This window comes from Lampetra fluviatilis, chromosome 5 (assembly GCF_964198595.1).
Source record: "Lampetra fluviatilis chromosome 5, kcLamFluv1.1, whole genome shotgun sequence".
Lineage (NCBI taxonomy): Eukaryota > Metazoa > Chordata > Hyperoartia > Petromyzontiformes > Petromyzontidae > Lampetra > Lampetra fluviatilis.
This window is the reverse complement of record NC_136279.1, coordinates 13,315,004-13,385,911: the sequence shown is the minus strand read 5'-3', so window position 1 is coordinate 13,385,911 and position 70,908 is coordinate 13,315,004. Positions and strand designations below refer to the sequence as shown.

The 70,908-nt window shown below is 44.1% G+C and overlaps 2 protein-coding genes across 3 annotated transcripts; one reads left to right on the top strand and one right to left on the bottom strand.

The window, feature by feature from the left end:
- The first annotated feature begins 27,136 nt into the window (after positions 1 to 27,136).
- LOC144932242 (uncharacterized) lies at positions 27,137 to 41,034 on the top strand. Its single transcript, XM_078856186.1, has 13 exons — positions 27,137 to 27,217; positions 27,603 to 27,721; positions 30,105 to 30,173; positions 31,072 to 31,137; positions 31,531 to 31,608; positions 31,754 to 31,831; positions 33,869 to 33,946; positions 34,398 to 34,442; positions 35,966 to 36,043; positions 36,516 to 36,575; positions 37,153 to 37,224; positions 38,146 to 38,238; positions 38,898 to 41,034. The coding sequence occupies exons 2-13, from the start codon at positions 27,610 to 27,612 to the stop codon at positions 38,921 to 38,923; spliced, it is 855 nt and encodes a 284-aa protein (XP_078712312.1). The 5' UTR covers positions 27,137 to 27,217; positions 27,603 to 27,609; the 3' UTR covers positions 38,924 to 41,034.
- A 3,494-nt stretch (positions 41,035 to 44,528) lies between these two features.
- Positions 44,529 to 52,614, bottom strand: ZC4H2 (zinc finger C4H2-type containing). 2 transcript variants are annotated; one of them, XM_078856799.1, is made up of 6 exons: positions 52,556 to 52,614; positions 51,932 to 51,991; positions 50,795 to 50,966; positions 48,588 to 48,760; positions 47,696 to 47,858; positions 44,529 to 47,045 (listed from the first exon to the last, which is right to left on the bottom strand). In XM_078856799.1, exons 2-6 carry the CDS (start codon positions 51,982 to 51,984, stop codon positions 46,932 to 46,934), a joined length of 675 nt encoding a protein of 224 aa, XP_078712925.1. In that variant the 5' UTR covers positions 51,985 to 51,991; positions 52,556 to 52,614; the 3' UTR covers positions 44,529 to 46,931. The 2 variants fall into 2 exon arrangements, with proteins under 2 accessions (XP_078712925.1, XP_078712924.1); XM_078856798.1 differs by having other exon boundaries at positions 52,452 to 52,601.
- Positions 52,615 to 70,908: the final 18,294 nt, after the last annotated feature.

Sequence of the window (70,908 nt, the reverse complement as noted above, 5' to 3'; positions counted from 1 at the left end):
CCTCATTCTATTGCGGAAATTTTGTAAAGAAATAAAAAAGTAATGCACATTGCATGAATAAGGTTTTCTATACAACAGACATTTTGTCAAGTCTGTAATCAACGTTATCGTTGTCCTAAAACATTGCGTTTATCACCGATGAATGCAATTAATAGAGCCAGACTATGGCATTTTTGAGATTTTTGGCATTATTTTGCAGTGCTTGATGTTCAGACGGCAAGACTGCAACAATGTGAAGCCAAATTCATTCACATCGGAGCTCAGGTTTTGATGAACGACTTTCAAATATAGAGCTCGAGATAAATTGCATGTCCCTTGGATCTAAAAACTCGAATTCCCGATATCATGAGATCTCAGAAGCCAAACAGGGTCAAGCCTGGATCATGCTTTGGGTGGTGACCAACGTGCAAAATAGATTGTTATAGGCGAGGTCCTTATCCACCAGTTGATTGAAGAAGTTATAACTCGTCATCTGGTGCTTCCCCGAGTTTCTGGTGTGCATGTGCCTTGTGATTATCTTTCATGCTACGTATCAGGGGCAGTTTCTTCATTAGGGCGATTGGGCGACGCACCACCAATGTGTGAAAGGGACTTTTTCAATAACATTAACAATCTCATTCAACCACAGAGCTATGCTAGCCGTTACTGTGCCTCTGGATATAGTCCAATCAGCGTCATGTCACGTTCTGTGGAGTACCGCCTCTTTTTGGGCGATTTCACTCTGGCTGAGAATCGCCCAGAGTGTTCCCATAGACTTACATTCAAAGATGTTTTTTTTCTAACGGCAGGCGCTGCAATGCATTCTCTATGGCTTCCGGGAGGGCTCGCACTAACGTGCTTACGTCATCATACGTCAGCACGTTTCAGTCAACAATATTATATGTCGCCACCTAGTGGAATTTCGATTTAAAGCTTTCGTGACTGCAGGGATTCATCATCTTGGTTCTTTCGGTAAAGTCACGTAGAAGGGAAGTAATAAAATAATACAAATAAAACATAATAAAATAATTCTCACGACGTTTCGGCCACAACGCAAATAGCCGTCATCAGGTGAAAACCAGGTCTGTCGAGGCGACAGCGTCTGAATGAAACAGCACACGTGCTTGGAGCATGTATAGAAGCTGGGTTGGAAGGGGGGAAGAAAGGGGGAGCCTTAACAAAAGAATATGAAATATCAAGAAGAATTGAGCATATTTATGGGAAATGCAGGTATGTGACTAGTACTGCATATGCCCGTGCATTATGCAGGATTAGCAGCATCAAAAGGAGGGGATATGGGAAATGCAGGTATGTGATATGGGAAATGCAGGTATGTGAATAGTACTATTTATGCCCGTGTATTATGCAGGATTAGCAGCATCAAAGGGAGGGGATAATGGTAGCATTAATGAAGGGAAGGAGTGTTAATAGTATGTAGCTGCAGTAACTAAAACCACCACGTAAACAACTAAAGTATAAACTACATATTATCATCAGTATACAAAATATACTCTACAATACGCTGAGTTACTAACAGTAAGTAATACATTCCAATTCTACGTCGTAAAAAATATATATAATATGCTTGCATCTAAACTTTATTCTCTTACATCACACGAGTCTACACCCTACTATATACTGCCATAGACAAACCCAACATTAAATTATATACTGTATTGCACACCAAAGAAAGGTTCTCCTTTACCGACCACCTTGTAAGTGCCACGCTGCTACAAGGAGAGATGTTTCAATAGCATGGCCATACATTCCCTGTTGAGGCTCTGAACATCACTGTCAGGGCATACCCTATGTTAAATAAGACGAAGCTGAAGACTGAACTGTCTGTCATTTATGAGAGTCCAGAATTTAAGGGCTGCTGTGGTGCACTAGCGCTGTACCAGGTTTTGCTGAAGTACAACCTCCAGGATACTTTTTCAGAGACTGTTGCTCTGTTGAACATCCTCATAACCACTCCCATGACAACTGCTGAAGCTGAGAGGTGTTTCTCAACCTTAAAGAGAATCAAGACATTCCTGAGAAATGTAATGGGACAGGAACGTCTGAATGCAATGGCTATGCTTTCCATGGAGAGGGAACTAGTCAGGAACATGCCTGCTTTCAATGAGAGAGTAATTGATCACTTTGCTACTTTGAAAGAGAGAAGAGCAAAATTTCAGTATAAGTAAGCAGTGTATTAAGCGAGTAATGTGATGTAAGTAGTGTAATAATAGTGAGTATAGAAACAAACAAGGAGATGTATTGTAAGAGTCACTTTATTTTTCATTAATATTAAAGTAGTGAAGTTGCCTTTGCATGCTTAAGCTGTTAATTTATCCATTGCATGGGTGGACCTTATCCTTATCAATCATCCAAACATTTGCCCCCCCTGAGAGATTTTGCAGAGGATGTTCCGGACATCCTCTCACACAAATGCCACACAGCCACGGGTGAAGGGGCAGGGATTACGGGAGCACTGCCGTGCACAACATGCAATTTGATTATTGAGTGGAGGACACTGATCGGATTGGTGCGAGAAGGATTAACAAAGGGTGGGAAACCAGAGAAGGAGATTGGCGGAAAAGGGGGGAGACGGGTTGTTAAAGGGAAAGGAGTTGGAGGATACGGGGTTGGTTATTGATGACCAGTGGAAGTGCGGTGTGAGTTTGCCTTGCAAATAAAGATCCTTCTTAACCAGCTCAAGTCTCTTCTTCACTAGCAACAAGATGAAGAGAGAGGAAATAAAAAATAAAACATTTCGACAAATGTGATAGGTAAGAATGTGGAGTGGCAGGGACTGGTCATGTTTATTGATCCGTTGACAAAAAGTAGACGTGATCTTAATTTTAGAACTTTCGTGACTGCAGGAATTATTATTTGGTTCTTTCGGTTAAGTCACGTCTAAAGATAAAATAATAAATTAAATTAAATAATAATAATTTTAATTTAATTTATTATTTTATCTTTAGACGTGACTTAACCGAAAGAACCAAATAATAAGTAGACGTGATGTTGTACCAGAGACACTGCACAAACGTGTGTTGTATCATGGACACAACCATAGTTAGGCATATTCTTTGGGTCTTTCGGTAAAGTCACGTAGATAGAAAGAATAAAAATAAAATAATAAAAATAAAGTGAATAAAAAATTATAAAATATCACGACGTTTCTCCTCGAATGGAACATTCTACAAACAAGTTGAAGGTACCCCAATGGGCTCTCCCTTATCTCCTGTTGTAGCCAATGTTTTAATGGAAAATTTTGAGACAGATGCCATCCAGGCATCCACTCTACGTCCGTCCGTGTGGAAGAGGTACGGAGATGACTCGTTCGTCATCTGGTCACATGGCCTACCAGCTCTGAACCAATTCCTCAACCACATCAATTCCATACACTCAACCATCAAATTCACCATGGAGGTGTAAAAGGATGGCAAGCTACCATTCTTGGATGTTTTAATCAAAAAGAGACCAGATGGCTCAATGGGGCACTGTCTACAGGAAAGCCACCCATACTGAGGACTACCTAAAACCTGACTCCCACCACCATCCAGCCCAGGAGAATTCGCCCATCAAAACTCTACACCATAGAGCTCGATGTATTTCTGACCATCACCACCTAGCCAGTGAACTGGAACATGTACACCAAGCCCTCAAGATGAATGGATATTCAGACTACACAATCTGTAAAGCTATCACCCCAACCGCTGGGAAAGAACCATCTGAGGACCCAATCAAAACCATCACCTTGCCATACATAGCAGAGGTCACCAAAAAGATTTCCCAAATCATGAGCAAAAACACAAGATCCAGGATCGATTAAACACAGTACGTAAAATTCGTGATCTGATCCCATCTATGAAGGATGTGATCCCTGACATGTAATACCCCGGCGTCTACAAACTAAGCTATGTCTGCGGCAGTTATTACATTGGGGAAACTAAGCGACATGTCTCGGACCATGTTCGTGAACATTAGGCAGATCTGAAACACGGTAGGACCAATACCTCACCCGTGACTGATCATTGTTTTAATGCGGTGGGTTCACACGAAATAGATTTGTCCAAGATGAAGGTACTCTGCAAACCTACTGGCTATCAACAAAGATTTGTTCATGAAGCCATCCAGATATATAGACATAGACACAATTTCAACCGAGAAAAGATGGGTACAAACTGAGCAATCATTGGAAGGACGTTATTAACCAGTTTAAATCATAACTGGCTGTGATGTTTCCATCCTACCTTCCGATGTTAGCAGTTATTTTCGACTCTCTGATTTTACATGAATAGGTTCACACTAACACAGCCGCCGTTGCTCATGTCCTCGAGGTGGCGGCGGCTCTGCGATCTTGCATTGACATGCTAATCTCTCACAATACAATGGCCACCTCTGTGCCCTCGTCGTGGAGGTAGCTCTCCGATCTTACATTTACATGCAACTTTTTCACTTTAACATCACTAGCCCCGCCCACTTCGTTTTTGACCCTTGGGCTACACCCATTTCAAACCTTTTAAACAGCCTGCCTCGGCAGCTTTACCCCTCTTTTTTCCTTTTTCTCCTGATGACGATTGCTTGTGTTGCGATCGAAACGTCGTGATTTTTTTTCACTTTCTTTTCATTTTTATTTGTATTATTTTATTGTTATAATTTTTTTAATCTACGTGACTTTACTGAAAGACCCAAATAAAATGAATTCCTGCAGTCACGAAAGCTTAAAGTCACGATTAATATTAATGCAGTGCATCAGGGCGTTATATATGCTCACTTAAATAGATATTCCAGGTATGCGGAAAAATGTAGAACAATGGGCAGCACTGTATACAACATGTACATAAACAAAACAACGTCCAGAACCCAGACAGGTTCCGTTGAAATTAATTCAGTATCAAGAGTAAATGAAGTAGTCACAATGGACATATTGGGACCCTTACTTAAAACAAAGAACAGAAATCAATATTTACTAGTCGTTTTAATAGCATATCCTACAAGGTGGCCAGTAACTAGGGCCCAAATGAGCATGAGCCCTCACAGGGTCATGCTGCTGGCCGGTACCATTGTAGATGCATTATATCATAGATAAGGGCGCCCCTAGAACAGCTGCTAAGTGACCAAACAGATGGTATGGTTGAGAGACTTCGTTGGACAATGTTATCTCATGTGGTGAATCATAAATATAATGACTCGGTTGAACATATTGCCCCGGTGCTGTTTGCTTATAGAACAGTTTCACATATGGCCAATACAATTTAAAAGTGGGAGATCAAGCCTAGTTGCAGTACCTAGAATTTAAATGGCAGCAATGCGAGACCGTGGAAGGGACCGGTAAACATAAAATTATTACCCTCTGAGCCAACGGCTGAAATCAAATGGAAATGTACATGTCAGACTGTCCATATTTAGAACGTGTAATGAATGAGAAATATTTGCTGGATTAAATTTCAAAGCCATTAAATCGTGAATTAAATTCGGTAGTGATCCCCGGACTGTCACATGGAATTAGAAATGTAAAAATAGAGAAACCAAAAAAACAAGCCTTGACTCCACTTACGGCGTGGGGGGGGGTTAACACAATCGACGTACTATAAAGACTTTATGAATCAAAGTCATTCAAGAAGCGAAAGAGTGGTCGTGTCGTTGGGTTGGGGGGGGGATTTGGGGGGTGGGTTAGGTTGAGGCCTGTCCTTTATCCATGTGTGCGTGCATAAAGCGTGTCTACGTGTGTATCTAAGGATGTAAATGTTTGTATAAGGTCTTTGTTAACAGCACTTTCTCCCATTAGTATGCCAAGTGTACACGGATGAGCATTGTCTTTGTGTGTTAACTTAAATGCTCGCGTTTTCCCAAGATTATGTCGCCTCCTCAGTTTTGTTGTAATTTCCCAATTCTAACCTGCTTTCTCTTTCATTTTCATTTCCTCACCCAGTTCAGAAAAAAATCAAGCAGAGGAAACAAAACATTAACTGGACCAAAACAGGAAGGGAAACAAACTCCACAGAGAACTTACCGGCAACCATTGTCCGAAAGGGACTTTCAAAACTTAGTCAATCACAAATGGAGGCCAGATATAAACTCTAAATAATGCCTAATAAGAGCAATTTATTATTAAGAATTTGAAAAAACTCATCCATAATGCAGGGTTTTTTTGGGTTAGAGCGCGTAAATATATAAATGTGTCGTTAAACAAGCCACCACTCGACACAGCCAATTAGTCAGGTTTGTCACATAAACAGAAGGTGCCAATTCATGACTAGTACAGCACACCGGTGTGTGGGTGAGAAAAGCGACAACATTTATAATCTGAGTACGACGTTTCGCCAGTAATTACAACTAGCTTCATCAGGCGACAGTCAGATTTGTGGAAAAATCAACATGGAAGATGTTGAAACAAAAGTAATAGCTTCAAGCACACCAGGGGCGGTTTCTTCATTAGGGCGATTGGGCGACGCACCACCAATGTCATTCAACCACAGAGTCACGCTAGCCGTCACTGTCAGGAGGCGCCACTGAAGCACACTAAACCCTCTGCTTGGTGTTGATATGTCAACGACACAACGGTGGTTTGGCCACACGGCAAAGATACACTTAACGAATTTTTAAATCATCTCAACTCGCAAAACCTGTCTATCCAGTTCGGCATGGAAGTGGAAGCTGACAGAACTTTCCCATTTCTGGATATTCTGCTCGGGCACAGTCGAAATTGTAAAATAACACAGTGTTTACCGAAATAAAACGCACACTGACGCCAATCTGAATGCAGAGTCACACCATTACCCCGCACAGAAATCCTCTCTCATCAATACACTCATACATCGGGCTAAGAAAATGTCAGATGGTAATAGACTGAAAATTGAAATGAAGTATGTTAAAGAAGCACTGCTATTGAATGGTTATAATGATGCGCAAATCAACAGGGCACGAAACCAAATCAAATAACACGAGCCTTGAAACTGATCAAGTAATTAAAACTATTAAAATACCGTACATTGTGGTAGTAATTGATACACTAGCCAAATGTTTGGATAAACAAGACATCCGAGTCAGATTTGGCACGGTACATAAAATACAGAAATTAATATCTGGTACAAAATATGTATTACCGAAGCAATCAACAGAAAGTGTGTACCGGATTAATTGCACTTGTGGCAAATTATATATTGGGAAAATAGGACGAATGATCAGCACGAGACTAAAAGAACACCAAATAAATATTAAATACTCCCAAATACAACTGTCGGCAGTTGCAGAACATGTGTGCCAACAAGGACACTCAATTGATTTTGATAATGTTGAAGTTCTGTGCAAAACTAGCTACTATTGGTCAAGACTAATTAGAGAATCTATTGAAATTGAGAATTTTTTTTTACCGTTCGGATAGTTACAGACTTAGTGCAGCTTGGAAGCGAATCATCAAATAATACATTGTTTAAATGCATGCCTATACAGGTCACCATACTTCAATGGGGATTACCGTTGAACAGACAATAACAGTTACATTATTAGACCTCCTTTGCCAGTACCAAAATATAATAATAGGGTTTTCCTGTTTTTTTCTGGCAATTAAACTGAAACCTTTTTACAAGGATTCATGTCTGCATTAACCACAATACTTGTAGTCAAAATTCAAACAAAAACACACTGATAATATATGAGTCTCGTCTCGATTGGTCTCGATTGGTGCAAGACTAGAGGACGCCAAAAGGCGCTAGACCAGAGGACGCCTTTTGGCAATCGAGACGAGGCTCAAAAGAAAGCCGTCTCTGGTGTGGACCAATCAGTTTCAAGGACAATGCATATATTATCAGTGTGTTTTTTGTTTGCATTTTGGCTACAAGTATTGTGGTTAATGCAGACATGGATCCTTGTAAAAAGGTCTAAGTTTTATTGCCAGAAAAAAGGGTAAAAACCCTATTATTATTAGACAATAACAGGTACTGTACTGATATTTTAGTACACATGTAGTGGTGATATTTTAGTACACATGTAGTGGTGATACGCGCTGGGGGTATACGTCGTGTGCCAGCGCGTATGTACGTGTGTGTGTGTGGTGACGCGCGCTGACGGGGAGGAGCAGGCGTCAGCGCGCGGGTGGGGGTAGTGCTGCTGATTGGCTGTGTGCCGGTGACGCGCTGAGAGGGAGTGATCGGGTGGCAGCGCGGTGTGATTGGTCGAGGAGTGGAAACACGCGCTGGGCGGAAACGGATCGTAGAGATAGCGCGTGGTGATTGGGTAACTGAGGAGCGGTGCCGACGTTGAGGTCCGCATCCGCTCCGTCTCCCGGGAGGAAGGGCTAGCAACACGGGCATTGGGGGGGTGCTATCCCAAGTCGTCGGGGGTGTCGAAAGAGTTGTCGCCTACGGTAGTAGGGTGTTGTCTCCGGTGGAGCAGCGCTACTGCGTCACCCGTCGCGAGCTGCTTGCCATTGTCTTTTATGTGCAACAGTTCAGACCATATCTCTATGGTCGTCACTTTACGGTCCGAACGGACCACGCGGCGCTACAGTATTCATTGAGGGTCGCCCAACCCTCGGGCCAGTTGTCGCGGTGGTTGGAAGTCCTCCAGGACTATCAGTTTACGACTACGTACCGTAAGGGGTTGCGACACACAAATGCCGATTGCCTGTCGCGGTTGTTGCCTTGTAATGAATGCGCGTGTTTGTCGGGATCGGCGCGCTGTAAACCGACGCTTGCGGGGGAGATGAGGGCACTGGCTGCGACAGCGGGCGCACCGATCGTGGATGATTCCACTGCCTCTCAGGGTCGGGACTCGCTGCTCTCGTTGTCGCTCAGCGAATGGGGCCGTCTCCAGATGGCGGACAGCTCGCTGCTAGCATTGCGCCGCAAGGTGGGGGGTCCCGAGGGGGACCAGGAGCGCACCGGCTCCTATGTACTTAAGCAGGGCATGTTATTAAGATGGGACAGTTTGTCCCGGCGGAACGCACTCGTGGTGCCTTCCGCTGTAAGGGGGAGGGTTGTTTTGGCGGCCCACGAACGCCTCTTGCATTTGGGAGTTAACAAGACGCTTGCCCTGCTTCAGCGTGACTATTACTGGCCGGGAATGGGAAGTGATGTGGTAAATATTCTGAAGGGTTGCGTTGAGTGCGCCAGACGTAAACCACCGCCCGTGGCAGCTAATCCACCGCTGCAATCTATTCAGGTCTCGCGCACTAACGAGCTCGTTGCACTCGATATTTTGGGGCCCTTTCCAGTCACGCCGAGAGGGAATAAATACTTGTTAGTGGGGGTCGAATACTTTACCCGATGGCCTATGGCGTGGCCTCTCGCTAACCAGTCGGCAGCGGCTGTGACGGACGCCTTCGTCCAAGGCTATGTCCTGGACAAGGGGGCTCCCGAACGCCTGCTCACCGACCAAGGTAAAAAAATTTCTAGTAAATTGTTGCAAGAGGTGTGCGATCTGTTGGGTACCAAGAAGGTGCGTACCTCCCCGTACCACCCGCAGACAGACGGGATGGTGGAGAGACTTCATAAACTTTGACTTCCATGCTGTGCCAGCAGGTGTGTGAGGCACATGTAGATTGGGACCTGCAGGTCTCGGGGGTCCTTGCCGCGTATAGAATGGCCCCCCATGCAGCTACGGGGTTTTCCCCATTCTATTTGATGTACGGTCGGGAAGCTGAACCGCCAATGGAAACGCAACTTGGCCTGTCCGCTCCACGAAATAATTCTAAATTGGCAGAACATATTAAGTTTAATATTCACAAGCTGACAGAGGTGAGGGAGGCCGCACGGCTTAATTCGCGGGCTCGCCAAATTGCTAATGAACGGTTGCGGGCACGGAAGGTGTCCATGCACGAATGGAAACCAGGTGACAGGGCCTGGCTGCATTGCCCTCAGGCACCCTTGGCTACGTCGCCTAAATTGTTGAGACCGTGGAGGGGACCCGTGGAGGTCGTGCGCGTTGCACGGCCCCAGTGCGTTCAGATAAAGTGGGGAAAGCGCCGTTGGTACGTTCACCCCTCCCGACTGAAACCGTTCTCGCCTCCATATGGCCTCCCCTTGTGTCGTGAGGGCCGAGCGTGTGACGTGACCGGCGACCCACAGGGGGAAATGTCTCTGCCTGATCCACACGTATTTTCGCCTGATCCGCTCCCAGGTGTCTCGGAACTGACAGCTGCCGACCACCGGCGGCCGGATCTCCGCGGCGGGGCCGGCCCTTTCAGGCCCGTTCCGCGCCGTCTGGAGCAGCCGGAACCGCCGGACGGTCGTCAGTGTCCCGCCCCATACGACGGACCAGCCAGACGGACTCGCGCCAGGTCGCGCTACTTTGCGTGACCCGCCTCGTGAGGAGTCGGGGCAGTTGGAGCGCCTCGTCACTGCGTGTAGTCGCAGGGACGCTGGGCGCGTTCGTTTTCTGGAATTCGCTTGTATTGTGTTGTTGTTGACTTTTCTTGTGTTCGTTGTCAATTTGTACATAGTTCTTGTTGTTGTTGTTGTTGTTATGTTACGGGGCACACTGGGGGGTTACGGGGTTTTTTTTGTTGTTGTTTTGGTTGTCGTCTTATCGTTGCGGTTGGTTGTTGTTAGCAGCCGGGCCGGCTGCGAGCTATGTGGGAGGGGGTGATGTAGTGGTGATACGCGCTGGGGGTATACGTCGTGTGCCAGCGCGTATGTACGTGTGTGTGTGTGGTGACGCGCGCTGACGGGGAGGAGCAGGCGTCAGCGCGCGGGTGGGGGTAGTGCTGCTGATTGGCTGTGTGCCGGTGACGCGCTGAGAGGGAGTGATCGGGTGGCAGCGCGGTGTGATTGGTCGAGGAGTGGAAACACGCGCTGGGCGGAAACGGATTGTAGAGATAGCGCGTGGTGATTGGGTAACTGAGGAGCGGTGCCGACGTGGAGGTCCGCATCCGCTCCGTCTCCCGGGAGGAAGGGATATATAAGGTGATGCACAGAGGAGTAGGGGGGAGAAGTGGAACCATCTAGGAATGAAGACGAAGGTGCAGAGATAGAGCCCGGAGAGGAGAGTAATGGAGAGTAATGGAGAGTAATGTACAAGGTGTAGCCAGAGAGAGAGGAAGGTCTACACGAGCCGAGTAATGTACAGTGTCCCCGGGAACCATTGTCCTGGTTATTGAAGCCGTGGCGAGTGAGTTGGCTGCGCCAGAGACGGTGTAACCGGGAGCAGCTACTCCGCACCTGCAGCCTGAAGACGGCTGGCAGATGGTGTCAGTGCAGCTGGGACCTGTTGTGGGCGGTTGTGCAGTTGGTGACGCTCGTGACAGAGACTTCGATAGCCGGTCGCGCTGCACTGACATCGCCGGGAAGGAGCGACGTTCTGGCAGGAACGTCCGCAAGCATGACGGCCGCCATTACACGTAGCGGGGAGGACGCGCAGCCGGAGGCCGCCATTACGGGTGCCACGGGGGAGGCGCGGACGGAGTCTGCCATTTTATGAAACAAGCGTGACACGCAAGACGCGGCGCTCGCCGCTAGAAAAGAGAAAAGAGGAACCAATCATGCTCGCAGATTACCTCAGGTTAAAGAGTTCGTCGTGGCAGGAGGCGATTGGAGTGCCTTCACTTGGCGATTTGAAGCGGCTTTCCGATCAGTACATTGGACAGAAGATGAGGCGCTGATTGCTCTGCCGACCGTTTTGCACGACGACGTTCTTGCTGTTTTCAGGGCTATTCCCGCTGCTAAGAAGGCTCCACTTCAAGGTGCTTATCCTGAGATAGCGGACGTGTACGAGCCGCCTTCCGACATGTGCAGGAAGTTTATTCAGTGTAGGCGAGGGGAGGCTGAGACGCCTCTCACCTACCGCAGTGCGCAATTGGCGTTGGCCGGAGCAGCTTACCCCGGGGTGGATCCGAAAGCCCTTGACTCGCTCGTCATGGAAAGAATGTTGGGACTGGCACGAGAGATGGGAATTGTCTTACCTGTGTGTGAAGAAGACGAACAGACGTCCCGATGGGCTGCCAGGTGTCTTCAGGCCCACAAGAACTTGCATCGATGGGCTCAAATGGCGACGTGGACAGGGGACCCCAGCCGAGATGGGGAGCCGAAGGGGTGGTCACCACGGAACGTCGTGCAGGCGGCTGAGGATGCGACTTCGGAGGAGGATATTGCTGCTCCGCTCCCGGTGTGGAGTCAGAAGAGGGGATGCCATGCAGCATCAAAGGAGCTGGAGACTGCATGAGCAAGAAGATTGGACGCTGCAGAGTCCCTCGCTTACCTGCTTTCGGGGCACTTTGCGCAAGGATGTCAGAACAATCCTTGGACTGCGACCACGACTCCGGTTGCACACAGCTCCACCGATGGCTACATCTCAACCCCAAAAGGCGAGTCGAGACACATCAGACACCCAGTCCATATTGCAATCTCAGACATCTAAGTGTTCCAGGGTCATCTCCACCCAGCATGACATTGACACCGGGCAGCGGAATTTTGTGACGTATGGGTGGCCTAGTTCGGGGACGCAGTGGAGGAAATTGGCGCATTGAGTGATCGAGGCAGCTGCGGGTTCCTCAGCGGTATCTGGCTCTATTCAGGGAATTGAGGTTCTTGTCTTGGTAGACACGGGAGCCTCGTCCACCATTATTTCCTATATCATTTTTCAATTGTCGTCGATGTCTGAATGAAGAATGCGACCTGTTGTAAATGCTTGTGTCGTGGCGAACGGTGGGAGCATGGGTATCATTGGGCAAGTGGAGGCCCGCATAGAAATTGTCGAAGTTGCTGTGGTCAGGCCTGAGTTAATCTAGAGGACGCTGGCAGTGCCCTGCCTTTTGGGTACTGATTTTCTAAAAATGCCTGTTAAGATCCTGGTTGATCAGGGTTGGCATCTCCGCATATGAGTACGGCAGCGTGTGTCATGGTCCAAGCCCTTGCTAGGGACTCGGTGGAGATTCCACCGGGCTCGCAGATGCTTGTACCGTTACGCTATCGCAAGCGGTTGGGAAAGGTTGATCCGAAGTCGGGCGTTCTTCTGACTCCGTCTAATACGACGACCCATGGATTGGCACTAGTAGGCGCAAAGATGGTCCTACGCCTCGACAAGAACCGTTCTTACAGGTGCGGGAAAGGTTTCAGTCCAGGCAGGTACAGTGTTGGCTCACGCGACGACCGCATTTTGTGAGAATAATGCGGATGCAATCGGTGGTGTGGTTGGTGCAGTGGAACAGACTGGATTTGTGGATGGGATGTGAGCAGAAGTGCTATGTCAGGAGAATTCGGAGTTTTCTTCAGTGCAGCGAGGGGAATTGCGATCGCTGTTGTGTGAATTCTCTGACGTATTTAGCAAAAGTGAATTAGATATTGGCCGTACATCCTTATTGCAACATCGTATCGACACGGGGGAAGCCGGCCCGATTCGTCAAAACTTGTATGAATTGAGTCCACTAGAAAAGGAACATGTGCTACAGGCGGTCGACGAGATGTTGGCCGCCGATATTATTTCTCCATCTACCAGCCCTATGGGAGCGCCCGTCATGCTTGTTAAGAAAAAGGACGGAAGTCTTAGGTTTTGCGTTTACTTCCGTAAGTAGAATAGGGTTTCCGTAGCCGATGCATACCCACTCCCACGCATGGACGACTCTCTGGATGCTTTGTTCGGTGCACGTTTTTTTTCTACGCTCGACTTGTCATTGGGGTTTTGGCAGCTTTCCCTTGAGTCGTCGAAGCCTAAAACCACGTTCAGCTGCACTTTTGACGAACATCTCCAGCGGCTGCAATCTGTTTTTGTTCTAATGCGATCAGCCAATTTGAAACTGAAACCAGTGAAAAGTCATTTGCTGCAGAATTATATGTGCTATTTGGGTCAAATTGTTAACGCAAATGGCATAGCCACGGATCTCGAGAAAACGGCTTGTGTGCGTGATTGGCCGACCCCCAAGTCCGTGGGAGATGTGCGCAGCTTCGTCGGGTTTGCGTCATACTACCGCAGGTTTGTGCTGCAAATTGCCACAGTTGTTAAGCCCTTGCACGCCTTGACGGCTAAAAAGCAGAGATTCCAGTGGGGAGTGGAAGAAGAGGCTGCATTTTTAGCTCTCCATGAGCGGTTGTCCGATGCACCCACACTCGAGTACCCTGATTTCTCCCTGCCATTTATTCTTGACACAGACGCTAGCGATACGGTCATAGGCGCCGTCCTGTCCCAAATTAAGAACAGGGTGGAAAAAGTAGTCGCGTATCGTATCCGCATCCTGTCCCCCGCAGAACGGCGTTATTGTGTTACTCGCAGAGAGCTGTTGGCCATGGTTTATTGCGTTCAACAGTACGGATAACGCGGCCCTTCAGTACTCCTCGAAGGTTGATCAACCTTCTGGTCAACTTTCGCGTGTGATATATCGAAAAGGGGCTTGGCATTGCAACGCTGACGTGTTGTCCCTGTTGCCTGAATCGTTAGTTGTGCATGTTCGTCTGGTGCGGGCCATTGTAAACCTCCGACGGCGAGTTCAGCTACTGTCATGGCGGCGTTCGAGGACGCTGAGCCCGCCAAGGTGTTTGCACCTGCGGATAGCGTTTTGCTCCTTCCGCACTCTGAATGTGTTCAAGAGCAATTGGATGAATTCGCGTTTAACGGGAGTAATTTTCCCAAAAGGAATTATGGTAAAGGTGGGGGTGCCGTTTGAGCCTGTCATTTTATTATAATTTTATTTGAAAGTACACTTTTATATGTTTCTTTTAAAATTCAGTATTTAAATATAAAGTACGTGAGAAATATGGCGAGAAAAAAAGATATGCACGCAAATATGCTAGAACAAATATTTAGGAAGAGGAAGGTACGCCGTATATCATAGCACACGTGCAGTACAGTAAACGCTCTCTATTCACAAGGGTTACGTTCTTAAAACGCTCGCGAAAGCAAAATTGACGAATGCAGAAACAGTTTAACACGTAGGCTTTTGTGACCAATATCATCCATAATAGATCGTGTAAAATTCTCGCCATATTTCCCCGTAAATTTATGAGATCTAACCCAAAATATTGATCATATATCGCGTAAATGTACGCGATCTAACCCAAAAACCTCTACTATGAATGCAGAAACCTTGTTCCAATGAGAAAAATGGGGTTACGTTCCTGGTACAAGTGAACATAGGGGAGAAAAGCAAATGTTAACCAACATTGACTACAATAAATACATTATAAAGAACAATGTGTTTTTTTAAATTACTTTTGATGGTGATTTGGCGATAATGTAGCTGATGGTGATGGTAAGGAATCCAAGAGGTTGACTCGATAAATGCTGGTGTTTGATAACATCGCAAAGTCGTTATCATATTTGCACTCTGGGGGGCACGATCCACAACACTTTCCCCGATTGCGTTTGAGTTCTTTTTAATGGCCCTCAGTCGACTCGTTTAAACCAATATGTATAAATGAGTCGACTGTAAGTATGTGTAGTGCAGTGACTTCGGAGACGATATTTGAAGAGGCACCTTTTATGAACACACACAATCTCGACTGCACAGACTCTGTACTCGCTAGCCTATGACACTACACTAGCTGTCTAGCATCAGCAGCGCTGACTGAGACAGTTACCAGGCTATCTAGCAGTGCAATGTCGAGCGAAGATGGCAGTGACAATGGCGACCAGACGACAGCAACGACGAGACAATCCAATTCCCAAACCGACAGCCTCGAGCTCCCGCTCTCGGCCCCTTTTATCCTACCAGCGTGGCCTGGCTCCGCCCTGGCCACGCCTCCCTTTTTGAACCCACTAGCAGGTTCCAGGGGCTTTCAGATGGGGCCCTCCATGACCCTTGCCCCAGTTCTTCTGCACTGCCGACACGCCTGTTGTATATGCTCACTGGCATGTGTACTGTTTGTACACCGCAGTTGCAGTTGCTGGTCACCAGCCGGCGCTATTACACTACATATGTGTAAAGTAAAAATGCACAATAGCGAGTTCACAGCAGGATTACTATCAGATGGAGGAATACTTGGAGGTTGCGAATAGGGAATTAGTATACATTTAGTAACTCGCGAACATGTGAAAACTCGCTAATTCATAACTCGACCATAGGGAGGGTTTAGTATATTAGCTCGCAGCATCACCGAACATCACTGCCAACACCCACGCCACACAGAAAAGTAGCCCCGTCATGCGCTAGACTCACGTTATAGTGGGCGCAGTGTGCATTAAGAGAAAAGCGTTCAATAAAAGAAAAACCGTGTTAAAGATTTACTGTATTCTAGATTTGAAGTTTTCGTGACTGCAAGGATTCATACTTTTAGTTTTTTTCGGTAAAGTCACGTAGGTAAAAAATTAAAATAAATTAAATCACGACGTTTCGGGCGCAACACAAGCGTCCGTCTTCAGGTGGGGACAACTTAGCGAAAGCACACCACTTAAGTGTGTCACACAACTTAGAGAAAGCACCTGAAGAAGGACGCTTGTGTTGCGCCCGAAACGTCGTGATTTAATTGATTTAAATTTTTTGCCTACGTGACTTTACCGAAAAAACCAAAGAGATTTACTGTATGCACAGACACAAGGCACTCGGGACATAGTAGGACATGTGGTGATTGATGAGGAAGTGGTGAACTCTCCGCGACGATCAATATACTTAGCAACACCACTTTCTATTCTCAGAAACAATGCGCGTCACTTATCCAGAAGGAAATAACAATGCTGGTGCCATTCCAGTGGGTCTCTCGACGAGGGTAATTATTGGGGTTATTGGTGGCTTTTCATTTGACTAGGGTAGTTATATTCTCTTTGTTTTTTCATAACCGGTAACCCGATGAAAATAGACAATGCGATAAAAAACGGATTTCTACACATATAGGCATGTCCAGTAACAAATCTGTATTTTCTACTGTTTTAACTGAGAAACGAAGGGAGCTGCCATGGCAGAAGAGTGCACTTGGCTTGCAATCCAAAGTTTGCCGGTGAGATTTAATCTCCAGGCGTGGCACAGCAGCTGAATAAATGGCCAAGTTTTGTAACCCCCCCCCTCTGCCTCCCAGCAATATAAATGGGTACAAAAGAGGTCATGTGTAATAGAATTAAGTGCGGGTATGCTCACCTCTTTGGAGGCGTGGAAGATTAGACCAAATGCGCTCAAAGGCTCCCTTTGCACTTGTTGCACATTCACCTTTTAACTGAGGGCAATCGGTGCAATCAAAACGTTTACTGCTTTCATAGATTCTGAATGGGGAAAAGATTCTGAAAATGTTTAGCGGTTTTCGTTTACCAACCTTATTCTAGACGACCCAGTTACACCTCAAGACCGCCCAGCGATACCTCTAGATAACCCCGCCACTACCTCTAGTCTACTATCCAGCACGACCTGTAGTCTATCTAGCCCTACCACTAGATCTCCCAGCACTACCTCTAAACTACTCACCACTACCTCTAGGCCACAAAGCGCTACCTGTAGACAAAATGTTCAACAACAACATATAGCCATGCCTATGTAGCCATTGACAGTCTCCAGGTCTGTCTTGTCTGTGGACTCACGTTAGCTTAATCACATGACCGGGTCAAATGTCATGTGATTGGCAAATACAAAAGGGTGGCAAGTTTTCGTTATGAAGTTAAATGAAACAGCAGAAGATTTTGGAATGAAAATTAACATTTCTGGTAGACGATGTCTAAAAAAAATCAGAACCAGAATTGGAATGGCCAAGGAAGCCTTCAGAAAGATAAAGGTGGTTCTAATAAATATCATGAGCAAATACAAGATCCAGGTTCTATTCAACACAGTACATAAAATTCGTGATCTGATCCCATCTGTGAAGGATGTGATCCCTGACATGCAATACCCCGGTATCTACAAACTAAGCTGTGTCTGCGGCAGTAGTTACATTAGGGAAACTAAGCGACATGTCTCGGACCGTGTTTGGGAACATGAGACAGATCTTAAACACGATAGGACCAATACCGTGGCTGATCATTGTTTAATGCTGTGGGCACACACGAAATAGATTTTTCCTAGACGAAGGTACTCTGCAAACCCACTGGCTATCAGCAAAGATTCATTCATGAAGCCATCCAGATATATAAACACAGACACAATTTCAACCGAGAAGATGGGTACAAACTGAGCAATCATTGGAAGGACGTTCTTAACCAGTTTAAGTCATAACTGGCTGTGATGTTTCCATCCTACCTGCCAATATTAGCAATTATTTTCGACTCTGAGTTACATTACCAGGTTAAATGTCTTTACATTAACAGGCTAAATGTCTCACTAACACAGCCACCGTTGCTCGTTTTCCTCGATGTGGCGGTGGTTTTGTGTTGTTCGTTTTTATTACACAATACAATGGCCACCTCCACTGCTTCGACGTCATGGAGGTCGCCCAGCTCTCCGACCTTACATTGACATGCAAATTTAATCTCTAGCCCTGCCCACTTCGCTTTTGACTCTTGTGCTACACCCATCTCAAACCTTTATAACATCCTGCTTCAGCAGCTCTCCCGCTATATTTTTTCCTGCCTCAGCAGCTCTCCTGCTATATTTTTCACCTTATGACGATTGCTTGTGTTGCGATCGAAACGTCGTGATATTTTTATTTTGTTATTATTATTTTTCTATGTACGTGGCTTTACCGAAAGACCCAAATAATATCTAACAAAACTCTTTGATTGAAAATGTAAGAAAATAATAATAAAAAAAACTGCATCAGGGGTGTGGCAATGTGTGCCTGAAAGACGTGGACCAATACAAAAGACAGAGATTGGAAGGTTTTAAATGTGAATTTGGAGAATTCTGAAAATAAGCTGGGCATTAAAAACAAATATGCATTGGGTCAGATAGAATAAAAACGTGAACTCATTCAATCAATGAGAAAGAGCAAGACAATCAGGATTTGGCAGGTAATAGATGGAACAGCTTGATAAAGTAAGTGATTGAGGGAATATTCTTTAGAAAAAAACCAAGAGGAAGGAAAAGCACGACGCTAGATAAAGTTGAACAAGGAATGACATATGGAACAGATCCGCGAAATATACTTCAACATGGAGGTGATCATTGTACTTCTAACCTGTCTACGAACAGAATATTTAATGATGGTGATGATAAAAATAACAGTTGCCAAAATAAGACTTCAGTCCAGCTCCGATAAGGATAAGCGTGCAAGCATAGGGGTCATGAGCACAACGGGATGGGAAAGGAACCCAGAACCCGGGCCAAAACCCCGACGATTCCAGCTCCACAGTCACCACTCCTCTCAGCAGCAGAAATAAGTGATAACAGATATTGTGCCAACAAGGCGAAATTAATTTCCATCGTCCGGTCATTGTCTACACATCCTTCTTGTAACACATAATCACAGAGACTTCCTTGAGGCGGATGCATTATATAAATATAGAAATATCTCATAAATTTGAAGCATATTTATCGGGCAGTCCTCGTGTTATGAACGGGTTCCGTTCCTGAGACCCATTGGTCAGTCTAGACATCTGTGAAATACTGGACATCTCTGAAACATAGCTTAATATCTCATCGGATTTCTCCAGAATGAATAAAGATTCTTATTCTAAAGTCAAACGGTTGCTAAGTCGGAACACAAAACTGTACAGTATTTAAATGAACATACGGTCAGCGTTATAAGATCTGTTACACTTCAACAAAAAAGGGAACAATTGTTAAACTCATAAATAAGAGTAAATATTGTACATTCCTATGTAATACTGGAATAAGAATGTATACAATAAAGAAATTTGTGTTCACTAACTATTTATTTTACCAGGGAAGGAACACTGAGCTATATAGCTCTGATTCAGAAGTGACCTGGCCACAAATGACTTCTTTACGAAGTGGCTTATAATGTGGAAATTTACAGCAGCCAAATACTCTAAACGCATGTCTCGAATAAATATTGTATCGTAAATAAACATTAAAGAAAGTAACATTAATAGAAAATATTCCTGATGCTGGCTTGCTTGTTGGAAGGGGCATAATGAGTACCCACAATTGCGCACACACACACAAGTACGTGTACTCGTGCACAACAACAACAACCGCCATTCGCCACTAAGTGGCGGTGATGTCACCACGACGCTTGTGCCAGGCCATGTGCACCTTGAGGCCACGTGAAGTGTCGAACGCCCGCTGGCAGGAGGTCACGGGGCAGACCCAGGTGCCACGGGTCGACTGACTGAGATGACCAAGATGACTGACTGATGCACCACCTGTGCCCCCTACTGTGCTAACTTGCTGTGCTTTAGCTACCCGGCGCTCCGCTCGTTGTTGTGAGCGTCGCTCCTCCGCCCTCCGTTGTTGGAGGGCGACTGCCTCCAACTGCCTAGTAGCGTCCTTCACGAGCCTCCCCCACAGAGGCTGATCTTGACACCGCTGGTACCAGTCATCGGCCAGTCTACTCAGCTCCACGTCCTCCTATACCACATCACTCCATCTCTTCTCTAGCCTGTGCCACGCCTGTTTAGCCCTCTCGATCCAGCCGAACATAAGCTGTTAAGGCATGCGGTGGCTGGGCATGTGGGCTACATGACCCAGCCAACGCAGCCTTGCCTACCGGAGGAGCTCACCGATGGAACTTTGCCCAGATCTTTCAAGGATTTGTGAGCTCCTCACACAATCCAGCCTGGTTAAACCCAGGATGGATCGTAGGCAGGCCAGCGTAAATGTTTCTAACCCGCGAAGATGCTCCATTAGGGGGGGTCCACATTTCGCAAGCGTAGAGAAGAGAGGGAATGACCGTGGCCGAGAAGACCTGAAGCTTCGTGCGGAGCGACAGACCAGGTAGCTTCCATACACCGCTACGCAACCGATGAAAAGATATTGCCGCTCGACTGATTCGGAGTGAGACCTCTGCTGTTAAACTGGAGCCGGTCAAAAGCACACTGCCCAGGTATGGGAAACTCTCCACTCTCTCCACATTTGCCCCATCACCGATTGGGAGTTGTGGGGGTGGAGTGTCCGATGGTACAAAATACCCCGGCAGGTGCTTTCCAGACTGTACACCATGCAAAAATTATTAATACACTTTTGTATTGTTTGGGGGGGGGGGTGGAATAATGCATATATTTTGCACGGCAAGTTATCTGTGACGTCACATCTGTCATGTGACCCGTGTGCGGAAGCTTAACGGAGTGTGCCAGCTGATCGCGGGTAAAGTGAAATACAAATGTGTTGCAGGTCTAAGGCGTTCTTCGCGCAGCATTGCTTTATCGTCGTTTACTGCCGTACGCACCCTGAAAGTTGTATGTCTGCAGCAAGCGCGTGTATGTGTACCTATGGACGCGCGCGCGTGTGTGTGGGGGAAGCGGTAGTGTAGTGGTTAGCGCGCTGCGCTACAAACCCGGCCTCCCCGGCCACCCGAGTTCGATTCCTGCTCACGGCCACCACCGGTGACGATTATTTGAACCGGTCCTGGGCCTCCCCTAGGTCGACTCAGCCTCAAACGAGTAACTGGTGTGGTGTGAACATCGCTACTGGGGAGACAAAGGCGGCCGGGCGTGGTGCTGGCCACCCACGCCCTCGTGTGCCGTGCCGGCCTTCATAGGTCCTCGCTAACAGCACTTGCCCCCTACAGTCTCACAGGCTACACGGGGGATCTTTGTCTTTATCCTGTGTGAGGGGGGGGGCAGCAACTGCGTAGTGATTCGCGTGCTGCGCTACGAACCCGGCGACCCGAGTTCGATTCCCGCTCACGGCCACCACCGGTGACGATTATTTGAACCGATCCTGGGCCTCCCCTAGGTCGACTCAGCCTCAAACGAGTAACTGGTGTGGTTTGTGAACATCGCCACTGAGGGGACAAAGGTGGCTGGGTGTGGTGAATCCAAGTCCCGGGCGAAGCCGGGCCGTAAAGCGAGTGTGTATATGAAACATCCTGTGGAAAACCCCAAATTAAAATATCAACGAGCAGAATATATATTTTTTTAAGTTGCTAAAATTGCTGTTTTCATCAGTAGGATATCGAAGCATTGCCAAGAAAAACACAACTTTTTTGGAATTGGAAGATTTCACCTTGACAGAGGAAATTAGTGGACATGTTAGGAATTAACACACAAACGTGTAAAAAGTACGTAGCCTTTTGCAGTATGTAGTGTAGTTGTTTTGTCCTTGGTCACCATTCAAATACATTTGAGCAAATGTGACATACCGACAGCAGCATTGAAGCCGTGAGAGACAACTGTGGACTGGTAGTATGTCACTGTTGCCAAATATATTTGTAAAATAAAAATCTATTGTATTGTATGACCTTCATCCAGCAGTGCACAGACAATGAATGGGCCGGTGGTGGTAATAGCCCCCACCCTCCCATCCTCTGGGGGCATGAACTGGCCACCTTGGCTTGTTATTTGCTGTTTTTGTGTACGTTGTTTTTGTTCCTCTTGTGGGAGAGTGTGTATAGGAAAGGAGTACAGATATTATGAAGAGGCAATTTCTGTGCATTTTATCACTCAGGCTTTTCATTTCCACAAAACAAAACAGTAAACATTTCCTACCATTAACTCTCCCTTTGGGAGTTGGGTAAGTTTTTCCATTTTAGGATGGTTAGAAGGGTTTCTTTGGTAGGGGTGAACCTAATATTTTTTTGAATCCACTTTCTTTATCCACCTCTTCAACAGTTTAAAGATCTGGCAAAAATCTGAAGGGAAGGGCGGTGTTCACTCACGCACTGTGGGCCCAAAGCAGAAGTTACCCCCCCCCCCGCACCTTGGATTAGCACAGTTGGCTACGTACGGTGCAAAATAAGTTCAACATAACTCCACTACTGAAATGCACTCTTCATATTTATAAACTCCTCGTGAGATAAAGAGCATCGAGAATACAAAACAATTAAACGGTACGGAAAAAGCTAGGGCAGCAGGGACATTTTATGGAAAAGATACATAAAAGATGTAGACTTATTTGGTTTAGATATGTCAAAACGTATGAAGGCGAACATGTGACCATCATTGGCCTTGCATTGCCACGTGGAAGAAGCAAGAAGTGAAGGTGGACTTTCGGCATCAAGGAAGACATATAAGAGCAATACACGTAGGCCTACAGGAAGCAATTGCCATGACCAAGAGATGTCACGTGATGAATGATGGAAGAGTGACAAAAGAAGAGTTGTGTAGACAATTATGGGACACCATTGTGTTTTTTTATTTACTTCATTGCTGTACTTTTTCGTTTTGCTTTCATATTTTTTTGTGACCTAGATTGCTCTTGCAAATGAGACTGTCCTGGTCTCTTGAGTTCTCACCTTGCTAAACAAATACAATTGACAGATGTAGTAAGATCAGAAGAGAGATGCAAGTTAGAAGAATGTAGCGAAAAAACAAACAACAGAGAAACTGAGACGAGAGTGATGTAGATTTAACATATTTAGGAAAATGAAAGAAATGTGTACGCAAGACATGGCGATATCATACAATAAGAGTGATGCAGACTGCTGTCGGCCAAGATGCTGTAAAATCATAAAAGAGCAAGGTCGACACAACAAAGATATATAATGTGATTAGAGATGAGCTAATGAGATTAGAGATAAGATAAATGTTTGATAAAATGTACAGGATTTATAAAACATGATATAACATAAATACAGATGCTCATCTGAGATATAAAATGAGACATTAATTTAGATGAAATGTATTGAAATGCAATTGTAATGATAATGGAGTGTATCCATGCGGTGTGAGTGGACTAGTGGCCACGGGAGGTAATGACAGGGGAATCAGTTGTGAGTGCGAAGGGACTGGTGGCTACGGGGATGTTCGAGAAGGGAGCGTGGTCAAGTGACAGAAGAGGACGGTGGAGTCTGCCGGTAGAGCAAACGATGTCAAGTGAACGTGTCTTCAATAAAGTGCCATCTCAAGAGACGTGTGTCAAGTCATCATTACACAATATATAGGTTATATATTCATTCAGAATTCTAAAATAATTCATACGATATCTAAGATAGGAGAGAGATTACTCCTATAATCGCCCAGAAATGTGTGTAACGCGTGTGACGTCACTCCACATGCTGGACACCCCCCCCCCCCCCGTCAATAATAACATAATCATGAGCGGGTGCATTTTTACACTAACACGGAAGGTCGAGTGGAAAGATATTTTTTTCCGCAAAGTCGCTTCAAATATGACGTTTATATACAGAAAGTGACAGTAAAAAATAAATATACTCAGCACAGTGCTACATCCGTACGTGACATCACTGCAAAAGAGCCCCCCCCCCCCACTGCCATTACTATCATAAACAAGACATTTTTTAAACGCAAGTTCGCTTTAAATTTGACGTTTCTTTATTGAAAGTCAATAAAATAAATAATTATACGCAGCAACAAAGTGTATTTCGTGTCTTTATTTATTTCTTCAGCACTTGAAACAAAAGGTAAGTCTAATTTTTTGCTTCTCAATTATGATAAAACTAGCTTTACTACCCGGCTTCGCCTGGGACTTGGATTCACCACACCCGGCCGCCTTTGTCTCCCCAGTGTCGATGTTCACACCACAACAGTTACTCGTTTGAAGCTGAGTCGACCTAGGGGAGGCCCAGGACCGGTTCAAATAATCGTCACTGGCGGTGGCCGTGAGCGGGAATCTTACTCGGGTGGCCGGGTTCGTAGCGCAGCTGTGACGTCAAATCTGTCACGTGACATTTGACGTCACAGCTCACTTGCCGTGCAAAAAATATATGCATTATTGAACTCTTCCCCCCCCCAAAAAAAAACCAAAGTGTATTTTTAGAATTTTTGCATGGTGTACAGTTTGGAAAGTACCCACTTGGTAAATTTGCAGTTTGTTGCATGTCGGGAAGTACGCTAAACATTTTGAATAGACACACATTCACACTTTTGCCTTTTATATATATGGACATTGTATCCAATTGAAATTGATTACAACCCTAGCGAGCAAATGCAAAAGCAAATAAAGTATCAGAGCAGTGATTTTTAACTAATTGAAGGTGAGTTAAATGCAGTGCTACAGTGCCATGAAGTGAGGTGTTTTATGACATAGAATCACTCCCATTAATACAGAACAAGAGATTCACACAAAATATCGTATACCGAGGTTTCATTTTTTAAGTTGAGAAAAACATTTTAAGTGCAACAATTCCTAAAATAATTTTTACAATCGCAAAAAAACGTAAATATACATCTTTAATATTACAGCTTCCGTCCTAGGACGGCCAAAAGGCTAATTGAAGGTCAGTTAAATACAGTGCTACAGTGACATGAAGTGAGGTGTTTTTGACATAGTTTGTGCAAGAATCACGGCTATTAATACAGTACTACAGTGAATTTCAGTGAAGTGTTTGTTGACATCGTTTTGTGCAAGATTCACTGCCATTAACACAGTGCTACAGTGAAATGCAGTGTAGTGTTTGATTACATTATTTCGTGCAAGATTCACTGCCATTAAATTTACACCAGATACAATTATACTCCGCTCAATTATTTCGTAAATATTACAGCTTCCGCCCTAGGACGGGCAAAAGGCTAGCATAGTAATAATAGATAGAAACAACAGCTGATAGAAGAGACACGTTCAATAGAAAAATATGCATGCACAAGTGATATAAGATAGCAGAGATATTCAGTAGCGATTGATTTGATTGTCGATTTTATTATTCGCAAAAAAAGATAATTGAAAGACAAACCGTGTCAATAAAAAAGGTGAAAAGGTGTTCAGGTGAGGTTGGAAACCAAAGAGGGCTTATATGGAAAAAAACACCAAAAAAGAACAATCTATATACAAAACAGATTGTTTAATCAATTAAGCAAAGCATACTAATTAAAATTAAACATGTTAAACTTACTTTTTGGTTCCTTCGGTAAAGTCGCGAAGATTTTTTTTTTTTACTAATAGAATACGACGTTTCGATTGCAACACAAACAATCATCATCAGATACGAATGAATGAGAAAAAACAAACCTAGTACATTTATAAATATAATGCAAAACAACACAGAGTCGGCTAACATAACAGTCAACATTCATTCATTCGTACCTGATGATGATTGCTTGTGTTGCAATCGAAACGTCGTATTATATTATTTAATTCATTTGCTTTCTACGTGACTTTACCGAAAGAACCAAAAAGTAATTCTTGCAGTCGCAAAAGCGCCAAATCATGTTCAACTTAGTGTTCGACAAAAAATATGTTTGTTTGTGTGTGCACATATGTGCTGAAATGTGTGTGTGTGTAAAAGTTAGGCTCATCAGGCTGACCCGTAGTCTGTGCTTGAAGTTATTGAGGGAGGATGATATGTTGACAATGTAAAGATAGGAATGCCAGAGTATGGAACCTCTGTATCTGATAGAGAATTGATTATGTGTGGTGCGGCAGTGGGGAGGTTACTGGAGTGTCATGTGTTGTATTAACCTAGAAGAGTACTTTGAAGGGTTTTGGTATGATGCCTCAGAGGTACGTGTGTTTTATAGATAAAGGTGCATATTTGTAGTATATTAATTTTGTATATTGACATGACATTGAGTTTCTTATACATATGGGCCGATCAGGTGAGTACAGCGATATAGATGTATAAAACAGGAGAGGAGTGTATTTATAAAAGAGAGGCAGGTGAGTGAGGCAGGAGAGAGGTCTAAGAAAACGATTTAAAGCCACATGACAGAGAGATATTTCGTTGAAACATAAGTCATTTTGAAATTTATATAGAAAAAAAGCACATGGATGATGTACTCACCTGATCTGGTGTTTGAAGCCTTGCAGACCATGACAATTCTCAATAAATCTAAATGTGGGAGGGATTTTTGAGGAAAAGTTGTTAAACCACTTTTTACAAAGGATGTTGGTATGCTGGAACAAAAATGTGTTTGGTACGTTCGATTTTGGATGTTTTACGACCAAAATAAGCAAAAAAGGAAATGTGCCCCATGCAAAACATTAAAGGCACGTAATTTCTTAATGGGGGGAGATAAAGTCATGATCGTCGTGTCTCACACCATGTTTATAATACCTAAAAACACACTCAACACATCAGAATAGGGCTATCTTTAATTTATGAGTAGAAACTGATTGCTGGCTTTCTACTGTGCTCATCCTATTCATGTTGCTAGTGATGACCTGTGACAATATTTGAGCATCCAATTCAATTATAAACAGCTCCTATGCATGTTCAAATGTCATTTATTTTTCAGCCAGTGGAATTTCTGGAAATTATCAAGTTTTTTGTGAAGAATTGGGTCAGGTTTCCCAAAACTCCCCCCAGAAAAACCAGATGCAAAACAAGACGTGGATCACACTTCCTTTGGGAATGGATTCGGGGATATTTAAATGAAGATGAGAAGGTGTCTCACGCAGTCCCGTTCAGACGTCGTGTATCCTCGTGACTCTACTCAACTCATCAGCGTGAGTGTCTCCCTTTGTTTTCCCGTGTCCTCAGTCTCCTCGTGTCCCATTCACAGAGGGGCCATGCATCTTTTTGGCAAAATTATCTTGATGCTGACTATGATGCATCCTCATCTTTCCATGTCTCCACATGCCTTCCCGTATTTATCTATGTTCCTTTAATTCTGCCCGTGGTTTACATGTATCGTTGTGTCTCTCCTGTCTCCCCGTGTATTATAGGTCTCCTATCACTGTGTCTCCACGTGCGTCTGCCACCCCCTGCGTCTCTTTGTCTCTTCACACATGTATCCTTGTGTCTTTCCTCTCTCCCTGTATCACTATAGTTTCTGCTTATCTCCCTGTGTCTCTTAGTGTATCTTTGTGTCTCCCCGTGTCTTGTTCACAGAGGGACCATGCATCTCCTCGCTAGGATCGCCTTGCTCCTCTCTCTCATGTTCACCATGACCAGCGTCGTCGCCAACGTGGCCAAAACCAACAGCAGCGTCGCACAGCCCAAGAGGAAACGTGCGTACATACACCACACCGGGGAGGCCTTCCCCTAGATCGATTCGGTCTGAAAAATATCAACGCCTTGCTTGGCCGTTGTGGATCTACGTGTGCTGGTATTAATGCTTATTTATATACATGTATATAAATATGTACTCTGAACCAGTGGTGGGATTTGCTCGCTTTTTATCGGCTTTAGTGTCACACTCTACTGGTGGCAAATACTTTCTTCACTGATAGTGATGAGAATAGGGTTTTACCCTTTTTTCTGATAACAAAACAGGTGTTAAGTTGTTAAACACCAAACTGATACCTTTTACAAGGAATCATGTCTGCATTAACTACAATACTTGTGGTCAGAATGCATTGTCGTTGAAACTGATTGGTCCACACCAGAGACAGCTTTGTTGCCAGAAAAAAGGGGAAAATCTATTCTCATATTTTGGTACTGATTTTTTTTCATTTGATGGTGATTTATTGTAAGTGTTTACCACGAGCCTTGACGCAATGTAGACCTTTAGGCTGACCATGCCCTATGAGTGAAACCTCTCTTCCATAGGTTTAGGGGACTTAAATTCTATTATTTAAGTTTCTAGATTTTTCAAATAATCCTGACTTCAATTGTGAGAAATAATATATTTATTCCCTTAAAAAAACATTTTTAGAACGTATATCAACCCGGTCCCCATTGTCTCTATGTATACCAGTTCGGGAAGATTATACATACACATACATTATGTAACGCTTTCCAATATGCGTTTGTTTTCGTAAATATTTCATTTGCAATATGGAAGACGATGGGGAAATGCGTTTGCATTTTTGGAAGTTTTTTCTCCCTGGTTTGTGACTCCCAGTTTTGATCAACTCTTGCTTTTAGGATAAGACCCCAATAGCAACAGAAGTTAATACAAACTTGCGTAGGCAATGAATATATTGATATTTTGGTCAGATTGCATGAGTAAAATGCCATTGTCCGTTGTACACCCTCCTCCGCTCGACCCAGCCAAGTAAGTAAAGTTGTCTCCTGAACTAATGTGCCAATTTATATTTGCTTCATCACACCGGTATGTTGGAGAACAATCAAAATTGTAATCGATGTGAATTGCTCTTTAATATTATAATTCATAATTGAAAATCGTTGTGTTTTTTATTTCATTTCTATTGTTTCTTGTTATTTTCAGTTTTAATTGCGGTTTTTATAGTGTTGGTATATCGTTGGCATGTAATTCACATCAATGACAAATAATTAATTCTTATAATAAATATTTTTTTGCATGTATCATAGGCATAACAATCGATTTAAATCGATTAAAGCCTATGCATGTATATATGTCGAACTTATTTAGCACTGTATGTAGCCAACCATGCTAATGTATCAAATAAGTAAAGATGATCGTGACCGTTGCAAATTCTAATAGTGTTCTGGAAGGGCTAGTAAGCTGAAATGTATCACAATTATAGTGGACTTTGTCTGGTAGGATGGGGATGGTTTAGTTTAATTTGTCTGTGTTTGGGTGATTTGTTTACCTTTCTTGTACTTTGCACTCCTATCATATTTGTTGTATTGTTTGTTGTTGTAATGTTCTTACCTGCCCCTACTGGACATCTGTGAAAAAGAGCTTTATATCTCATACTAGCTATACTGGCTTCGCCCGAGACTTTGATTCTTGTCTTGGATTAATACACGGCCTTCGCGGAGGGTGGGGGGGATGCGTGACGTCAGCAGGCACACTTCGTAACGCTGCCGCATGCGGGTGACATCACAGATGTAACGTCATCGCTCACTTGCCGTGCAAAATATATCCATTATTGCGCCCCCCCTAAATACAAAAGTCTACTTTTATACTTTTTGCATTGTGTCCAGTCTGGAAAGTACCCACATGGCAATACCAGACTAATCTGCAGAAAAGCTCCCCTTTTAAAAATTCGTGATTCTTTTTTGACACGGCGTGATCTGACATGGAGAACTGGCAAAATCGTCAAATAAAAAGAACAGTTCAGCGAGCACTACCTCCAAAACAATACTATATTCTGAGTGAATACAAGAGTTAATGGTTGGGCATATGGCAAAGGGAAAGAGGAGGAATTGCATATCATGCATCGCCTATTCGTTGTGGTGAATGTACAATTGCAGAGCGTGGTAGCAAGACAATGCTAAATTTCGATTTAAAGCTTTCGTGACTGCAGGAATTCATCTTCTTGGTTTTTTCGGTAAAGTCACGTAGAAGGGAAGTAATAAAATAATAAAAATAAAACATAATAAAATAATTATGTTTTATTTTATTATGTTTTATTTTTATTATCTTATTACTTCCCTTTTACGTGACTTTACCGAAAAAACCAAGAAGACAATGCTAGTTTATGGTTATATTAATCATACCATAATTATTCTTGTATACAGTGCGACCAGAGCGACCTCCAGATGACATCATGAAGGCAAAATGTGGATTCACATTGAATGAAATTCACGGTAAGCTTATTCACTCATTCATTAAAACATTGCATCCTTCTACCATTCATTCATTTGGTCGTTAAGACTATCACTAATTGTCTATTTTATCATTCGGCAATTTTTTAATTTACACGTTCTCGCATTCACCATGTACATTAGTTGCATTCACTCACAGGTTTATTTATTTTCTCCTATTCAAACATTACTCGAAATATGTATTAATTCCCTCTTGGGTAGATTCACTTCATCCCTCATGAATTCACGAGCTTATTCGCTAATTCCTTAATTCATTATTTCTCAGATTTAGTGTAAACTCAAATATCCCAAATCAACAAATAACCAAACAATTTATTGTAAATTTCTAAATTCATGTAAGTAAACTAAAGCCTGCTCTGGGTTTTGTAAAAGCCCAAGTCTCATAATGCGAAACTAAGGATGTCTTAGGATTCCATCCAAAATGCTGAACACTCAAAAGTGATGTATATACACTCAAGCGTATTTGGATTGTTAGGATTAAGTGGAATAGTCAAATATTCAAAGAGACCAACTAAGGAATATTCAGCATTCTTAGCTCGCAGTGGAAACGCCAAATATTTGGAAATCCAGGAGCGATCATATCTATAATGTTTAAAGGAGTGGGAGAGACACCACAAGTGAGTCCAATATTGCTCCCTTGCTTGAGGTTTTAGTTGCAAGGGGATTGCATTGAGGATGTTTAGAAATCACTTTAATGAGTGTTTTTTTCCACTTGGGAGGAAACCAGAGTATCTGGAGAAACTTCACAATAGCAAGCGAATACAACTCAATTGTTCGCACAGATGAGATCACCAACCCACTGTATGCACTGTCATCTCGTAGACACGTGGTGTGGCTCTCTCTCTGTCGTGACACGTCGCTCCATGCGCTCCTGTTACAGAGTGCAAGATTAAGGGATGCAACGCCGCGACATCGGAGTGCTCCAATGCCAACGTTAGTTTCTCCGGTGAGTCAAGGGAGGAAAGAAGTTACAAAGGTTGGGCTCTAGAGGAAGTGTCGTGATTGAGTGGGGTTAAGTTACAGGATTAGCCGTCAACGCACATTTAATGGGAATGTATTGATTGATTGTTTAAACCTGACTCTCCGGATACGTACATAGAATAATGCATCTACGAATCAATCATGTTTTTTATAGCATGTACATTATAGGTACATTTGTTTTATAGGTGTAAGTTACCTTAGAAAGAACATGCAAGACAATGCAGAGAAAATGTAGAGTACAGATTAGATGGACAGCACGTAGAAGACAATGCACAGAAGTCATGGAAATGTTATGATTTATATGAAGAAATTACGAATTGTCATTGTATTATCTCCCCACTTCAACCTTGTGCTTCAGACTGCCTCTTTGATAAATGTCACGATGTGAGGATTGAGTGTGAGAAGCCACTCAACAATCACCTGAGTCCTGAAGAAAGTAAGTGTGGCCATAAGGTGCCTTAGTTTGGCTCACTGGGCCTCCTGAATTAACTACGCACCATAAAATAGCATTATTGAATGACAATATTTGTTGTTTGTTATTGTAAAATTGATTATGTTCTTCTACTTTACTTGTGATGAAGTCTGTGAAGGGGATGGCTTCACAAAAGTCGACAACGAATGCCTCAAAACAAAAAGTGCTTCGAAGGATCTGCTCGAAGGTGAATTGCACTCTGAGTGGTCTACAACTTGAGGCGTGTGCTTTAGCCGTACAACTGGGTCACCTAGACACAGCTGTAGGTGGTCTTGAGCAAAAAAAATTGATCGTTTTGAGATCAGCCTCTGTGGCCTAGAAGCAGTAATGTTTGTCGGACACAGCTTTGCCATTGCCGACCCACATGCCTGGAACAGTCCTTGCCACTGCACATCCGAGTAGCTGCGTCGCTGCCGTCATTCAAAAACTAAAACAAAACTGCATTCGTGTCCATGTCTACATATATACGTGTGCATGTATGTACGGGTGATTGTAATTGTACCACCAAGATTCGAAATGAGAGGATAATCAAATTAATCCTGCCATTTTAACCATTTTATTTAATGCGATTAATCGTAACACAAATACATCATTCAACAATCCAATTTAACGATGACAAATAAGACCCGGAGGCCCCGAGCTGCCAGCTATCTATGTCTGCCGGTCAAACCCCATATTGTGGTATGTGACTGTGACCATATGGAATGTCTACATAAATGCTTGCTAAGGAAGAAATGCTGTAAGAAGCTGGACTTTTATGGAATACAGAAGGTCTGGAGGCATGGTTCCAGCTCTTATCACCATGATGGGTAGGTAGATAGTGCTCTACTTGGGGCAGGATAACATAAAATAAGGGGTGTGGTTCTCTTATGAGTTAGATTATGAAGATGATCTATGAGCGTAGGGGTGGAGTATGTAGAAAGTTCCAGTCTGTTATGAGTTCGCCCATTTTTGAACAGGAGGCAAGTACAGTAATGGTGGTAGTATTTGCCTATACCTTCACAGAAGACAAACGCCTGTAAAGGGCATGAACAAAGTAGATGAGTTAGATGTTTTATTTTAACTCTTGTATCCCTTGCACGAACATCATAATCTTTGTCAATCTGCTGCAGATGTGTCAAATGTTTTAATAAGACAGATACCCAAACTCAATAATAATGTGGTCAAGGATCGCAATACCATCAATAACATAATTAGGTTCTTTATATTGTTGTGGTTCTTAACCATCTGTTCATGATCATTGAGGTCGATAATTGGTTTTTTACCCTTTTATCTGGCAACAAAACTGACACCTTTTTTACTGGCAAATGAGGTATCAATGGTGATCATTGAGGTCCTTAATGATAGTGGAAAGGCCCCAGGTAAAGCTGCGTGGTCAGCCCTTCCCTCTTCACCTTGGGATGTGATCGGGATGAGCCAGTTCCTGTTCATCTTTGGTATGACGATGACCAACTCTGTCTCCTACACTCGTCAACGTCTTTATTTGCCTATACGTTTGGGAAGCCTTTTGTATTTGTATGGGCGTAATTTCTATATGGTGCAATGACAAACTAGTCCTTGCAGTCAAGGAATATGTATATGTGATTGTGTAAGTGATCATGTGCATGTACTTACATATCTGTTTATGTTTGCATGCATGTATGTACACGAATGTTGTACCTATGTATATGGTTGCATGTGAATGTGTGTACGTTACTGCACTTTTGTCAATCTACTGCTGGATGACCATACTTCACCACACTAGTCAGTGCGGGTTGAAAGCAGGGAGTGTAGTTATTGTAAAATAACAGCACAATAATGGATGTTGCTGCAATGACTTCTGCTTAGCTTCCAATATCTGACGGGATCAGGCATATTATGGGTAATTTGGTAGGAGGCAAGCATTTGTTGCATCACAATATTGGGGAGATGTGCCACTCCTGACTCGTAAAGCTGGTGGCCTTAAAGTAGCACTGTGTAGTCGAAGACTAACAATGGGTGGTGTAGAGCTATAACTGGGTAGCATAGTAGTATTGTTACAAGGTTTAGTTGTAACAGTGGTGAAATGGAACGGTAATGATTATATTTCAATCTTATATGAATGTTTGTTTTGTTTATCATGACATGTAAAGCGTTACTCTTGAATACAGTTATGACATTTATAATCGAGTTGGTGTCATGGACTTCCACATGGACGAGAATTTGTGTAAACGTGTTATTAATTGTGGGGCCTTGATGTGTGCAGCTTGTAAGGCAGAGAAGTACGTCAAGGTGCGTCGTGAGTGCTTTGAGCCCGTGTGGAAGAAGCGAATCCATGACGTGGGTGAGTGTGCCTTCAACAAACAATACTGAAATAAGAAAATTACACTCATACAAATACACTGTGGTGAAAATTTCGCCTAAAGTTTGGAACGTCTCTCAATAGAATCACTGCTGACATCCAATAAAGTGATACTCATTGTATGGACCTCAGAGCTGATATGTAGGCATATAAGATATACAAGACCCGATGGTCAAGGCATACAAGTGAATAGTGTATATATAGTCATATCATTTACATTTGACAGTGGGATAGTCATTTATAAGATATTTTGCAATGAAGAGCAGGTGTTCTTGTATCATTCCACGTTTTCTTTTGAACTGGATGTCCCAGCTGAAAGTGTTCATTCGCACTAGACAGGTCATCTTGGCATGAGTCTGCAAGAGCCAATAATGAGTGATGCTGCAAATTAATGTGCGTGCATGCATGCACAATTATCATCTTTCTGTTTCAGGAATGAACAATTTCAATGTCCTCTACATGACAAACGAGTTCATCGGTAAGCCTGCTCTTATCCATGGTTGAAATCTGCAATTGAATCAAAACGTTAGATGACTCAGTTAGCTCAAGAGAAAAAAAATACAGCAGCTAAATCAGATTATTGTAGTTTGGAGAGACACCTTCATCAAGCAGTGGATGGGTCATGGCTGATGATGATTATCGTAAATGCAGGTAGACCTCGCTTAGCGGGACCCCGTAGAATGCCGATTTGTTATTGCGCTCGTTGTCCTGGAGATTTTTTTTTATTAAATCAAAATATCTCCAAAGTGCTTACGAGCGAGATCACGCAGCAGTGCTGGCCGAGGAAACATAACCACCCTCATCATTCGTTTTCCAATGAGTGATTTCGGCTGAGCAACCCAGGACTTGGTTAATTGGTAACTGCCAACCTACCACCATCATCTTAAATATCAGTTATTCATATTCTTGGGTCTTTCGGTGAAGTCACGTAGATAGGTTCAAAGAAAATAACAAAAAATAACAAAAAACTACGACGTTTCGATCGCAACACAAGCGATCGTCATCAGGAGGAAAAAAGGAGGGGGAAAGCTGCTGAGGCAGTCTGTTTTAAAGCTTCGAAATGGATGTAGCCCAAGGATCATAAACGAAGTGGGCGGGGCTAGTGATGTTAAAGTGAGACTAATATCGGAAGGTAGGATGGAAACATCACAGCCAGTTATGACTTAAACTGGTTAATAACGTCCTTCCAATGATTGCTCCGTTTGTACCCATCTTCTCGGTTGAAATTGTGTCTGAGTCTATAAATATGGATGGCTTCATGAACGAATTCCTTGCAAAGGTTTCAGTTTGGTGTTTTAGCATCTTAACACCTGTTTTATTGCCAGAAAGGGGAAAAGCCTATTATCAAAACTATTTTATGAGAAAATGGTAAATTGAGATTGTATGAAAAGAGCATTAAAGTACAAATCATAAGAGGAGTGAATAAATAAGATAATGCTGTAACCAGGTTACTTAAAGGAACATTAAAATATATCTTCTGAAACTTGATTGAAGAATAAAAAGGCTTATGTATAAATGGAGAATATTTTAGCCATCTCAAATTTGCTGATGGCATTGTTAATTTAATGAGTGAAAATAAGTCATGCGATAAATCCGGGTATTACATGGTTATGCGTTTTTATAAGAACGAAATGGCATAAATCTGCAATATGGGTTTATATTTAAGATTCATATTTCAGAAAGGTTTTGTTTTACTCACATATTCTAGACTTCATATCCAAGTTTAAAAAAACTTGCTTCATGGATAGCTGTCCTTGGAGCGTTTTCAATCCACCGCGGTGTTCCGAGGATTCCGGTAATCATCGTAAAGTGACAATAATCTGTAAATTATAAGTATTTTCAAATTGGATTTCTAAGTGTTTGATGTCTACTGTGATGTGCAGTCAATAAAAGGTGCATAACTGGTATAAAAATTGAATATTAATCATTAAATGCATTACTGCATTTAAATGCCTTGCTGCCATTTTTATCACTGTTACTAAGGACTGTTGTTGTTTACAGACTGTGCATACATTAAGTGTTTTGAAAATACAGAGGAATGCATTAAGAAACACCATGAGGAAATGGCCAAGAATCCACGTAAGTAAAAAAAGAGTGAGCACTAAAACCGAGATGAGTTTAAACACTCAAGTGAGCTAAAACATTTAAGTGAGTTATAAAACCCAGGTAAACGAAATACCTTTTGAATTCGAAAACCCAGGTTAGCTACACAAGCACCGAAAATCCAAAATCCTGATGAATACAAAACCCCTAGATGTCATGGCAACAATTCTCTATGAGGTGTGTTTTTGGTAGTATTTATGTATCTCTTATATTTCTGTCAGTCAGCCCAAAAGCGACAATGGAGGCTAATGAAGTGTTCCTACATTTCCTTTATTGTACCAGATTTATTATTTTACTGAAAATGTTTTCTTGTTGATGTATATTTTATTATTTTATGTATGGATCAGTGCATTCGATGTTTAACTTTTTACAGTTTTGCTGCTATTGTGTTATACGAATTTGTTAATTCAATGTTACTGATTTCTAAATATTCTGGTCTTGCCCCCAGGTATATATACGGAATTTAGTTTGGAGCACTGTGCATACGTGAGTAACGTCTACCCCAGAGGTGAGGGCTATACTCTACTTTGTCCATGTGATATTTACATACCGAGCGATAAACAGGCATAGTGTGTTCATCAGCATCCACACTGGAGAGACAAGGCAGTGCCTGGCGTACAACCCCACCTGTGTCCTGTGACAGCCTGAGCAGGAGCTTACTAACAGGACTTGGGTTCACAGCCTGTAACGTTTAATCATAGGTTTTTTGGAGATTCTGAGTATATACTGGTTTTTTGTACATATATGTGTGTGGAGAGCAGTAGTGTAGCAGTTAGCATGCTGCACTAACCACTGCGCTCTGAACTCGATACCAAAGTTCGATTCCCGCTCACAGCCAACACCTGTGACGATTATCTGAAATGGTGCTGGGCCTCTGCGAGGTCGACTCAGTCTCAAATGAGTACCTGGTACGGTGTGTAAACATCGCCACTTGGGAGACAACGATGGCCGGGCGTGCTGCTGGCTACTCACTCTCTCGTGTACCGTTCTGGCCTTCATATGTGCTCGCTAATAGCACTTGCTTTAACAGTCTGTTAAAGGCTACATGGGGGATATTGTTTTTTGTGTGTGGTGTGTGCATGTAGATTGTGAGACGCCAAATTGTACAACCACGATGGAGGAATGCTACGGGCTCTATCCGACTCCAAAATCTATGAGTATGTCTTTCCCCTTTTTATGATTTTGGTTGAAAACTTAAAGTTGGACTTTTTGATTACCCTTATTAGATCTCCAAAAAGTTATATTTGAAAAATAATTATTATAGTTTCAGTGATGCCAAAACTCTCCCGAACACACGATGTGGCGAGTCTAGTCGTTTGAGTCAAATGGTTACAATGATGATACTTAGAAAGTGTATTTAGGGTCGGCATGAATATGACCATAAAATTGGATCAATAAAAAACAAATGCTAAAATAATACATCCATCCAGTTGCAGAGAATATTCAAATGAAAGTTTCTCAGTATAACTGGTTAATTAAAGCAATCCTTCACCGATTTTGATTCACCATGTCTGAACAGCAAGGGTTCGCCTCATAAACCAATGCCATTGTAAGAATAAAGTGACGGGTCTTAATTAATTTGCTTTAAAATTACCAAATTTCTGGGAGGCTCATATGGGAAACATGGTGGACTAGAAACCCCTTCTTCTACCAGTCCCTGTATTATTATATAGTCACGCCCAATCAAAAGCTGGCGCCAATTAATCAGTCTCTTACCCCACACAGAGTGACATAGTTATTTCTGAAATTGGCCCCATCTACTCATCTATCAACCATACCCAAATTGCCCTGTCCTTAGCCCGTATCAAGAGTCGATCTTCAGACTCGGGACAAATTTCACATTTTCACAAACGCTTCGGTACACTGGAACAGCGTTTAGAAAACTGATACTTGTCCTAGCCAAACCAAGATGTTGGAGAACTTTTATGTTGTTTATAGTTTATTCACGACTGTAGTTATGCCGGTGTTAAATCTCTTATGTTAATGCATATTTTTTTGCCAGCGTGTCTTCACAGGTTAATGTATTCACATACATTTACATATTCCCACGAGTGTGTGTTCGTGTGTCCCCTGTGCAGTCCCGATATTCGCCGTTGCTGGAGTTGCTGGTCTATTGGTCATTGGCCTGACCATCTTCACCATCCTCAAATTGAGACGGCGCAAAGATGAAGGTCCACCCTCAACACTACTACTACCACTACACCGACGAAAACCACTACCAAACTACTTAAACGACCACCACTGCTGAGCTTCCACCAGCACATGCTAAAACCGTCATTCCTACCATTATACCAATCACATTTACTCCACCACAACTGCCAAAATTACCTAAACCTTGACTACTAAAACCACCACTAGCAAACCACCACCACAATCGCTCCCACCACGACTAAAATCACTCCCTCAATCATCACAACACTCCAGCGCAACTACCAATACGACCACCATCACAATTTCAAAAATCATCATCATCACCACCATGACCAATGCCAGCATCACCATCACCACTCAAAATAACTCAACCACCACCTTAATTAAAACACTTTAGCACCATATTACTTCCCACACTCTCTCTGACCACGAATATTTAACCAATATCCTCACCGCATCCAAACCACCAGGCCTGGCTCAGTGCCTTGAGATGGCCATTATGAGCCACTTGAGACCAAAAACCAATCAGCTCCTGCATTTAAACCTGGGATTACAGCGGTGTTATTTGGTGCATAGACATGGCCTTTATGTGCCTTCTGTTAGGGACAACCAGTCCATAGTCTTTAACTGCAATGTTCTGCGTCACCTCCATTGACACACATCTTTGGTCTCCCTGTAGGGTTTGTACCTGTTGCCAAGTGTTGAGAAGACAGCAGCAACTGTTTTTGATGGAGGGAAGAAAAACACGCGAGGCTTTACCGACAGCGGAGGGGCTCCCCGCATCTGTGCGGGTCGTGGGGGTCATTTGATTATTCTACATTCGGGTTGGTGAAGGCTAGGGGCATAGACATACAGCTATGCACCACGTTGACACGCAATTACCTTTAATCCGTTTTATGCATGGTGGTTTCCTATCCAAGCAATATCCAGGCTCAAATTTGCTTTGCTTCCAAGATCCAATGAGAGTGGGTGCATTCTCAGTGACTTGGTCATAGCTTTACTTGATATGCACTATTAATAATAAAGACAATACTCAATATTTAGGAGCCTAACACTAATATACCGTATGCACGAATAAAATGCTTCATTTTTCCAACATAGTTTACTGTATTGAAATATAATTAGTTTTGCCGAATGCATGTGCGGATATTTTAGAGTAACATTTTTAAATCTTCAAGCAATGCGGTATGACTTTGCATAACGATAGGTGTTGCTTGATTTAAATTAGCTTCAAACAATTGTGTTAATATACTGTATGTTTGAAAACATTAGACACTGTATTCTGTACATAACTTACACTTAAGGCCGTAGTTGCAGTGGTTGTTGTTTAACAGGGTCCTTGGGACACCGTTCATTGCCAAGCGTCCACCTTCCTTGTCACCCACTCTCCTCCGTAAAAAAAAACCCCAACAACTTCAGTTGACTTGCAGGCGCGCTGTTGTAACGACGCATAAGCAAACACTTTAAAGTCTTTCTAGATTTGAAGCTTTCGTGACTGCAAGGATTCATACTCTTAGGTTTTTTCGGTAAAGTCACGTAGGTAGAAAAAGTAAAATAAAAAATAATAGAAGTAATAATATAAATAAAATAATTATTATTAATAATAGAATAAAATAATAATTATACCGCATTGCTTGAAGATTTAATAGAAATAAAAGAATACTTATTATTTTACTTCTATTATTTTTTATTTAAATTTTTCTACCTACGTGACTTTACCGAAAAAACCTAAGAGTACTTTAAAGTCTTCTCATGAAGCAAGCTTGAAGCCCATTTGTCGTCATCCCATTCACACAATCTGCGCTGACGGAGGCAAACGAGGTCTCGTGAGGGCGATGGGGTAAAGATTCTACCAAGTCTCATGCAGAGAGGTGCATTGCCAAGTGCAATTCAGGCAATGGGGACTGAACCATCTGCCTTGTATACATAAGGGTCCCTTAAACGGCGTCAATTGTTCCGACGCGAGAAAAGATACCACGTAGAAATCAAACTTTTTCCCGTTCACTGCGGCCTTCATTATGGTGCATTAAAAATTAGGGTGTGTGTATAGTTCTACCGATCTCCGTAAATTTATTTTAAAACGGAGCTATAACGCCTGTGAGAAATTAAAAGCGTATTGTGTAAAATGCCGACTCGAAGTTCCCTGCACACAATACGCACTCGCCCTCTGGTGGTCATTCCGAGAATCGTTGAATGTTGAGTCCCCGCACCCTCTGTAGTAAAGGTGCAGGCTGTGTAATGACATGCTCGCGCCACTGCTAGCGGAAGGGCTTCCTCGTGCAGTATTATTCATTTATTGGGCCCGATTCACGCGTCTGGTCCAATGTTGGTAAAAGCGCAGCAGCAATGAGGCACAATTCATCAAGGCGTGAACCTGGCCCATGCTTCACATTGGTGTATACAGAATCATTCATTCTGGAGATGTCCAGTCGTGGCTGGTCAGAACGTTAACACAAAACAAACAATGCAAAGCACGATATGAGTGTAAGGTAAAGGAAAGGTAAACAAATCACTTAGAAATACATACAAATGACACTAAACAATTAGTTTTTTTTTTATCTTACCAGGTAAACCTCACTTAGCTATTAGCTTCTATACTATTTGCTTATTTTTCAGAAGTGAAAGAGTGTGCGTTCTGTTACCCCCAGCTGACCTGAGATTACTTATTAACTTAACAAAAACCGGATGAATAATAGACAACACTGACTAATCGCTGTCGGTAGTTCAAGGTTGCTGTTAAGCTGCCCAAGCCTCAACATGTAGCATTAATAACACGTGACGTGTGACGCGCGAATATAAAACGTATTGCCTTTAAAACAAAGCCATAATAAAGTGACGTTTTTGTAAATGCTGACTTTCAGTCTCACTTTACTTTATCGTGCTAGTAAGAACCTGATCAACTTGAACAAGTATTCAATGGTGGAGGCCATTTGTACCTGTGTCATAGCCAATTCGCGTTTTTAATGGCAACAAAACACTCGCCCACAACCGACCGACGCAATTTGAGAGCCTACGCTAATTTGCCACCTGGTAGTATTTGTGGAGTTGTCTGAGCGCCAGGGTGAGTCTCAATAATGTCCTTGAGTAGCAGCAATTTCCCGTCTCCCCGTGCCTTAATTTAAATGTGACCGGTCCACCTGTATTTTAACTCCCCTCTGCACGCATTTCTTATATCACGTTTATTTTTGCACATCCTTCTACTCTATACCCGCCTGCACGATCTTTTTTTATCTTTTGTTATAAACTCGTTACTTTTACCCCATCAAAAATAGGTCGCTACATAAATGATGTCAGTACAAATAAAATGTCAAAACTCTGTGCTGCAACATGATTTTACACGTAAGGGTGTAGTGTTGCGGTGGTAAATTTTTCACGAAAGACTTGGGCGACCGTTCGCCTCCGTAAAAAAAAAAACTTTAAATAAAATTGCAGCCGCAGCTTCGCCAGGGAAACCGAGCCTAGCCTTATGCTAATGAGCTCATTGCGTCACAGGGCCGGGGCTCTGCGGACTCAGCTGGAGCCAAAGCGAACAGAAGCGTCGCTCCAAAACGAAGTGGGAGACGGTCCTTGCGACTCCATAATTCCGGTACACACGAAGGCACCGCTGCAATAACGCCGAAAGGAACACTTTGAAGGATTCTCTATGGAGCTTCAACACCGTTTTTGGAAATCCCGATCCACGCAATCTCAGCTGACGGGGCGAACCAAGTCCCGCCAGAACGATGGGTTAACGAATCGACCAAGTGTCACGTAAAGAGGGTCATTTCTCAGTGCTATTCAGACACTGGAGACTCCACCATGTGTCTTGTATACAGAGGGGTCCCTTAAACGAGAGCAACGTCAACTACGGGAGATTGGGTTTCAAATTAAAAGTTGGAAATATTACTGCATACAAATTAAACATCTTTCCTGTTAACTGCGGCCTTAATAACAGTGCATTCAAAATAAGTGTGCGTATAGTTCTACTAATTTCAGGAATTTGTTTTCAAAATAATTTACTGTATATGTAATGCGCTGGTAATTTTTTGTTAAACGTATTGGTGCAAAATGCCAACTGGAAGTTCTAACACTATACACACTCGCCCTCTGGTGGTCATTCAGAGAGTTCCCCCCTCCCCTTGCAGTAAAAAGTGTTCAAAAGTTCGTATGAAGACAAACCAACAAATAGGTTAGAAAAAGTTTGCTGGAGAAACGAGGGGAGGGCAGGTGGGATGGACATCAAAAGGAAATGCGGTCAGCTAGCTTGTACAAGAAAACAAAATACGTTTTCATACATGTGTAGTGACATAGCACTGACTGTTGTACAGCAGCTGCAACTGCAGGTGGGCACTTCGCGCATCCGCCGCTGAGAATATACGCAGGTGTGCGGGTGTGCCGGCAGGGCAGAGGAACTGGGCCAAGGGTCATGGTAGACCTCGTGAGGAAGCCTCTGGAACCCTTGGCAGGGTTTGAGAAGGGAGACGTGGCTTGGCTCTGCCCTAGCCGCGCCGAGGGAAATAAAAGCAGCGGAGAGCGAGAGCTCCGGGCTGCCGGTTCTGGGATTAGACTCGTCTCGTCGTCGCTGCTGCCTTCGCCCAATCATTGCGCGGCCAGACAGTTTTTGGGTGTCCCGGTCGACGCCGTCGGTGCAACGCAGATAGGGTCGTGTCTGAGACGGGTCGTGGGGCAGCGTGGTCGTGTGAGAGGGGGCTCCAGTGGTGGCGTAACCCAACAATAAAAGGGGAAGATGGTGCCTCCTGCGCCTACCTCGTCTCCGACGGAGTGTGTGTGCGACGCACGCCACCCGCACACACAGAAGACACTACACAAGGATACCGGATGCTTGCATAAGAGAACATTGATATTTTGGGAAAGAGAACAATTTTGTAAACCGGGAAAGCGATGTGCTGCATGTGCCCCATCCCATCAAAACAGGAGGCATGATGCTGTACATTTGGGACGTTTAATGCCGAGAACATGCTCAATTACCGACAAGGGTGCCAAACATTGATGTAATGGTTACCACTTGCCATGGATCCTCAAAAGCAGATCATAAATTAATCTTAAATGATTTTCAGATAATCTTAATTTTAGAACTTTCGTGACTGCAGGAATTATTATTTGGTTCTTTCGGTTAAGTCACGTCTAAAGATAAAATAATAAATTAAATTAAATAATAGAATACGACGTTTCGATTGCAACACAAGCAATCATCATCAGGTATAATGAAATAGCGACATAATATCTAACCAGAAAACTATAGACAGACATATTAGCAGACAGATATCACAAGATACATACATAGCGAGAGCAACACAGGTGACAGAGAGGGGTGATCGTCTCTGTGGGGTGGCCTTAAATAGACAGAGGGGGGGCGGAGGCAGAGAGAGGGAGGGGGGTTAGAAAAAATTAGCATATCAATGAGTGGTCCAAAAGAAAACGTGGTGCTGCGAGTACGATGGCACAGCAAGCAAGCCTGAAAATCAGGAGAAAGATACACTAAAATTAAATAACCTAGTAAAATATCGAAATGTAATGTAATACGATTTCGATATTTTACTAGGTTATTTAATTTTAGTGTGTCTTTCTCCTGATTTTCAGGCTTGCTTGCTGTGCCATCGTACTCGCAGCACCACGTTTTCTTTTGGACCACTCATTGATATGCTAATTTTTTCTAACCCCCCTCCCTCTCTCTGCCTCCGCCCCCCCTCTGTCTATTTAAGGCCACCCCACAGAGACGATCACCCCTCTCTGTCACCTGTGTTGCTCTCGCTATGTATGTATCTTGTGATATCTGTCTGCTAATATGTCTGTCTATAGTTTTCTGGTTAGATATTATGTCGCTATTTCATTATACCTGATGATGATTGCTTGTGTTGCAATCGAAACGTCGTATTCTATTATTTAATTTAATTTATTATTTTATCTTTAGACGTGACTTAACCGAAAGAACCAAATAATAGATTTTCAGATAGTTGAGAAAATGCATTGCAATTACCATTATCCCACATAAAATGTGGGCATGTTCTTTTATTTACTGAATATACAATTCAGATATATGCGATGTTTGATGTTACTTTTGTTGCATGATTGAGAAAAAAATGCCATCCTGTAAGGTTTCACCTTTACAAGAAATTGCCATGCATTACCCATGACCTATATTTGTATTACAATGATACCAACTAGAATGAATTGGAGCCAGTGTTGCGACCAGATTTATTCATTCATCTTGCGGTTGACAGAAAAATATCCCGTGGAAGCTTGTGTAACTGCCCCCAGGTGAATGAAACATGTAAGGGCATTCGTTGTTAAAAACAGAAACACGCAACGATTAAGACTTTCAACAACTTTTAATGTTCGTATTTGCAAAATTTGTTCAGGGAAACACTCTTTGCATTTACTCGTGTCACAATGTAAAACTGTTCTTTTGCGTAAATATTCGTGCGTTCAGTTTGCTCATTTGTGTATATTAATGTACGGTGTTTGTGGGCATGTTAGCATGTCAGTATATTACAGAGTGCAAGTATTCGAGGGTGTAATCACGTGTTTAAGAGTACAAGTTTAATTTCAGGCGTATATGCATGTGTGCATAAGGTGTTTGTGCGTTTCTGTTAGTGTTGCAATACACTGCTCCAATAATAAACTCATCACAAAGCATACATCACAGCTCACGGAAACAGACTTCACCACACCCACCCAGGGGCCCCAACGTGCTCTGCCATGGGTTTGGCCTTAGGCAACCTATTGTTCACAAACTCGGAGAACTCACTATGAAGAGCAATCGCCCAAAGGGACTAACGGACGACACAGCACCAAGCCTAATCTATACGACACCGTGCTTCCACAATCAGCTTGGGAATTTAATAGTATACAAGCAGATATGCCACATTTATTACGATCAATAATTATCACTATTTAGGAATGGATCAGAGTGGCAAAACAGTATAAGTTAATCTAGGAATGCCAGAGTCTCAAGAATTATGTTTAGGAGGACCTTTGCTTTGGGAAGTTTGATGAATATAACGTATTTTATTATTGTGTTTTTTAGGAAGTTGGAGCGTCTGGAGAAAATAGCATCTGCAATTGTATAACAAGCTCTGTTAAACATACAGATATTATAAAAAAAACGTTCCTTACTGCTTAACCTACATTTCCTAAAAGTATAAGGCATATGTGATTAGGACAGAGCCGAAAGCACTTCCCCAGAACTGGAATATTTGGGCAGTGAATGCAATTTTCAAATAAGAACCTTATAAGTTATGCAATCACATTAACAATTATCTTGTCTTGATGATGAAGGGGACATTGGGTCTTACATGAGGGATGTCACAAATAAGAACCTTCAAACGATCCACAGGCCGTGTATGCCTCTATACTGTTGATTTGCATCATATGCACCACGCTGCATTGGACCATTCTAATGTGGACCTCATATCAAGGATCATGACGAAGAGCCCAGTTTTACACAGCACAATGAACTCACAAGTCAGTACAGGGTTCATCGCAACTATGAAGTAGTCACGGTTGAGTTTTTTCTGAAGTCTTCATCTAAATTTCCTGCCAATCCTTTGGAATGATCGGTAAATGGCGAATACATGTATATTTGTATCATAGCATGTATGAATAACATGGTATGGATATAATGGTGATGGATAAGCATTATACAATGCTTATTACAAAACATGGTTATCATGGGAGAAATATTAAATGACTGAAATATTCTTTACGTTTCCCTTTAACTACTTAACTCAATATTAATCACATTGGACCTATTTAGTAAGATAGGGAAACGGGGTACGAGGCTGTTGAATAGCCATATTTTGAACAAACCCATTCTGATAATTACAGGTCTTTATCTTTAAAAACAAACATTCACACCGAATCCATATATATTTTTGTATCTATTGTTTTTTTTCAATTATGTGTGGAATGCAACCAGAAATTTCACATTTGCCGATTTGATTGGCTGCTGCCTGCTGGGTCATGCAACCCCTATGTAATCTTGCTTGGAACTTCCTGAAATTGTACAGTATCTAAACTATGAAACAGATCCATTTCACTTGACAACAAATAACTTCACATTCAACACCACGAACTATTTCAGTTTTAAACAGTTTTTATATACAAAACATTGACTTCAGCTTCTTTCCCGACGTCATAAACCTTTCCAATTTAAGCGAATGGATCTTGTTAATATTTCCTATTGTGCTAATTATAATTTAACGTAATGCTAATAACACTGATTCTATTTCAGTGAAGATGATTAATTGTAATTTTGGAAACCATAACTAAAAACTCCACTGGTGAAGCCTCTTCATCTGGGGCCTTAGTCAAGGCTCCTTGGTCAAGCCCTCACTGTTTGAAACAGGTGTTAAGAGGCCTTGCTCTAGCACTTTGGGCAAGGCCTAGTATTACAAGCATGGCCCAGTACTAGGTGACAAACTAGTTTTGGAGACACTGATCTAGTATTAGATCATTTTTCCTGAAATTGCAGTGTGCAGCATGGTACTCGAATCTGCATTCTCGACAATGAAACTTGGTATGGTATAAGAAATGTTTAATAAGCATTGTCCTAGTACTATTATCTATGGGACATGGCCTAGTCCTATGACTTAGAACTTAGAAGCCTTGGCCTAACACTCGAGGTTTTAGTGTGGGCCTTGTGTTAAACACAAAGTATTATGGCCTGAGCATTGAGACCTGGGATCCACTCCCAGGCCCTTATAATCAAGGCCTACTCATCAGGCTTGCGTTTTGGTTTCTTGGGGTTGCGGGAGCGGCTCTTAGCTTTGCAGAGTGGGCAGATGGGCGCGTTGCGGTGGATTTGCTGGTGGCACGAGAGGCAGGCCTGCAATGAGAGAGTGTGCACCATCGTTCATGATGCCTGCCAACTATCGGAGACATGGAACATCGATAGACATCCCAGGGACTAATGACTTTTACAATTCATATAAATACTCTTTGGGTACTTTTTGGTTCTTTAGGTAAAGTCACGTAGGTATAAAAAAAAAATCACGACGTTTCGATCGAAACACAAGCGACCATCATCAAGTGGAACAGATACAGCAGGAAAACTGCTGACATACATTCACAAAACATGTGTGATGTGTACAAACTACCATGGTAGCCTCTTGGGGAGGGGTAAATCCAGAAGTAGATTGATTATGACAAATGCTAATCATTAAAATTATATGAAAATTGCATGTTATATTAAAGCTAACTGAACAAAAAAGTTAAAACAAAACATACAAACAAGTGTAGAAGCAAGAAAAATAAAAAAAAATATATGCTTCTTGAATTAAATAGCAAACCTGAATTGCAACAATTCATTCAATCACTAGGAGGGGACGAGTCATTACATGCATAATTATTACGGAAGCGTGAAAAACTGAGCATTTGATAAAACCTGCATTCACTAACACCCTAGTTACACCACCTGCAGTCTCTCAACCTGTTATACCATAACTCGCTATTGTTTTGACCCCATGTCCCCAGCACCTTCATGGGGGGTGGCTGCTGTCGGAAGGAGGCCCCCCCACGAGCATCGGGTTTGCGCGAGGCCTGCAGTTGTTGGGCGGCAGCAGCAGCGGCTGCGAGGGACTCGGGGATGGGGGGCTCTGGAGGGTCTGTGTGCCAGTCAGCCTTCTGCTTCTCAAAGTACCTGTATGCAGCAAAAGGGACCAGCACCAAGGGTCATTCATTCACTCACCAATACATACAAAGTATTCCCTTCTGCTTTTAAAGTACTTGCAAGGCGAGCCTAATGTTTACTCATTCACTTACTCTTACACAACATCATGCATTTAAAATGTACTCATCAATGCAGGTTGTTGTGATTAGTGATGGAATCTTTATGGTGGTGCCAATTTAGCAACAGCTTGTCTTCCTCGTCGGGTGGAATCGTAAGTGCGGTGGCATTGTTGGTATTTCATCCTAGTCAATGTGGTGCCCATTCTGGGTTATTCTGATTGGTGTTACAAGTGCAGTGTTGTTATGAGTGCAGTGCCCATACTAGTGAAAGCTTATGGCTATTTGGGCAGATCTACAGTGTCAGAAATCCTATTTCATCTTCAGTGCCGTATCATCATTGGCACAGTATATACGCTATAGAAGTGCTCGTTGGGGAGAGGTCTGTGTTGTCATAGGTCTAGTGTCATAATTGTGGTGTTACCTTAAGTGTGGTGTTGTCACAAGTATGGTTTCTTAAGTTTGGTGTTGTCTTAAGTGTAGTGTAGTACCTATAGTGTTGTCATAAGCATATTATCACGTGTGGTGTTTTAGCTGTGGTGTTGTTCTAAGTGTAGTGTTGTTATAACTATGGCGTTGTACATGTGGTGCCGTCACATATGGTGTTGTTGTAAGCGTATTGTCTGGATTATGTGGCGCTCACTCTAGTGACAGCTTGTCATCCTGGTCCGGGAGGTCCGGGAGTCGCTCGGCCCCAATCGCCGCTCTCAAGGCATCCATGCTCTCGCGGAGCGGCCTATATTCCTCGTGGAGGCGCCGGGTCGAGTCCAGTAGCCGCGACAGCTCGCTTTCCGACTGCTTGATGGTGCTCTCCATCTGAGAACCACCAGCATGGGAAGAACACCACCAATATACCAACCATGAAACCACAACCACAATGGCATCACGAATGCAGCAAAATCGTTCATCTTTTCTCATAGCAGGAAGGCTGATTTGTCATTAATATTTGGAAAATCACTTGAGGAAAAATATGTATAACGTAAAGGCAACCAAGCTACTTAATTTGAATAGCCATTTATTTGTAACTAGCCTTTTGCCTGTCCAAGGACTGGTGTATTGCAGTAAATCTGAAACTTGCAAGCAAAAAGCAGACCACAACGTGATATTCATTGCATTAATGCGTGTGCAATTTGTAAGGGCACAGTGACACAGACCTATTTCATTTTAAGGTTATAATCCCTTATTCATCAGGACGTACTTTTAACTTTGATGTCTCAATAGTGTTACGGAGATCGCGTGACGTGAGGGTTCTGCCTTTGTCGTGAGGGTTGTAAGTTGACGCCCAGGAAGGGGGAGGAGGCGCCTCGGCCCCCCATGTGGAATGAAGTCAGCCGATAATTATTATGAATGGGGGGGGGGGGGGGGGTGTCCATTTGGAGGACGTCACCTTATAATGATTATTAATGAGGGGGGTCCATGTGGAGGACGTAACCTGTTCATGATTATTAATGGCGGCTGGTCGACGTGTAGTGACGTCACGAGCGTTGCACACAGACATTCTTGGCTCATTATAGTAGGTAATAATGGGGGGGGGGATGTCCATTTGGAGGACGTCACCTGCTCATGATTATTAATGAGGGGGGCTGTTCGATGTGGAGTGACGTCACTTGCGCATGATTATTAATGAATAGTGGGGGGTGTGTCCATTTAGAGGACGTCACCTGATATTGAATATTAATGAGGGGGGCTGGTCGATGTGGAGTGACATCACGAGTGTTAAGGACAGACATTCCTGGGTGATTATAGTAGGTATAGCAACAAAACCGCTTTTTAAAGCAATGTTTCCTTCACATATCCATCTCTCCACATTAACGATTTAAGTATTTCTAACACAAACCATAAACTTCACAGCCTTCTAGGAGTACGTAATTTCAGGAGTATTATTTCAAGACAAGCAAATTCTAAAACAGTTTCAACATAAGAGTATTTAACCTGCAGTCTTGAATTCAAATGAAGCGTTCCTAAATTTGAATCGATGTTCTCTGCTCATTCTTCATTTAAATGACTCCTCTTTACATCACATGGGACGTGTTTCCAATCAAAAATCATGCATGTGCAGTGTGTAAAAATATAATTTGCATTTAAACGAACACTGATAAACATGGAGATATGGACTGCAGTAGACTGTAAAGACTGCAATTTAATGAATAGTTTATATAAGAGAAAGCAACCCTTAATGACCCTCTATAAAAAAACGAGTGAACAGAGTGCAAGTGAGTGTTTAGTGAGATGAGTAAGCATTGTGAAAATTTCAAATTGTTTCCAAGTAAATATTGTTCAAAGTTATTTAAAAAGGGGGCTATTGCATGAGTGAATACACATTTATCGAAACAAGGAGCCAAGCAAGTATTGTGTATGTGTGTTATGAGCAAGTACTTAAGTAGTGTGGCATTCCACGCATGAGCATGTTGTGCAAACGTTGAACGAGAGCGTGTTGTGTTAGCAATTTCACGGTATAAATGTGATATTGGTATGGATGAATGTTGTGAGTACACCAAGTAGAGGATTGTTGTGTGCTTTGTGCAAGTGAACATATTTTGTGGGTGAGCATGTTGAGTAAGCCCTGAACGAATGGGTGCATGTTGTGTAAACGAGTGATTGTGTCTGGTGTGAATGAGGGAGCGAGGCCTGTGTGAATGAGTCATTTTAAAATGAGCAATCAGGTTCTGTTTAAACGAGTACACGGGTGTTTGTGTAAATAAGCAAATAGTGTATGATGTTATTGACAAGCGAGCCTACTGTGTCAACGAATGAGCATGCATTGCGTAAAAATGAACACGCAGTTTGTGTAAATGGCTAAGCGTGTGTGCAAATGGACAAGCAGATGTTGTGTGGGTGAGCAAACTGCACCAGGTTGATGTCAGCGTGAATTAGACGGAGTTCCTCCACGTGTGCCATCTTCTCCTGGAGGAGCAGCTCCAGCTCCTGCCGAAAGTCGCGCAGGCGCCGTTCCTCTCCCTCCAGTGCCGAGAACTCGCCTCGCAGGCGCGCCTTCACGCTCTCCATCTGTACCAGCTTCCCCCTGCCCCATCACCACCACCACCAACAACAACAACAACGTGATCCGCCGTCACCGCCATCAATACAAACGTCAACACTATCACCTCACCATAAAGGTTCGAGTTCACGTCTCTAAATCTGCATCAACTTGCCCCTGCCCCCATTTTCAACACCCCCATCACTGCCATCAACACCACTAAGATCATCATTAAAACCATCACCATCTGCCCCAGGAGGCATGCCTTCACACGCTTTATTACCACCAACTCCCCTCTGCATCATCTCCATTTACACCATCAAAACTACACCGGCACCTCACCCCAAGAAAATCGTTACTACCCAATTACAGCGATACCTCGACTTTCGTCCACTTGACTTTCGTCGCTTCGCTCTTTCGTCCGATTTCATCCCAAACCTTTCACGACGTTCGCGCCACGTGCCATCTTTTTCGTTCAGTCTTTGAATAGAAGCCGTTCAGTGAACATCTCTTATATTTGTGTTTATTCATATATTAATACTGTACTTATTTCCGTGATTAGACTGTCAACAATTCAAATAAAGGCTCTGCTTCGTCCATTTTTACCAGACGGAAGTGCAAGGTATTACTGTACTCAAAATTACCCGCAAAATTACGAAACGTAGCAAACATCGCCCCCTATTGGCACACTAATGCGTGAGGTGACTCTTGCAAATGAGACCATCCTGGGCAGTGCTGGCCTGGTTAAAAAAACTAATTGAACGAATGTTTTCCACGAAAAGCGATCTCCACACACACCCACTGCCAAATTAAAAACATATACACATCACCACACTCACACAGAAAAGCACGTACACACATACACACACGCATGTCAACCCAGCACACGCGATGACATGTATACAGTCCGCAAAACCAGCAGCCACAAACATGCACATAAATATACACCAATACACACTACCCACACACCACGACCTGACCCACCACACATGCACACCACCACCACTCGCCTGATCTCCTTGATGCTCTCGAGTTTACACAGAACCTCCTGCTCCTCGTCCATGTCTTAGCTGTGGCACAAACACAGGCAACGCGCCGGGGGTCAGGGTTCTCGCAGAGTAAGGTCACCGAAGTCCAAGTAAAAGGGGTTCGGGTAAGGCTTAAGGGATAATGTTCGGTTTAGGGTGGAATTCGGGTTATAACGGAATGAAGTCTAATACTGGGGGCGATGGCTTAGCCTATAATGGTTGTGGGATGGGGCTTATATTGAACCAAAATATGTATTTATACGGGAGGAATCCGTTGAGCTATTAAGCTCTTTTTCACACGATAGCGGGTCGGGATGGGATTGAGGTCAAGGTTACCGCTATGGTTAAGGTTAGAAGAGATTTAGGCCATCGTTTTTTTTGCTCGAACAGTTTTACCGTCTAGGCCAGGCTTAGCAGGGTCACCGCGCTGTGGTCCAATAGCGCTATGCTAAGGTTTGCCGCTGTGGCTTAAAGCCGGTGCTATGATGAGGCTGGGGTTTACCCCGGTGGCGCAAGGCTCGGGTGTATGTCCAGGCTGTGGTTATGCCGCTCTGCTGGGGTGACCGCCGTGTTTATGAACCCAAGCGAGCAGCTCCAGCTCCTTACGCGAGTCCCTTTGTTAGCTGCGGCGACACGCGGTTTGCGCATGCGCGTGATGAGACCCCCCCCCATCACCCCCACCCCACCACCACCAGACACAGCAACGGAAGTGCGCGGAAATTGAGGGGAAGGGAGCGGAAGTTGGCGGAGATTGGAGGGGTTTAGGGGAGGGAGAGCGGGGGGGGGTGAGCAGGGGAGGTTTAGGGGAAGGTCAGGGGGTGAGGGGAGGGTGAGCGGGGGGGGGGTTGAGGGGATGGTGAGCCGGGGGGAGGGTGAGCCGGGGGGGTTGACGGGAGGGAGAACTGGGGAGGGTGAGGGGAGGGAGAGTGGTGAGGAGAGGGGGGTTGAGGGGAGGGAGAGCGGGGAGGGGGGGTTGAGGGGAGGGAGAGCGGAGAGGGTTGAGGGGGGGGGGTTGAGGGGAGGGAGAGCGGAGAGGGTTGAGGGGGGGGGGGTTGAGGGGAGGGAGAGCGGGGGGGTTGAGGGGAGGGAGAGCGGGGGGGTTGAGGGGAGGGAGAGTGAGGGGGTTGAGGGGGGGGGGGTTGAGGGGAGGGAGAGCGGAGAGGGTTGAGGGGGGGGGGTTGAGGGGAGGGAGAGCGGGGGGGTTGAGGGGAGGGAGAGCGGGGGGGTTGAGGGGAGGGAGAGCGGAGAGGGTTGAGGGGGGGGGGTTGAGGGGAGGGAGAGCGGAGAGGGTTGAGGGGGGGGGTTGAGGGGAGGGAGAGCGGGGGGGTTGAGGGGAGGGAGAGTGAGGGGGTTGAGGGGAGGGAGAGCGGAGAGGGTTGAGGGGGGGGTTGAGGGGAGGGAGAGCGGGGGGGTTGAGGGGAGGGAGAGCGGGGGGGTTGAGGGGAGGGAGAGTGAGGGGGTTGAGGGGGGGTAGAGCGGGGAGGGGTTGAGGGGAAGGTGAGCAGGGGAGGTTTAGGGGAAAGTCAGCGGGGGGGGGGGGGGGATTGAGGGGAGGGTGAGCGGGGAGGGATGGTGAGCCGAGGGGGGGGAGGGTGAGCCGGGGGGGTTGAGGGGAGGGAGAGCGGGGGGGGGTTGAGGGGAGGGAGAGCGGGGGTTGAGGGGAGGGAGAGTGAGGGGATTGAGAGGAGGGAGAGCGGGGAGGGGGAGTTGAGGGGAGGGAGAGCGGGGGAGGAGGGAGAGTTCAGGAGAGGGAGAGCTGTGGGGGGGGCGGGGGGTTGAGGGGAGGGTGAGCGGGCGGGATTGAGAAGAGCTTAGAGACACGAGGAGCAGGAGCCACAGAACATCAGGAAGGCCGTCCTCTCTCTCTTTATATATATGAAGGTGTTAATGGGTAAATTGCTGAGTGTTTCACGTGGGAGAAAACGGGAGCACCCGGAGAAAACCCACGCGTGCGAGGGGGGAAAACTCTATCCCATGCCGACGGACCAGGTTGCTGCCATGCAGGACTGCCTGTTGCCTGTTAAGGCTCCTCAATGCCTACCAGACGGAAGTTTTGCAAACATTTTTATGACCCAACAACACTTGCCTCCACAGTGCTGGGATTACAGGCATGCGCCACCACCAACGCCCAGTGTGTTTTAATACCCTAACATCGTTTACTGTACAATGTTACGTAATGTTAATGCTCACCTGATATATTTTCTCCATCGTCATATAAGCCACTACATTATTTAAGTTTAACTTGCTATTAAAACTAACATTGTTCCCTGTATTCTGTAAACTGTATTTTTCCTGAGCATGCACCAGATGTCATGCCGCCTCAATGGGTTCTCACATTGTCAACGGTCCAGTGGTTTGCACGTTCACTGCTTGTTACAGAGATTCACGGTTGGATTCCGGCAGGACGCTCTGGTTATTACCTGTGTGGTGGTGGTGTTGGTGCACACACACGCCAAACCGGCCGACTTACAATACTTACCGGTGCGGGTGATCGTGTCATCTCTGGCCAGGCTTCCTGAGGGGAGGGGGCTGGGGGGCCTGTGTGATCTCACAGAAACCCGCCCCTCGGTGGGAAATCGTATAAAAGGTGGGACCCGGAGAGCAGAGGGGCAGTTCGACCAAGCCAAGATGAATAACCAGTGAAGACTGAAGGCCAGCTAGCTAGACCCTGGAACTCCTCTGACCCGCTGCCCTTTTGAGGGCCGGGCAGAGCAAGCCAGTGGTGCGACCCCAGAGCCGCGAGGGCCGATGTCTTTCTAAGGGCCGGACTCGTGTGGCTGGTGGTCGGAACCTGTGCCGAAGCTGGGCCAGGTTAGCTAGCCTCCTCGGGAGGGAGGTCTGAAATAGGGGGAAGTAGGGAGTTAACATGGGGCATTAGCTGGGGAACACTTCCCCCGATAGAACGGGTGAAGAGGCCGTTACCTCTTCGAGTGTCATAGTCGCTACTCTGCTGTAATTGGAGTTATCTGTAATAAATACGTGTTGCCTCCATCAACCTTCTCCGTCGTCATATAAGCCACTACACCTGCGAAAAAAGATCTTCATAGCTAATCGGATTCCTCCAGTCTAAAGCAAGATTCTGATTACTGCGGATGTATTAACCATAAGATACGCGCCATCTGCTTTGCGGTGTTATTGTACGCTAACGATCCCCTGATGTCATTCTAGAAGAGTCGGCCATTATGTGCCGACGTCACGGTCAAAATTGCCACAGTTAGAAACATTACTCACAAATTACTCAATTGCGATTACAGGTGATGCTTGCTAATTTAGATTCCACATGCCGCGCACCGGCAGACGAATGTGCACTTGCAGGCCAGTGATGAGTCACCTTGTGTCGCACAGGGATAGCTGCCACTGGCGGGGTGCCCTTTGAATGTTTGACATGATGTGGGATGTAAGGCACTTTGAGTTGCTGAGGCATTTAATCACACTATAAAAACTACATATTAATATTAAAACATACTTTCTATGTGATATTTCAAAATATGTTCGGTGGAAGTGTATGTGGTTGTTGCTGATTTGTTTCCACGAGTTGCTAAATCCCTAATTATAATATTTGTAATGTGCGCAAGATTAGTTGTTCCACACTTATTGCAATAACTACATTTTCCTTATTTCTATATCTAATTTCTGGTAACTCTACTTTGCGGATTTATGACGCTTTCGTTAATATATTAACCTTATGGCGGTACTCCGGGGTACCATAGAAGCCCGGCTCTCGCATAATGTCCGTCCGTGATGCAGTCACTTTTAGTCTGTTGATCGTCGGCGATGCAGCAATCGACTCATCTCGACGAGCTGTAAACAATGCACCACTGTGGTGCGTACGAGCGTTCAGGGTCTCAGCGCAATCGTCCTCACTGCGTTTCGACATCGCGGAGTAGCACTGATTTCGGATTGATTGGTACCCGAGTCATGGAGTTAAGTACACCCCTGGAAAAAATAGTGTCCCAGAAATAAAATATTCAGTTTCCTCGGCCATTTTGTATTATTTGGTACCCCGGGGTATTGCCATAAGGCTCATATGTGATCAATACTATCTGTTACCCATTGTAAATTTGGCAGTCCTGGAGCCATTGGTAACCTAATTGCATGGAATTTTGCATATTCTTCTAAACTTACAATTATGGTTTCGATTTCATTGCAAATCCAGCCATGGGAATGCCATATTTGCTCAACATGCTAATGTATTTATAATCGTAGAGATAGATTCATAATCTGCCCTCCTTTTTCCATAGAATTCGAATTTCTTTCGATGCTGTTGTCGATGTTCTGTAGTGTAAGCTCATTTCATGCAATGCGGATGTTAATGTATTTCTCTTTTCTTCTGCAATCAATAAGATTTATGTTCATGAATCATCACCCAAATACACTGGTAACTCTCTCAGTGCCTTTTACTGACTCTTTCCCGGTCTATTTTGACACTACCATATATTGGAAATACCCGAGATGGCCTTGGGAGCTGGCGTCAATGGGCAGACATCGCTTCTTCGTCACTCAATCCTCTCCGTTCCTCCTCCATGTCTCTGATGGATGTACTGTATCTGTGCCTCTTCTAGTTCATAGCATGACTTGTAGGTTCATAAAAATTGCTGCCACCAAATGTAATGTTGCCTTAGTTGTATGATATATAAACGGTAAGAAAATACTCCAAGTGTACGCTTGAACCCAAATGGGTAAAACAATTCCACACTTGGAACAATCGGTCGTGTTTCTATTTCCAATGTTACATCTATTATTAGATGTAGAGCTCTCATAAACCAGCCGCTCTCATCTCTTCTTCTCCAAGCTTAACTCCCTTAAATGCCCTAAACTGACAGCATCTTGGCTGTCCGCTGATTACACTCCACGTGAAAACTACGAGCTGTAGGGGGCTGGGCTCAATCCACTCATTACCGTAGTGCTGTTAATATTCAAATACAGCATCATGAATCACAACCTTTAGCATATATCCGTTACCATATATCCCCTATAATACCCCTTATACATGAGGCGAATATCTTCATAAAGATTGTGTTGCTATCACACACTTATGCCGGCGAAGGGCCGAAGCAAGAAAGCTACCTGCCTGTCAACGCCAATCGCACACAGAATAAACCACAGCCAATTCCCTGATCCGATAAGGGATATGATTTATTATTAATGTAACCTACCTGATTCCATCATCGTGGAGAGGTGTGATACATGATGAGCGCATTGGGTTATATATACTACTTCAGTCAGTAGATACTACTGTAGACTCGGTAGATACTACTGTAGTCACTAGATACTACTACTGTCAGTAGATACTACGACGGTTAGTAGATACTACTACGGTCAGTGAATACTTCTGTAATGACAGGGTGACACCTGTCGGCCGGGAATGGTAATTACGGTCACAGCTGCATTACATAATGTATTATTATAAGAGAAGCGTATCTGGGGTAAAGGTTGAAAGGCGGAGTTAGTCGAGAAGCTCCGGAAACCAGCTCGAAGGTTCTGGAAAGGGGGGGGGGGTGGCCAGAGGTGGAACTTGGCTGCTCCGGGACAGATATAAGGGGGACAGAACCAGAGGTTCGTGGCTATTACGGGTCCTGGCTGCGTCGTTGTTCGTCGTCATCTCTTCGTCTCCGACCACGTGGCTGATCTTCTGAAGACTCTCTCCATCGCTGTGCTGGTCGAACAGCTTGCGTAGCGAAGCCGGAGATGGGGCTACGTGTTAGGATCGCCTATGTGTACCTGTGTTACACAATGTATCGCCCAGTGTGCTCTTAATATATAAGAAGCCTTCTACTCGGCCTGCGACCGCTCGTAAGGGACGGTCTTTTAATGATAGACGAGAATGGTTCACGCTGTCACCGTGTTATAGTTCCCACTGCCCTCCGAGGCGAGCTAACTCGGAGGGTACATGAGGTCAAATTGTTACACTTTGGGGTACGGAAAACGTTGGTAACGTTGCAACGCAATTATTATTGGCCGGGGATGTCGAGCGACGTGCAATATTTCATTCAGGGTTGCACGGAATGTGCGTAGGAAACTGCCGTTGAGAAAGTCACAGCCTCCATTGGAATCTATCTCGGTTTCGCGCATCAATGAGTTTCTTGCACTCGACATCCTCGGGCCATTTCCTGCCACGCAAGTTTCTCTTGGTAGGGGTTGAATATTTTTTCGCGATGGCCAATGGCCTGGCCGCTGCCCGACCTGTCGGCAGCCTCTATTGCGGATGCGTTTTTGCATGGATACATGTTGAACAAAGGTGCCCCGAGCAGCTTCTCACGGATCAGGGGCGGAATATTTTCTCTAAGCTGTTATGAGAAGTTTGCGATGTGCTAGGAACTAAGAAAAATTCGAACATCCCTGTATCATCCCCAGACGGACGGAATGGTAGAATGGCTGCATAGAACCCTGACGTCTATGCTCAGTCAGGCAGTCAGCACATCCCACACCGATTGGGATCTGCATGTTCTGGGAGTGTTGGTTGTGTACAGAATGGCTCTCCATGCTTCCACTGGATTTTCGCCTTTTTTCCTCATGTATGGGAGGGAGAGTAAACCTGAAAAAAAGTGAAAAGCTAAATTGCCTGTGTCCTTGGAAATTACTCTGGAACGTGTCTCAGCAGCTTGAGAAGCAGCGAAGTTAAACACCGCCAAAGCTAAGGCGGCCAACGAATGGAATTCAGGGCAAAGGGACCATGAGTTGCATTGGGCTGTGGGGGTTGAGACATGATTGCATTGCCCACAAGTGCCATTGGGAACGTCCCCTAAACTGTATCGGCCATGGCAGGGTCCTGTGGAAGCGGTGGAAGTTAAACGGCCGCAGTGCATTCGCATACGAGTTGGCCGTCGCCGTTGGTTTGTTCATCCATCGCAGTTGAAGCCTTATATTCCTCCTCGGACTTGCACCTCATCTCCAAATTGTGTACGGCCGGTGTCTGTTGTGCCTGACGAGCCGGGGGAGACGCCAATGGAGAGTGTGTGTCAGGAGGACTGTATTGTGCCGCCCACAGCTTCCGCACCACTAACCGACATAGCCCGTGATCTCGCCGAATGCGTGGAGTCACTGACCGTGACGGAAGCCGTGACACCTGGGAAGCCGGGAGTGAAACCACCTTCCTTGGGGTTCCAGGCAGAGCCCATGTCTTTTGTCACAGATGCGAAGATTGTCTCTATGGACGGACCGGCGTTGAAGACTCAAATTCCTTTGTCAAGGCTCCCTCCTCCTCTAACCCAGCTTAAATATACGCTGCCAAGCATGGTGGTGTTCATTCAGACGCTGTCTATCTAACAGCCCTGTTCTTCACCTGAGGACGGCTGCTTGCGTTGTGGCCGAAACGTCGTGATAATTGTATTTTATTATGTTTTATTTTTAATATTTTATTATTTCCCTTCTACGTGACTTTACCGAAAGAACCAAGAAGACTTTTACAGGGAATTATGTCTGCATTAACCACAATACTTGTGGTCAAAATGCAAACAAAAATATCCTCTGACACCGTTTGAGACGAAGCTCAAAAGAAAGCTGTCTCTGGTGTGGACCAATCAGTTTCAAAGACAACACATATTATCAGAGTATTTTTTGTTTGCATTTTATTTTCATACTTTAAAGGCAGGGGCGGTTTCTTCATTAGGGCGATTGGGCGACGCACCACCAAAGTGTGAAAGGGACTTTTTCAATCACATTAACAATCTCATTCAACCACAGAGTTACGCTCACCGTTACTGTGCCCCTGGATATAGTCCAATCAGCGTCATGTCACGTTCTGTGGAGTACCGCCTCTTTTTGGGCGATTTCACTCTGGCTGAGAATTTCCCAGAGTGTTCCCATAGACTTACATTCAAAGATGTTTTTTTTTCGAACGGCAGGCGCTGCAATGCATTCTCTATGGCTTCCGGGAGGGCTCGCACTAACGTGCTTACGTCATCATACGTAAGCACGTTTCAGTCAACAATATTATTTGTCGCCACCTAGTGGAATCTTTAATTTACTGGTTAAAAACCCTTGTCAAACTCCATTTGAATTTTGGTAAAATGTTAATTAACGTAATAACACACACACAAATCATCACTGTCGGACGGAAGCCTTGTATGTCCAAAACTGTTACTTTTCAGGAAACGAAAGAAAACCTGTTTTTTCCCCAAAATAATTTCCAAGCTCTTTTAATGCTTTTCATTGGTTAAATATTTGTAAAACACATTGACAGATGTAAAGGGTGACCAATAGCATTAATTTTTGAAAAAATATGGAGATATAAAATATGGATTCTGCCTGATACATTGTTGCTGTCGGGATGGAAACCTTGTATCTCAATATTTATATTATAATACATAATTTATTTTATAACTAAAATAAATGTATTTATTTTGTCAGGTCTGCGACACAATCTTGGTCCACACCAAAGAAAGGTTCTCCTTTACCGACCACCTTGTAAGTGCCACGCTGCTACAAGGAAAAATGTTTCAACAGCATGGCCATACATTCCCTGTTGAGGCTCTGAACATCACTGTCAGGGCATACCTTATGTTAAATAAGGCGAAGCTGAAGACTGAACTGTCTGTCATTTATGAGAGTCCAGAATTCAAGGGCTGCTGTGGTGCACGAGCGCTGTACCAGGTTTTGCTGAAGTACAACCTCCAGGATACGTTTTCAGAGACTGTTGCTCTGTTGAACATCCTCATAACCACTCCCATGACAACTGCTGAAGCTGAGAGGTGTTTCTCAACCTTAAAGAGAATCAAGACATTCCTGAGAAATGTAATGGGACAGGAACGTCTGAATGCAATGGCTATGCTTTCCATGGAGAGGGAACTAGTCAGGAACATGCCTGCTTTCAATGAGAGAGTAATTGATCACTTTGCTACTTTGAAAGAGAGAAGAGCAAGATTTCAGCATAAGTAAGCAGTGTATTAAGCGAGTAATGTGATGTAAGCAGTGTAATAATAGTGAGTATAGAAACAAACAAGGAGATGTATTGTAAGAGTCACTTTATTTTTCATTAATATTAAAGTAGTGAAGTTGCCTTTACATGCTTAAGCTGTTAATTTATTCATTGCATGGGTGGACCTTATCCTTATCAATCATCCAAACATTTGCCCCCCCTGAGAGATTTTGCAGGAGCCGCCACTGTTTAAAGGTGACGGACGCGAAATCGGAATCGTGTTGGCTCAGCACGGGGCTTATGGCGTGGTACCTGCCTTTTTTTCAACGTACCCCACGGTTTTTGAGGCAAATCCTTCGCAAGTTTCGGCCACAAACACACAGAAAAAATGTCTGTCATAGATAAGATGGGTGGGGAAGGGTTTTAGAGGTGTGGTTATATATGCATTGTGGAGAGTATTGGTTGAGTCACCTTTGACTCTTCCGCGTCTTGTCGGTTCTCTGTCGAGGGAGGAGTGGATTACATCGTTCTTATGCCTCTTACGGAGTCAAAAATGAAGACCTCTAAGACAAAGCGCGTAAGCATTACTTCAGTAATAGACATCAACATGATACACAGCACCACAGCAGAATACAGGGTGATCCATTTATAAATAGCCCGCTGATTTCTGATGTACTTCACAGAGTATACAGTATTGTTAAAGTTATGTTGGGCAAAGTATTGAGACTGGTGGGATACCTTTATAGGCTTTGGCATAAACTCAGGTAATCGCGATAATTCCATTTGATTATTTTCCTGTACATTTATAGATGCATTGCTCTGTGCACATTCGACTACTGTGTACAGTAACACTAGGAACATTACTACTTTCAGGATACGGGTACAACACACAGATTTCAATCGTAAACTCTCTTAGGCTTAGATTCATAGTCCTTCGTGACATGATACAATAAAAAATGGACATTCCAGATTTTTTTTATGTATTTTCAGATTCGATAGTACAGTAACATTTTTTGGTAAAGTTGCATCATCTGTGTATGAGTGTATGTCTGTGCACCACTATGTCTGTGCACGCTCTTATAGAAAAACACAGTTATTGATTATTCACAATACAGGTTTTGGGGTTATTTATTAATTAACTTCGGGGAGTGTCAGTGGTCAGTTTTAATTACGGGTGCGAACACAATGTGAGGCATTCGGTCATAGGCGAGTTTATTCGATGTTCCAACAATTCATTTTCAATCATTTTCACATGCTTAATTCTCGGAAAATGTTCTAAAGTATTTAAACGTCAGCATTCTTACTAAGTGCCCACAAAGAGCATTTGTTAAATTGGTAATAAAATTAAAACCCCCCCCTCAGATTATAATCTGAGGGGGGTGTTTTTTTATAATCTGAGGGTTTTTTGTTAGTTTTTCTTAGTGTGTGCATACCTATCAACCCATACGGGTTACCCGTATTCTTGTACAGGTAAATCGAGTTTTCAGGTCCATATGGCGTACAACTGTTTCAATACGGACAAAAACACGTTTTCTATATTTATTTGTGTTTCCCCCTTGTGATGGGACTTTGTAGGATGAACATTGAGATTTATAAGGTCTGTAAAAACGTAGGCACTGATACGGGGTTGTGAGAACCAGTGCAATTAGCGAGCTTAAAGTGAAGGAAAAAAGTATTTGATCCCCTGCTGATTTTGTACGTTTGCCCACTGACAAAGAAATGATCAGTATATAATTTTAATGGTAGGTTTATTTGAACAGTGAGAGACAGAATAACAACAACACAATCCAGAAAAAACGCATGTCAAAAATGTTATAAATTGATTTGCATTTTAATGAGGGAAATAAGTATTTGACCCCTCTGCAAAACATGACTTAGTACTTGGTGGCAAAACCCTTGTTGGCAATCACAGAGGTCAGACGTTTCTTGTAGTTGGCCACCAGGTTTGCACACACCTCAACAGGGATTTTGACCCACTCCTCTTTGCAGATCTTCTCCAAGTCATTAAGGTTTCGAGGCTGACGTCTGGCAACTCGAACCTTCAGCTCCCTCCACAGGTTTTCTATTGGATTAAGGTCTGGAGACTGGCTAGGCCACTCCAGAACCTTAATGTGCTTCTTCTTGAGCCACTCCTTTGTTGCCTTGGCCGTGTGGTTTGGGTCATTGTCATGCTGGAATACCCATCCACGACCCATTTTCAATGCCCTGGCTGAGGGAAGGAGGTTCTCACCCAAGATTTGACGGTACATGGCCCCGTCCATCGTCCCTTTGATGCGGTGAAGTTGTCCTGTCCCCTTAGCATAAAAACACCCCCAAAGCATAATGTTTCCACCTCCATGTTTGACGGTGGGGATGGTGTTCTTGGGGTCATAGGCAGCATTCCTCCTCCTCCAAACACGGCGAGTTGAGTTGATGCCAAAGAGCTCAATTTTGGTCTCATCTGACCACACCACTTTCACCCAGTTGTGCTCTGAATCATTCAGATGTTCATTGGCAAACTTCATACGGGCATGTATATGTGATTTCTTGAGCAGGGGGACCTTGCGGGCGCTGCAGGATTTCAGTCCTTCACGGCGTAGTGTGTTACCAACTGTTTTCTTGGTGACTATGGTCCCAGCTGCCTTGAGATCATTGACAAGATCCACCCGTGTAGTTCTGGGCTGATTCCTCACCGTTCTCATGATCATTGCAACTCCACGAGGTGAGATCTTGCATGGAGCCCCAGGCCGAGGGAGATTGACAGTTCTTTTGTGTTTCTTCCATTTGCGAATAATCGCACCATCTGTTGTCACCTTCTCACTAAGCTGCTTGGCGATGGTCTTCTAGCCCATTCCAGCCTTGTGTAGGTCTACAATCTTGTCCCTGACATCCTTGGAGAGCTCTTTGGTCTTGGCCATGGTGGAGAGTTTGGAATCTGATTGATTGATTGCTTCTGTGAACAGGTGACTTTTATACAGGTAACAAGCTGAGATTAGGAGCACTCCCTTTAAGAGTGTGCTCCTAATCTCAGCTCGTTACCTGTATAAAAGACACCTGGGAGCCAAAACTCGTTCTGATTGAGAGGGGGTCAAATACTTATTTCCCTCATTAAAATGTAAATCAATTTATAACATTTTTGACATGCGTTATTCTGGATGTTTTTTGTTGTTATTCTGTCTCTCTTCAAATAAACCTACCATTAAAATTATAGACTGATAATTTCTTTGTCAGTGGGCAAACGTACAAAATCAGCAGGGGATCAAATACTTGTTTCCCTCACTGTATATTACCCACTACGCCTAGAACTAGGAGGGGATGGCACTCAAAGCTCCACTTAGAGAGATTCAAGAATATGTTGTACTTTTATCTCCTGACCACATCACAGCTCTAACCCTAAAGCCTGAATTAATATCATATTGTAGTCCTGTATGAACCAGTCTGAACCCTGGCATTGTAAATTCAAAATCTTTTATTTAGAGGGTTTACATTTATCCCAAGCGAATATTGGATGGAATCCTTTCTGTTCAACGTATGGTAACTCGACTGAAAAGTAATTCACGGCATCCTAAATGCATGTCTTGAATAAAGTATAAACTATGCATATAATTTTATCCAGCCTGCTAGTAGGATAAACTAATATTTGACGGGGAATATAATGCATCACCAATCTTACAATTTTTCCCAAACAACTGACTCTTTGAATAAGATTACAGTTCTCCAGCACTGTAGCGGCATATCCCTTCTTTGCTGGGTTGAACACCTTAGGTTGTGAGAGATCTCAGCCATGGGTGGAGGCCTCGTTTTAAGAGAGACCTCAGCTTCCGGGAAAATAACATTTAACCCACAAGCTTACTGGAGTTCGAAGCCAAATGGTTCCCATTCCTATGGAGCCTGATGATTGGCTATGCTTGCAAATATACAGTATATTGTGTTACTTTATACGTGCAATCTCAAGTGTAAATGACCCGTTTTTGTAAGGCATAAATACCATGGAGAAATATAAAGCATTTCATTTTCTGATGGCATGATCATTAAGACAACAAATGAAAGTGAACTAAATTAAATTACGGAAAATAATCATAAGCAACATTGTGGAGACTAAGTAACAAAATATATTCATATATCTTTCCATGTGTAGTGACATAGAATTAGCTATGTAGCAGCTGACGGGGAAGGGCATCTGCGGCTTACAGCAGCCCTGACGTCAGCAAAGCCAGGTGATATACCAGAGAGGATATCTGGTGGAAAGGTTACAGAAGGGGCACGTAGGGGAAGCCCGGGAACCCGCTAGTAGGTTCTAGAGAGGGGGCGTGGCCGGGGCGGAGCGAGGCCACGCTGGGAGCATAAAAGGGGGCCCTGAGCGAGAGCTCGGGGCTGTCATTTGGAGTGGGATTCCCTTCATGCTGTTGAAGATCGTCGCCATCGCCGCTGTCGTCTTGTCGCCATTGTTGCTGTCGTCTTCACTCGATATTGCGCTGCTAGACGGTAGTTGGCTGTCTCGGTTCAGCGCTGTCAGTGTTACGTGGCTAGTATTGTGTGTAGGCTCGCAATCCATGTAGAGTTGTGTATAAACGAGCGACAGAAGAGTGTGTACCAGTGTAGGGTGTGTATTGTGCAAAGGGTGCTCGGTTAAATAAAATAAGTCTTAGCGTATCCAAATCAAGTCACTACACATGTGTAGTGACATATGACATCACTACTATGTCGGGACTGTACGAGCGTAGGGACATATGACGTCACTACCGTGTCGGCTCGGTATGGGGGCTGTAGGCGGGTGTCACGGGGGTCCTGTCAGGTGTCAGGCCGTGGCACTCCGTGTGAACCCAACAGGACACGTGACCAGATAAAGGGGGGCCACGGGCCCCAGGGGGAAGCTTGGGGGTCACGTGGTTGGGGGCCCGGACCTTCCCGAAGGATCGAGAAGGGGGGCATGGCCTGGGGCAGAGCCGGCCACGCCGGAGCAGTTATAAGCGGGGTGTGAACGGGGAGTTGGGCTGTTCTACTCCGGGATGAAGACGCCATGAGAAGTCCTCAAGTCTCTGATCGTCATTCGTGACCAGGCAGCCGTCACCTGCCCTGGGTCACGCTGTGTAGTGTTCCCCGAGTGTTAGTGAGATGAGGAAGGTAGTCACCACCTTATGTATAGTGTTCACGTGGGTGTTATGTATTAATAGTGTTGCCTCCAAGTCGAGTGTGCGCCTCAATCGAACCTATTTCACATGTAATATATAAAACACATTTTGTACAAAACCCAGCAGCCAGACAGCCTTCTGGGAGTACATAAATTCAGCAGCAATGATTCAATACGAGCAAACTCTGGACTGGCTTTGCCACAGTGTATCTGCAAAGGCTTCTAAGATGTGCCCAAAATATAATTTTGATTCAATTACAGTGGCTTCTCTCCACCACCCACTGAATGCGCACTTAATGGACATATTTGAACATAAAAACACTGCAAATCTTCTTCCTAAGGTATTTTATTACTGCTCCTGTCCATGATGAGAGATATTTACATGTTTATTTATTTATTCACCATGTCCAGGAAATGAAGTCGTCTTCGCAAATAACTGGCTACTGGATCATGCTGTTAATCATGATACTCCTCACCCTTGTCTATTTTGCTGTGACAAGAATCTCCACCTTCAAGGTAACTTGTGTGTCTGAGGAATGTAAGGTATTTTAAAAGACAGCAAAAGTAAAATGGAAGCCAGTGAAGTTGATGTAGGAGAGGAAAATTATGATAATTAAATGAGATATTGAAAATAACCTGCACAGAACCCTTTGTAATTCGTTGGAGGGGAGTGAGTGTGTATGGAGAGAGAATTATAGTAGTCCAGATGGGTAAAGATCAGAGCATGAACCAGGAGTTTGGTGGCAGAAAGTGAATTGAGAGAGCGAATTTTCCTCATAAATACATAAAAAGCAACAGATCCGAGTAGTTACAGCATTGTGGGTGAAAATGTGGGGAAGGAGTCAAAGGTGACACCAAGGTTGAGAGCAGAGGAAGCAGGAGTGAGTGAGAAATGAGGGAAGGATATAGTGGGAACGGGAATGCGAGAGGCCAGAAAGAAACTCAATTGTGTTTTGGACGAATTGAGAGAAAGCGAGGCACCATCGAGGATTAAATGGCAGCCAGGTAAGAGTTGTGGGAGGAAAGGTCAGGGGTTAAAGAGGGAAAGGAGAAGATGTGGGTGTTGTGAGCAAAGAAATGGTGAAGTAATCATAAAGAGGCGATAATAGATTTGAGGGGCAAAATATAGAGAGAGTATAGTAAAGGACCCAGAACCAAACCTTGTGGAACACTGACATTGAGAGGGGAGGGAGGGCATATAGAGTGATTGAAGGAAACTGAGGATGTATGAGAAATAAGGTAAGACTTGAGCCAGGAGTGGGGAGTGCCAAAGATGCTGAAGTCGGACAGAGTGGAAAGAAGAGTGGGATGATCAACTGTCAAAGGCAGAAGAAAGGTCGAGAAGAATGAGAATTGGAGACTGGCATGGAAAGAGTTTGCAAGATGGTTCTGGACATTGACAAGGGCTGTTTCAGTGGAATGGAGAAGGCGAACTCCGGATTGGAATTGGGGGTAGAGGGAATGAGAAGAAATGTGTAGTGATAGCTAGTGATGAACAAGACATTAAATTATTTTGAAAAGTAAGGCAAAAGAGATATAAGGCAAGAATTGCCTGGAATGGTGGGGTCAAGCGCAGGTTTCTTGATGAGAGGAAAAATGATGCCAGATAAAGGTGGAGGGGAAGACATTATTCGAGAGGGAGTTGAAAAAAGACACAAGGTAGGGAAGGATAAGGAGGATTAGGCAAGAAAGAAGGGAGTCAGAAATAGGGTCGAGGAGGGAAGATGTTGAGTTAGTTTTGGAAATGACCATGGAGAGCTCAGCTGGAGAAGTTATGGTGAAGGCGGAGAGAGGGACAGTGGTGTATGAAGGAGAGGAAAGGGCAGGAGATAAGAGCAGTGGGGAGATGGATAGACACAAGGGACGACCGAATGTGCTCGATCTTTGAGAAATAGTGGGAGAAAGCGGGAGCGAAATAGGCATTGGTAGGTGAGGAGAAGGTATAAGGATGGAGCAAGTGGTTGATGATGGAGAAGAGTAGACGAGGGTGTGGGGCAAGGGAAAAGATTCAGCATTGGAAGACTGTTTTGCAGATTTGTGATCTGCAAGAAATGTATGAAGAAAAAAAAGGTAAAGTGCATGAGTCTGGGCTGAGGGACAGGCTTTCCAGCAGCACTCGGCTTTGTGGACCGAGCGCCGGTCAAGTTTAAGGGAAGGAAAACGCCATGGCAGAGCGGGGCATGGGGATGGAGAAAATGAATGCAGAGGCACAAGGGTATCGAGGGAGAAAAAGAGAGAGAGCCAAAGCAATAGTATAAGTGGCATCATCTGGGTGAAGAGAGGAAGAGTCAGAGGTGGGGGGGGGGGGGGGTCAAGGATGAGAGGGAGATCAGAAAAATGTATCATGAGAAAATGTATATTGTGGCGGAACAATTTGGGGGGCAATAGAGGCATGAGGGGAAGGTAACGTGATGGGCAAAGTGAGAAGGTGATCAGAAGGCGGGTGAATATCAGTGGAGATGAGGGAAGCTGTGCAATCGGGGATGAAAATTAAGTCTAGAGTGTTGCCTAATGTATGGTTAGTGGGGGGTGGAATAAGGTGTAGATTAAAGGAGCCGGTTAAAGGGAGAACTGCCGAGATGGAGGGATAATTGAGGTGGAAGTTTAAGTCATGCAAGAGAATAGCGACATGGGCGGAGAGGGAAAATAGGGGCAAGAAGGCAGTGGAGCTGGCCAAAGAAGGATGCAGGGGGACCAGGTGGGTGATTACATTACAAGGAAAGAAATGGAAGGGAATTAAAAATAAGAGAGTTGGTCCTCAAAAGAGGAAAAGGAAGAGATAACAGAGAGGGAGGGGTAGGAGACCAGAGAGAGGGGATGAGAATACCAACACCAACACCTTTTTGCGAGTAATGTGGGGAGAATGAATATATAAACAACATGAAGAGGAGAGAATAGCAGGGGCTGCAGTATTTATGGGAGAAATCCAAGTTTCTGTGAGGACCAAGGTGTCAAGGTGAATGGATAATAATGCATCCAGAGTGGCAGCAGTTTTATTGCAAGCAGAGCATGAGTTCCACAAACCAAGTTTAAAGTGGGGGAGAGGAGGGGCGGGGAAGATGGGGAGATAGAGCAGGGATGGGGAGAGAGGAGGTCTGGTGTGGGTGTCTCCAACGTTGGCCATTAAGAGACCCAGTTCACGTAGTCAACCAAAGATGGACAATGGCAGGAGCTGGAAAGAGCGACAAGCTGAGGCGGACCACCCTTAGAAGGGAAACAGGGCCAGGGTTCGAGTGGACTCTCACAAAAATTAACCCGTAAAAACAAAGTTTTTCACTATTAATCCTTTATATGCGTGGCAGCTAGAGTCCTCTCGTCCTCTGGCTTGAGATGGCTGCCACCTATGGGTCAGATGATTGCCTGCCACCATTAAGCAATTGGTAATTAAATATAAAAACAAATTCCTAAAATGTTTAAAATTTTGGAAAAAAAAACAATAAATTGTCACGCACAACAAGTTTGGGTGCAAAATGTCAGCTCGATTGGATCACGGGAAGTGGGTTAAAAAACGACCGAAAGATTTGCACGGTCGTAAGCGCGCAAGCAAGCAAGTTAACTTAATATAAAGGATTTAAAAAAGAGCTGGGAGCAAGAGTGTAAGCTGCAGAAAAGTGGCGCGATGACGGAGTTGCCAGGGCAAGGGGATCGAGCTGCCTATCGACCAGACGGCCCGACAGTGAGTCGACGCAGCCCAAGGGCCATGTGTCACGGCGATGGAACTGCAAGGGCAAGACGATGAAGCTCTCTGTTGTGACAGAAATACGTAGCGTGGTAGGTTGCGAGGACTGGTGATCTCTCTGCCTGTACAGTATACATGTATGATTGTTATTTGCGCCGTGCAATGAACCTGAAAACATAAATATAATTCCTGGCACTCAGTAAGTCCTGAGTGCCAACTTCCCCAACCCTCACCGACAGGCATTGTGAAGTATGGTTAAACAACCCACTTGCCTGACACAGCCTAGTGTAGACTTCTGCCAGCAGCGGATTGACAGGGAGCTGTACACTGTTTTACAGATGAAAAACGCATGAAGGGCAATCATTGACTTACAATTTCCGTGAAATTTCCACAGGATATGAGCCAGATCTCACGGAGGTCCATGGAATATGAAGGGAATGCTGTGTAAGCCATGGGAATCCCATAACTGGAATTTATATTTAACATTTTAGTCAGGGGCAGTATACATGACATGAGGTGATTGGATTGTTCTTTCCGGGTTGAAATTATAGTTTGACTCACAATAGGTTCCAAAGAGATAAGTATTCTCCTTGACGTTAAACATCACTGAACCATTTACCTGGGTCATTTCCACGTTGAACGTGTGATTTATGGAACCTGTTACCTTATTAAGGGGCCAGGTTGATAGATAACTAATTGTGCAAATCAGAATGTGCATGCATGATTGATAATCGCGGGTTACATTTGGATGGTATCAAAATTAAACACTCTTCATGTGGTGTAAAAATGGTCTTACGTTCCACCCGGTACCTATACGTTGCACCAACCATATGACCATAAATAAACATGCTTGCTGAGAGCACATGAAAGAACGACTGTATTGTAGTGTTTGCATTGTGCAATATACTAAAGTAATTGTAAAAAAAATATACCGTTGTTGCTACTATAACTGTATGTGTTACTCTTTGCTACACCACATTCACACGATACTGTTTATTTTATACTTTTGCAGAGGAGTAGTCAGGACGTCACGGGAAGTGACATCATGCACAGGGGCGGGGCGATGACGTCATCTCCCGGGGGTACTTAAGTGAGCGGGGTCGTCGCAGGAGCCCGGGAACGTGAAGGGTGGAAGTTAGACCCAGGGGTAGGGCTGGTCTATAAGCTGGAGTCGACCCTTGCCAGGGGTACGACTCTGCTCATCGGGCTCTTCTCTTCAGGAGGCTCTTGGTCTTCGGGTGGACGACGACTGCCTGGACCGTTCAGAGGTTCGGCTTTTATACAAGTCCGTGGCTTGCTCTGCCCCATCCACC

What these genes read in the sequence shown, in the direction of transcription:
- LOC144932242 (XM_078856186.1), top strand. Translation starts at nt 27,610, where the DNA reads ATGCATCTCCTCGCTAGGATCGCCTTGCTCCTCTCTCTCATGTTCACC. An exon ending in CGCACAGCCCAAGAGGAAAC is followed by an intron (nt 27,722 to 30,104) that starts GTGCGTACATAC and finishes TCTTGTATACAG; the next exon opens with TGCGACCAGAGCGACCTCCA. An exon ending in GAGACGGCGCAAAGATGAAG is followed by an intron (nt 38,239 to 38,897) that starts GTCCACCCTCAA and finishes GTCTCCCTGTAG; the next exon opens with GGTTTGTACCTGTTGCCAAG.
- ZC4H2 (XM_078856799.1), bottom strand. Translation starts at nt 51,984, where the DNA reads ATGGACGAGGAGCAGGAGGTTCTGTGTAAACTCGAGAGCATCAAGGAG. An exon ending in GATGACAAGCTGTCACTAGA is followed by an intron (nt 47,859 to 48,587) that starts GTGAGCGCCACA and finishes TGCTGCATACAG; the next exon opens with GTACTTTGAGAAGCAGAAGG. An exon ending in AGCAGCCACCCCCCATGAAG is followed by an intron (nt 47,046 to 47,695) that starts GTGCTGGGGACA and finishes CTCTCATTGCAG; the next exon opens with GCCTGCCTCTCGTGCCACCA.